The sequence below is a fragment of the Neopsephotus bourkii genome, unplaced genomic scaffold (genome assembly GCF_033783945.1).
Source record: "Neopsephotus bourkii isolate Nb327-2 ecotype Australia unplaced genomic scaffold, CSIRO-AGI_Nbou_v1 NB_1558, whole genome shotgun sequence".
Taxonomy (NCBI): Eukaryota; Metazoa; Chordata; class Aves; order Psittaciformes; family Psittacidae; genus Neopsephotus; species Neopsephotus bourkii.
Window position 1 is genome coordinate 617,915 of NW_026902034.1, and position 72,089 is coordinate 690,003.

Genomic DNA, 72,089 nt, shown 5'->3' on the forward strand with positions numbered 1-72,089 from the left:
GGCAGGCAAGTGTATGTAACATGTATAGTTATACAGTGTTGAGATTCTGACCTTGAACCAGGCGATTAAAAATTGCATGTGTCTTCAGAAGCCGCATTATTCCCTGGATGCAGTATGTGTCTAAAGCAGTTACAGAAATACTAACCACATTTGCAGAAATAGAAGACCATATTCAGCTGTTGACATGTAAGTCTAGCTAAAGAAAATGAAACTACTTGAAATCTAAATGCAAAAAAACTACAGTTCCTAAAGTGACTCTCCACCGATCTGCAAGATTTTAGCAAAGCAGAAGGCTCCCTGCACAGCACCTCCGAAAATCCCCAGGAAGACCATGCACCACTGACCCCCTGCCCTGCCCTCTTGCAGTCCTGCCATCCTGGCCTGTGTAAGTAGCACTACTGCTGCTCACTTCACAGGGCTTCTCTCTCAGTTGTGGTCTTTGCTATTTTGCAGAGGACTTTGCATTAAAAGCTACTAGCAAAAATAATGAAGCCAGATGTGCTGCCTGGCTGCCTGGCTACCATCTAGCTTGTCTGTCCATACAAACTTGGCACTAATAGCTCAGCTGGAAGTTGACCCCTTCAGCATGGCTGACCTCTACCAGTCCATGGCTGATCCTTACCGGTCCATACTCCCTCAGCAAGCATGGCATAGACAAACAACTACAGGCTCCTTGTCAAACTGGGAAGCAAGCCAGGCCCTTGATGGGCATAAAAGAACTACAAGTTTCTGTTTGGAAATGAAAACAGAGGAGTGAGCTAGTGACCTTTTGGTTTTGAATTCTCTCAAGCCGACATAAGTAAGGCCCTTAAGAATGTTATGTTTTCTTTATTTTCATTTTTGCCTTTATTTCCCTTTGTCTTGTAACTCTTCCCTTTCAAAATGCATGTACATGAGAGTTCGATGTGGCCTGGAACTGTAGCACAGCCAGCCAGAAAGTTTTCTTTCTGCCCATAAGGATAGTAAGGTAATAGCAGGAGTGAGATAAGTTATTGTTTGAATTGGTAGTAACACACAAGGCCAGCATCCCATTTAGAACTGGTGAGACAGCACCAGCCAATGGAGGAGAGAGCAGGCTTGCTCTGTGCCAGTTGCCCACTTAGCCCAGCTGTGCTGGCTGCTGTAGGTGACTGCTGTGCCCTGGCTGTCACTGCTGTGGCTGGTCCCACATGTTTCTCCTGGAAGCTTCCCTGGGTCCACACAGGATCATCACAGCTCTTGTCCTCAGCACTAGATTATATTATGAAATAATTATCCATCATTTGTCTAGAAACTTTGTTCCTCCTCTTAGATAGCCTTACTATTCTAACAAAAAGCCAGCCATGTGCGTCACAGCACCAGCCAAGATAACTTCCCCAGCAATAGATTGAACTCCAGTTTTCAACAATCAGTAGAAACCACCATAAAAACAAGCTTTGACTGCAGCTGTAATCTGCATCTTATGTAGATCCTCACAGGAGAGTCACAGTTGTCCAAACACAGAAGCAAAAGTCACCTACAGAAATCCCCAGTGGCATGAAAATATATTTCAGGGGGGCTTCTGATAAAAACTTTGGGGATTTTCCTTTAGATTGAGTAAAAATTAATAACAAAAATTTAGATCAGTACTACAGATACATGGAATCGTGTTAAGGATAGAAAGTAAAGTGTAAGCGCGCAATAGATAAAGAACTAATGCTTACAAATAAATTAAGAACACATGCATTTATGTGTTATATGACTAAAGTATTTATTGTTTTTATTATAGGCAATATATAGGCAACATATAGGCAATAAGGGTATGCTATTTAAATGGAAATTATTCAACATTTATGTAACATTCCCTTCCATGTGTCCTTTGCAGCATTTCCACTGTGTCAAACACTTGTGCTTACTCAACAAACTTCTTCCTCTCTGTAAATAATCTAGAAAATATCTACATAAACATACATGCATAACTTCCATAGTAGCTAGATATTAAAAGCAAAGGAAAACAAACCTGAAACCAGAAAAGCTGACATTCATTCTTAAAGTGTAGCAAAATCTGCAAATATGGTGTATTTAAAACTGGATTCCAGAAGCAGACAAAAATAAAGGGGAAAAAAAAAAAGAAGCAAATTAAGGAAATAAATCTGCTTCTGTGGTGCTCACCAAGCTTAATTTAGTACAAACTTGCAGTGACATAAAGTTACCAATTCTAAGACTAATTAGTACTTTGTAGGAATTAACTGCAAGAATCCTGTTGTAGTCAAACTATACACACACAAGTCTGTCTTTTATTTATACTTATTTTACTTCACCATTTACCAGGTCAAAACCTGCTACTTCTCTCAAGCCTGCTTTTGAAAATAAGCAGAACATCAAATATGCTTGTGTTTCTTGTGTTTCCTTCTTTCTTTTAAAGTGTTACTGGAAGCAAAAGGGCTCTTAATGGGGATTAATAAAATAACTTGATTTACATTTTTAAAGTAAACTCAATTCTTTGAATTTACTTAAAAGACTTCTAAAACTAAAGACAGAATTTAAGAAAGAATTAAAAGAAGTGTCAATGTCTGACAAAGGTTATCTTGTAGTTGGTCGATACTGTCGTGGTTTCAGAAATAATTCCTCCTTTGCTGACTGTTGCACTGGAAACTGCTGACTTTGCATCAGAGCAGAGGGAACACCTGCAAATGTCTCAGGCAGTGTGGTGCAAAGCATTGTGAGGTGCTATAAATGAAGTTGACTTGGACGTTAGATGTCAGATTTTACACTTTAAGGGGCTTTACAGGAACATTCTCTTTCCAGCACAGATGGTTACCCCCCTCAGCCACTGCTAGAAGAGCAGAAGTGATGGACACATCTCCTGACCAGCTTTTCCTAGGCTCCAAATATGAGAAATACATTTAAGAGAAGTATTAGACAGTTTTCCACAAGCAATGCAACACCATAACCAAAAGATGTAAATAGATTAAGGCTAAAAGAAATTCAGCAATAACCTATTAAACACAGGAATCTGAAGGCTGAACTAAAAATTAAACTGTTTTTGAAATAAATAGAAATGTAGCTAGATATGTTTTGGGCAACAAAGGACAAAAAACTCCCCACCAGTTTTATTAAAAAATCCCAACCACCTACCACAAAGTCCAATACCCTGTCCTTAGTCCATCTCTCCTGTCTGTGATCTCATCACAGTAGGTTGAATGAACATCAGAGGCATTCAATGTGTATTGCTTCTCTTTCTGCATTATCTGCTCATTGTGCTGTTTAATTTTTCAGCAAGAGTAATTCATAAAAATAGTTTACAACCAGCACTACTGTTTCAGGAATATAATTCAAAATCCTTAGACTGATAACAACCTCTTTATATTTCAGGTCAAAGATAGGAGCTAAATATCTCTGTAGTTCCAAACAGCATACTAATTCATTTGGAAAATACACAGAAAGTTCTGACTGTGAAGTTGAAGCAATCCTATTTTCTGCTTGATAGTTTTCACAATACTATGAATATGTGAGAAGTTGTCTTTTGTTCAAAAATGTCTAATCTTCATAGCTATAAAGAAACATGATGAGTCACACAGCAAAAGGTGAACAAAATTACATTCATTCATGTTGTTGTTCTTTTTAAGACCTATTTAAGCCTATCATGGTGTTTTGGGGCCTGAATTATGGTTTTTGAATTCCTGGAATTGGTGGCAGCACTGCTTTTGTGGAAAGGAGATAATTTTACTTGCAGAGATCTTGCAGAATTGAATTAATACTTGGAACTCCTATAATGAATTATAAATGTAAATGTATCATTAACCAGTAACTGGTGTAATTTATTCAATATCCCAAAAACTGCTGGGTCCACTTAGCACTTACAGAAGACCCATTAAAACCAAGAAGTTCAGACAAACTGGTCTCCAGCAGGCTGGGTTTTGTTTTATTGATGTGCTACTGAAGCGTGCTGGTCTCCCTTTGGACTGGGAGGAGAATCTGCCCATGGCAGTGAGCTTGCTCGGTGCCAGGAATATTGTTTGCTCAGCCTTACACTGCTGTACCTATGCTGGGGATATGGTCTAGGAATTGCTACAGACAGCAAATGCAGAAGTAAAAGCAGGCTAGAGGTGCTGCTCTGACCTGAGTGCAGCCTAGCACACCTTGTTGGAGGCTGGGGTAAAAGGAAATGGCTTTGTGCTTGATTTTCTAGTGACACCTTTAACTTCGTGTTTGGGTTCCCCCGGAAGAAGTTTGTTCTGTGTTCCTGTTGTCTTTGGCCATGAAATTAACCCCTGAATGCACAGCATTTAGTTTCAGCCTTGCTGGCCCTGAATCCGTGTGGTCTAGGTTGGGTGCTGGTACCAACAGCCCAGGCCAGCACTGGGGCAGCTCTGCTCCAAGGCTACCAGTTCATGCTCTGGCTGCACTGAGCTTGAGATGCAAAAAAGCACAGGTAGCTCTGTACTAATGAATTTATCCTACTGACTGCCCTTCTAACTTGGAAGGTGATGAGACACATGCAAGTCTGAGATGTTAAAGTGGGAGGTGAGGGAGGGGATCAAGTCATGCACCTTCCGTTAATGTCAAGCAAACAGACGTGTATGTTGAGGGAGGCATTTCTGTACAAGTCATAAGTGAGGCAGGGAAGGAGCTAAAATGGTTGCACTCTTTGGAAGTACAGAAGTGAACATGAAGTACGTACACTGATAGCCTAATACCACAGCTATTTAGTCACAGAAATAGTCCCTTGAGGTCCCAGCTTGCATATGGTGTGCCAGTGAAAGCTGGTTATCCACTGCTGCTAGAAGTTAAAATTGTGTGGTATTTCTGTCAGTTTCTATTCTAAGCACAGGAACTAGTACTTTAAATACTGTTCATTGTAGGTGGCTGTCACACACAATATGCACAGTCCTGTCTTGCAGACCACAGGCCTTATCCTCTAATGGCTCATCCATGTGACAATGTCTTGATCACCAAAGTAGGTAATTGAAATAAGCTAGATACTTTATGTTTGGCTTGGCCAAACAGGAATGGAAAGAAAGGAACGTAAAATTCCTTCCAATAGATAAAGGTCAGTCTCAGTATTGATTCAGGTTTGTGCTATGAGCCATGTAATCTGACTCTGAAATGAAACAGTCAGATCCCTAAAAAGTTTCAAGTCCACTTCTAGCACTTCTCTGGAAGTTCGTAACACTTTTGGCATAAGGCACAGCTTAACCAGATCTCATGGTACTGCTGAGATGAGTGGTAATAGGAGTGTTCTGTGACAATTTTCCAGCAGGTATTACATTTATGGCCTTCTGACAATTCCTCTAAAGAGAATGTGTGCTAAAACAAACCCTGAATTTTATATTTAGACATAAAGTGCATTCATTGCTAATCAAAATCGATGCAAATATTTAGTCCTTTGCTCTCTGTCCCTGGTCTTGTCAAAGGCTTTAAGGAAGACAACTCAATGTTGGAAATGCAGATATCATTTATGGAAACATACTATGGGAACTCAACTGTCAGTAAGAATTCCTATGAGTTGAAGTTTGCTGCTCTTCTTGCTATTACAGTTGCTGTACTAATATTTATGAGCAGTACTGTGCTCAAGAGAGCCATTTGGTATCTTATCAGGCTGTAGAAGTTCCACCCTGTGATGTAACACAGTGTCAGTATGAACACTGTCTACGTGGAGAAGAGATGAGCTCAAACCAAGGGGCGAATGAGCCAGGATTTTCTGATGCTTGTTTAGGGAAAGAGATTTCTTTGAGCCCATCCCATCAGAAGCATCTTGTTATAAACTATAATGTTGAAGCAGTTTTATCTTCACTGGTCAAGATCTCCATTCTTCGGTTTATATTAGCATGGCAACAATAAATCCCTCCATTTAGAAGACTCATTAAACTTGAGATGGGGGTGTTGGACTGATGCTCTGTCGCTGTTTTTGCACAGCCAGGGCAAAGGCAGAGTCAGAAAAGCCTGAGTGGCAGAAACTCAATTTGTATTCAAAGCTGGGCAGGTGGGAGGGAGTCAGACAAACGGCATCAGCTTCCAGTTTTTGAAAGATGTTTTCAGTGAAAGGTTGCTTTTCCAGGTTCCCAACTGAGCAGTGGGACATGGGACTGCCCATGCACTGCAGATTTCTGTGTGTGGTCCAGTGAATTTCAGTTTGGCTTTACTACTTTGTAAGTCTGTCACCATGTGCATATTGCATATTGTAACAGCAGTTTTTACTAAAGAGGTTGAGAACCAGATATAAGAAAAGTATGAATACTGCTGTGTTTTTTTCTCAAGATACTGGAGTAAAAGCTAACCCCAAAGCTCCAAGACATTGGTCCTGACACATCTAATAGGGACAGTGAAACACCTCAGAGGTCAAACCCAGGAGGTGAGGAGGTGAAGCAGTGAGCTGCACAGTGCTGGGAACAAGGGAAGGCTAAGCACAGGGTTGAACATGGGTGTCTGTCCTGGCTCCGGTGCTTGGGTGCCTGCAGGAAAGTGTTTGTGCTCCATCTGGGACCCAGAGTCCCAGATCCCTGCCAGGGTCTGTGGGGATTTCCTGATTGTGATTTCTGATGAGCAGAGAAGAGAAATGAAGGGTACCTGAGTCCTGCTTCAGTTTGAAGGCCCTAAGGCCATCTGCATTTACATGTGTGTGAATAAACAAAAAAGAGTGTCAGACTGCCAGTTTGAAGTTTGTTTCACAGAAATCATAGAAGAGTTAGGGTTCGAAAGGCCCTTAAGATCATCTAGTTCCAACCCCCTGCCACGGGCAGGGACACCTCACACTAAGCCATGTCACACAAGGCTCTGTCCAACCTGGCCTTGAACACCACCAGCGATTGAGCATTCACAACTTCCCTGGGCAACCCATTGCAGTGCCTCTCCACCCTTAGAGCAAAGAACTTCCTCCTTATATCCAATCTAAACTTCCCCTGTTTAAGTTTTAACCTGTTACCCCTTGTCCTATCACTACAGCCCCTAGTGAAGAGTCCCTCTCCAGCATCCTTGTAGGTATTATGTCATAATGCTATCATAATTTCTAAATAGACTATAGCTGAGGAAAGACTTGGGTTTCCTATTTTGTTTTGACACAGTATTACATTTTTTGATCTGTGCAAATTGTGGACATGTCTTTATATGTATTGAGTAATGACTGAAAGAGGCAAAAATATTGCTGCTTCTGCATTTATAAGGAAAAAATATGATTTTTAAATATGCAGTTCACAACTTCTAATGCATATGCTACCCTGAGATGTCATGAGAATTAGCTAGAAGACACCAGCACACTGAAAGAAAGTGAATTTCCCTGTGCTTCAGTATGGAGCTCAAGTTTTAATCTCCTTTGGAGGTCTTGCAGTAAGTAGTGTAAACACCAGTAATCTCTAGAATATGCATTGTTTATTCCAGAAGAGCCATTTGGTTCCATTATGTCATTGCTTGCAAGAAAAAAGAAGGAAACTAGAATCTGTCATCTTGACCTGGTCAAGTTTAACAGCCCAGGAGTTTAACAGCATTAGCTCAGCACCTGACAGGGGCCAGGACCTGAAGGCAGCAAATAAGGGATCTTCTCAACAGGCCTCTTCTGCCAGTGGTGAAGAACGCAAGCCAGTAGGATCTATCTGTGATGGGAGAGGTCAGACATCTGTGCCTGGGGCGGTGGGGACTGTGGCTAAGAATACTACATGTGTGGGCAATTTCTGCAGGGATGGGGCTGATCAAGGCCTTCAGGGAGATCCTCTGGGAACAAAAGTGGGGACATGCTGCTTCAACAGAGCCAGTCATGCTGCTGATTGAACTTCCTCCTGCTTTGAGGGTGGCCACACCTACCTATGAATGAAACCAGCCTGTGATATCTCTGCCCAAGTCCTGGTGGGGATTAGTGAACTGCAAGGTAGTATCAATGTCAGTGCGAGCCAAGAATGAAGTACCATGCGGGTCAAAGACTGCTGGAGGAGGTGGCTAGGCTAAGACACAACAGCGGCTAGGAGAATTGTATCAATATAATGGACATGGAGTCCTCCAAGGGTAGCCAAACAAAGATGTAGAAGACATAGAGCAGCAACAACAGCGGGGTGGAAATGGACTGTGAGCTTTGCTGAGGAAGGACAGAGGCCATGTCTTCTAGCAATGGGCAATTCACAATGACAGCTCCAAGGAAGAAAGCTAGCAGAGAGAGTCTCTGCTTGTGAGACAGTGTAAACCTTTTTAGTTACCTCACCCGAGCTACTGGTGGTCTGTTACCTGCTTCCCCAGACAGGATAACTGATCAGCTGAGAATTAATGTTGGCAGGTGAACACTGAATATCGAGTTCTGGGAACAGGGATGCCTCAAGAAAGATTTTTATCATTCAAGGCGAGTCAGAAAGCCTCATCTGGTGGGTAGGAGAACAGAGTTGCACAAGTTGTGTAGCTTCATCACCAAGAATTGGTACTGTGAACTGCTGAATACATCTGCATACCCTTTTTTGCAGGGACCTTGCTGAACAGTCAGTGCCATGCTTTGTTGCTGTCCCAACACATGCCTACCTAGTTCACCCCCATGCTTACACCCTTTACCATGGTGCCTCTTGCTCTGCATGATTGCTCACAAAAATGTTTCATCTGATCTTTTGATTCATGCTTTTTGTCCAAGTTCCCTCTCCTCAACACCACATCTTCCACTGTTGTATAAACATAAATCATCTCAACATGAGCAGGGGTATAAACAGTAGAAAGGGCAAAGTTATCAAAATATAGGCCCTGTAATACTTAATTTGCTCTCAAGATTATGAGAGCCACAGAGATTTGGCTGAATAATTTGAGACTGGACTGTTGTATGAAAGGGTAAAGTGCTTCCGAAAGAACTGACAAGAAAGAAAGTGAAATGTTGATGGGGATGAATATATTTATTTTGGAGTGTTGAGTACAGCTGGTGGGGCTGATATGAGTGTATGGTAATTATACCACAATGATACCACAGTCTTTGCAAATGGAAAGAAGGATAAGGAAAAAAAATATGCTGGACCTGAAAAAAACATATTTCTATAAAATAAGATTACCAGTAAGAGGAATTTCATAGGAAACAAACCAAAGAAAAGCATTAGCAGGATTGACCAGGTCTCTTTATAAATTGAACAAATGGCATAATATGTCCCAATGAAGAAGTAGTATTAGGAAGGGTTGTAAGAATAAACTACTTAGTTAAATCAGAGTTCTTTGCTGTTCTCAAATTCACAAGGAAGCACAAAGACAGTCATAAGTAAGCTACACCATTAAAGGTGATTGTATAGCACAGGGAAATGCAAACAAAATCAGAGCTAACAATGCAATGAAGATAACATGAAAATACTTTATAAGTGCACTGGTCAGAGCTGTATCATTTGGAAGATTCTGTTTGTAAGAACCTGTCCTCAGCAGCCTTGGAAAGTCTCACCCAGGAGAATCTGGGGCACAGCTCATCAGCAAAGGTTGAGAGTGACTAAGCAGTGTCAGGGCAACAATGTGAGTGAGCAGATGTCTGAAAGTACCACAATGCATTACCTGTGGAGACAAGGAGTGGTCATTGTTTGCACTTTTTACAATCAGGAAGGTTGCAAGTTTAGCTGACTCTGCTTCAGGGGAAGCAAACAAACTAGATGACTAGAAACTTGTGTCTTCTAAGCATTATTTTTCTATGGTTCTTTTTTTCCTCCACTGGTGCTAGCTCCTTTTGAAACATATTGATGACGTTGTGAAGTTATCATGCCCTAAGAGAGCCGTGAAAGAAGTATTTTCTAAACAAACAGAAAGGGAAAGAAACTGAGGTCAGGCAAGTCCTGTTAGTTTTGTGGGAGTGGAAGAGGGGTGTGGAGAGACATAGGGTGAATTGAAACAAGGAATAGAAGTAAAAAGACAGAAAGAAAAAAAATTAAAAAGGAGAGAAGGAGGAATGACAAAGCTGATAAATGGGAATAGTGAAAAGGATGTGACTAATGATATGAGAAGAGTTGTTTCTGGAAAAACTGACTCACTGAGCAATGATTCGCACAATAAACACCTGGAGGTTTGCCTTCTTTTCATCAGATTTACTGAGAGAAACAGCTGGCTCAAGGCACCAGTCTCACTGCTGAGTTTCTTCTTGTGATTTCATCTGTGGCACAATGTTATGACTGTTGTAAAGCCTTAAGTGCTTCTGGACTTTGTAATGAGTTTGACATGGGAGATTTTTTTTTTCCTGTGTGGTTACAACCTGTAAGCCGTTGCTGTGGCTGGGAAATTATTTCAGCCAGAGAAAGATACTGGGGGTGAGCAGGCTCACATCTTCCTCTGACTTAAAAAATATATAGGCATTCAATTAAGTATATTCTGTACCTTGAATTTATATACAATTTCCCTCTGTGCTTCCTAATAATTGGACTTCCAAGCAGAGATATGAGTGTTTGAAGAAAAATACCTGACTTGTTTTTGTGGTTCTGACTTCTGACATCACAACACGAGTTATTCTGGACTTGTCATGTGAAGGAGGACTAAAAAAAAACTGACATTAGCATTTTGTTTATGTGCGTTTGTACTTGCAGCATGGATTGTTGCTGTTTTGAATTGTATACTTCATGCTGAAAGTACCGCTCTTTCATATCCAACTAGTACACAATTGATCTCCATGTAAGTCATTTAAAGTCAACATGTTTCCAAGAAAGTTCAATTCCTACCCTCTTATTATATTTACTTTGAAATCATTAACAATGAGCTCTAATGCTTTTATGGAAACTGTTGGTTTTGAGCTGTGTTCTAAAGATAACTCACTGCTAGCAGACAGCTTTGAGAAAGTCTGAATCATTCTGAGTGCATAAGCAAATGGAGAACAGTTGTGTTTGAAAGCACGCTGAAAGCACAGGGTTTTTCCTGGAGAAACAAACACTGATTTTGAGGGAAAAGTGTGATCTGAAAGACAAACAGAAAGCTCACATTTCCCAGAACTGTACACCTTCCAGCTGTAATAGATTCTAGACACTTCTTTCTTTGGATACATAAGTCAGAAATTGATGTGCTACGCAGATAATTTAACAACTTTCAAGAGCAATCTAACATACTGGGGAAAGTGAGAACAGAAGTTAGAACCTGGATGAAAAGTGACATTTCATGAGAGAATAAAATAAGCCTGTTAAAAACTACTGAATAAGCATGATATTAAAAAGTGAGTTGGCAGAAAGCATAACATTTGAAGGATGATGATTTAAAACTTGGGGTTTTTTTCCAAATATATTCTATTTATTATATATTTTACTATAGTCCTTTGCAGTCCGGTTAATTTCCGTTTCCCTTACTACAAGTGCTATAATACAGACACTAGCAGGGCTGGTTCCCTTGAAGGGGTGAAAACCTTAAACAGAAATAAAAGGTGACCGATGGGGGAAAGGAGTGATTACCTCCATTATGCAATGAGCTTCTGGAAAAGGGAAAATAGAGTGATTTGCCCAAAATTACCTGAAGTAAACTTCTTGCAGTGCTCAGGCAGAATTGGAGCTTTCTGAGTCGATGACTGACGAAGTATTCTCATAACGACTGATGAAGTATTCTCATAACTCAGCTTGGTCCTCCCAGTGCACGGATCTGCTGTGAAAACAAGCCACCTTTATGTCCAGATTCTTGTCTTCTCAACATGAATTTTCCCTGTGACTAGGCAAGTAGCAAACGTAATCTCCACCCGAGGCCCACACCTTCTCCTTTCCACCTCCTCTCCTACAGAAAGGATAACTTTCTCTCTGTGGCTCCAACCCATTCCCTGTACATTCATTTCTCACAGCCCAACTGAAAAAAAAATGTATTCAGAAGGAAAATACCAAAGGACATAGAAATACTGAAGGCTGTAAACTATCTCAGGGCTACATTGCTTCCTTACACGACTGCCGTTTCATACCACACCTAGTCATTAAGAATCAATAATTCTCCATGCTGTTAATGTTTGAGCTGCTGAATCTCTAGGGCAAGTCTGAGGAACTATAAACCTCCGTGTGGAGAAGCACAGACAGACACGACCAACCTGCACAAAGGTGATTCCCATAGCTAAAGAAAGAAGCATTTTTAGAGCAAAATAAGCTCTTCGTGTTACAGGTAAGGGATAATCTAACTGTCATTTCACAGGAAGATTTTAAAACCTGAACAAATGCTTTGCTGAAGGCTTTTCAGGCAGCATTAGGAACTCAGCTGTCCTTGTAAAATGGATGACTGATGTGCTAAGGCTGGGTCTGATTTGGATCAATTTCCTCTGTGTTCTTTTTACTGAATTTGAACATCTGAAATAAATCATTTAAAGAAAATAACTTTTCATTTATTTATGTATTTATTTATTTATTGTGGAACCAGATACTTGTGATTGTTACTGATCTTTAGCCTCCAGGAATATTCTTTGTTCTTTGTATGTTTATTATTGAAATTTGCTGGAATATTTAAATGATGGTTATCCTAGAGATTTCTGTTCAGGCAGGGGAACCATAAGGGATTACTAGGGTTATAGCGCTGAGATGAAGCTAAGAAATGAAGGGAAAAATATGGCTCCGACACTCAGCCAGATCTCAGGCTGCTTTCAGTTAAGCTGTTCCTATTCTAACCCTGAAACTGTCTGTAACTGAAAACTTTTGTATGAATTTATATATGCTGAAACTCTATTTTGAGTGACAGAACAGTATGTATTTTGGTGCTTTGGTCCTTGGCAGTGCAAGGCTTTGTGAGACTTGGTAACAGCTTTCAGCCAAAAATTAACGTTCAAGGGCTGATCAAGCCACTCATCCTGGCCTGGCAACAGGCACCATAGTGGCGCAACATTAGGGAATGAAGTTTGAATAAGAGAAAGCAACAGCAAAGGCACTTACCATGCAAACCCGTAACCTACAAAATGGCTGTATTTCCACTTTTGCGTTTTGTAGTTGGATCTGGACAGAAACCTGGCTGAGACACGGCGCGGTTGGGCAACACATGAAGGAGTGCATTTTCCAGCATTTTCTGTCCTGTACACTAAAGCTGGACGTGTCCCTTCCTTAAATTTTCTCCTCGCCATAGTAAGTCTTGCTCCTTCTCTTTTTCCTGAACCCAGACCATGGTATCCCCAGACCACCCCATGCACAGATGAGGGCCTTTTCCCTCACTTCTTGCCAGAGTCTCACAGTACTTTTATCTCCCCAGTGTCCCTCCGCCACAGGCTGGCTGAGAGGCACATATCTCCCTAAGAGGGGCAGATGAAACCATGCAGGCAGCTACTGGGCACACACTGCAGCCTTACCCTCAGGGAGGACATGCCTTTGGGTCCTTTGTCCCACCTGCCACCCCAAATTAATAAGAGATCAGATTGTTAAAGTTCCCACCCTACTATTAAGTGTGACTAAAACTGGCCAATGTATCCAGAAAAGACCAGAGCAGGAGAGCAGAGAGACTGTTGGACTTATGGAGGAACTGAATGAATTTCCGCCAAGTCTAACTGAACAATCAGCAACGGTCTTGGTTCAAAGTGCCTTCCCAGAAGGTTCAAAGTGTCTTCCTGACCTGTGCCCTGGCTGTGCCAGGCTCCAACACCTCTGGCTGCAGGCCGGTCAGTGAGGTAACCATGCAGCAGGCATCACTGCCAGGCAGCTACCACAGGTTCACCTTCAGCCCTAGTTTCCTGACACATTTATTGATTTTCTGATCAAGTTTCAAAGCAGTGCCATTTTATCTTCATCCCATGTTCATGCAGCTAGCTTCAGCCCAAGAAGAGAGCCCAGTATTTTCAAAGGGTGTAATTGCACCCACTAGAAGACCAGTCTCAGAATGGGATTTGCAAAATAAAATCCTGTGTCATATCCTAAAATGAATGCTGGAGAAAACAACACTATGGGCAGCAGTTTCTATGCTTACAGGTCCCCTTTTTGGTCAGCTGTTGATTTCCTCAACAAGAAGGAAAAGGAGGGAGAGGGGGGAAATGTATGATGGGAAGCTCAAGCAGGAAGATACATGGAGAGAGCTGTGCCTCTACACTGCCTCCACAGTGCCATCTTCTTCTTGGGATCCTCCATGGGACAGAGCTGTGGTAGCTGAGGGTTACCTGTAGGTGTGAACCACGTAACATGGAGCACCACTGAAGATGGCAGCACTGTACACCAGCTTCACCTCTTTCCAGAGCAGGCTTCGTGCTTTTTGGTAAAATCTAGAAGTCGTGGGAAAGCAGGATTTCTGTTTTGAAGAACCCATCTAGTTTCCAGGAGGATGTAACACAAGTTATGGCAGTGTGTGCTCAGCAGTTGTTCGGCATTTGAGACAGGCAGCGCTCCTTGGACTTGGAAGTTTCATTTCCAGTAACAATGTGTTTTAAGTGGCAGGCACCTCCAGCTTCCTCTGCCTCTGCAAGCCACACTGAACAGTTGCTTTCTGTAATAGGAAGATAGAGGTTTCAGGGTGGTCCTTGCAAGACCTTCCTCTTCTTGTGGTTATAATGTTTCATGAGAACGTGCTGTTGTCTTCAACAAAGCAGAAATGAAAATGGGACTTGTGTGACGTAGCATCATTGCAGCAGGGAGGTTGCATAGCTTTCTACCTTTGATTGCTGTTGGAGGCTCTTACAGCATGTGGCACCTCCTACACCACTGGGGACACATCTGATGGGAATGACCTTCCCAACCAGCCCAGGGACACCAGCAGTCTTACCTCCTGTGGGCAGAGCTGCACTTGGTCCTTCAGAGCAAACTCCTCACCTGCTCCCTCCCTACAGCTTCCAGAAGGCTTAGCTGTAGCCTTTATTCACAAATAGATTGGGCCAGCTCTTTGGTGTTAAAGTGACTGTCACCTCTTCTTTGCAGGATGCAAACCAAAGCCTATTCCAGTATGTTTAAGCTGTGTGGACTTCAGTTTCTGCTTGTCATTCACCTGGTGAGTTACAGCTTTTCCTTTGTTTATCTGGGAGCAAATGGCAAAGGTTACCTGTGAGCCTCTGTGCTCCAGTCCGTGGGGTGTCCCAGTCTGCAGGTCAGGCTGGCGGCAGGCTCCAGCAGAGCACCTGTAACTATGGGTGTGGGAGTACGGCCCTGGCACATGTGTGACCCATGGCCAGAAGTTAAGAAGAGATGTCAATCATTAGGAAAAAAACTTAAAAAAGCCTAAAAGACACATGCTGAGCCATTTTGCCTCTTGTACTTCCTCCTTAGTTAGTTATTTTTTTTCCCCAATAAGTGGGTTTCATGCTAGGAAAGAATTAAAAATAATGCAACAAATCACCAAACAGTGAAGACGTCTGTATTGTGTTCTGTATTATAATCCATACATGTGCTGACATATTAAATATATTCCAAGACATATAATGGCACATAGTTTAAACCATTCATATTAATTATATATGCTCATTATGCTGTCTATATAAATCTCTTTTCAGAAGACTTTCTGGTGCTGAAATGTATTAATTGTGCTATTTATGGTTGTCATCTATTAAATTAAATAGATTGACGTTTGTGAAGGCTACAGTGGTGTCTTATGCTTTACAATTGAAATAGACAGAAAAGATAAAAAAATGAGTCAAATTCAAGTCTGTTAAAAAATGCCTCAGAATACAGAGACCCCGAGGGGTGGGATTGACAAACAGTAGTGAGTACCTCTTTCCTCCTTCCCATTTCAAAAGCTGTTGCCTGTAGTACTACTGGCCCACAACAAAGCCACTCTGCAGGCATTACAGCCATCTTCAAAAGGGATGCCAGCTGGATACAGACCAAGGAGAAAAGCCTGTTTCCCCTTCAGGCCCCTGAGTATTGATTCATGCTGTAGACATACGTTTGGAAATATTTATGGTCCACATAAAGTAATTTTAATCCACAGGAAGAGATATCTCTTATTTGCTCCACAGCCTGCACTTTGAACCCTTGGGGTTTTATAGCATCAGCCTTTGTTCTTCCATGGCAGAGAACACGACCAAGCAAAAGCCCTGCACAGAACAGCCCTGGGAAAAACCTCTAGAAGCCAGGTTGTGCCCACCAGTGCAAAACAGAAACAGCCACAGCAGGTCAGATCTAGGGTCCTGCTGTCTTGTTTCAGGCAGATGCCAGCAGTCAGCATTTAATAGTAATGGTAAAGGGTACCTGTAAAGTATTCTTTCCTGGTATGTGAACCAATTACATGGCTTTTTTTGGACATTTTTCTACTGTTGTTCACTAGCATCTTTCCTCCTCCTTCCCCAGCTCTCGCTATATTCTAGTATTACTGTTTGCAAGAGGAGGCACAAACCCTTGCAGGTGAGGAGGGCAGCTCCTCTGGCTATTATTAAGCAGAATCTGGTGTTATTCAAACATGACTTGTCACACACACACACACACACAGAGCAGAGCTTTAGGGTAAATCGTGCTGAACTCAGTTATGTTTTTGTCATAGACAGAACTACGTTTTCCCTTGGTAATATGTAGACTGTGCTTTTCTGTTAGAGGCTGAGTAGCTGACCCAGCAGCTATAGCACAAAATCCAGGGGAAAAGTCATGCAGCAGAGAACATGCACTCCCAGAGCCCAGCTCTGTGGAGCAATAGAGAGGGTGGCAATGGCACTCCAAATCCATAAAGCAAAATAAAGTCATTTTTACTCCAAAAGAAAGGGAGTTTTATGTGTGCAGCCAAATGATGGAGACCTAATTCTGGCAGGCAGCTCCTCAGCTTTAGCAAGACCTTGGTGACAGGGAGAGAAGGGTAGGCATTCAGGGGAGTTTATTCTTGCATTTGGAGAAAGAGGCAGATTATCTGAACCACAGGATGAATTGTCTTGTGTGCAAGGGCTATTCTGGGAGGCTGATTTTTGCTTTCCTTTTCTTGCTTGAAAACAGGAACAGCACTGAAATGTTAGGGCAGGAGTGTGTGAAGAGGTCATTGGGCACTAGGGAGGGGGTGGTTGTAAAACTCATATAAAACTCAAAAAATTTTTGCCAGAAAAAACACTATGTGAAGGCATTGGCAGCCATTGGGAAGAAAGCAGAGCCTGAGACAGACTTACAAGGCATTTTTGTGACAAGGTAGGAGCCAAAGATCAGCAGGACATGTTTGCTCTGGCTGTGGTCTGCACTCACATGCAGCTGATATGAAGTCACAGGGCTCAAGCAGTTTTCCCAGATGCTGGGGCAGTAGGGGACCTGAGGAGTTCCACCTTTTCCCCCTTACAAAAAAGTGTTGGATTTACTCAGGAAATTACAAGGGGTGCAGCCCCAGTTCCTTCCCATCCCCAGATGTGGCACTGGGTCTCCCAACACACTTATGGCCATGGGACTGTGGCTCCTGAATGGGATGTGACTGGACCTGTCAGGGACACAGAGGTGGTCCAGAAATGCTTTTATGAATTTCTTCTTGCTGTCAGTCTGCATTCAGCTCTTAGGTGCTTCTGTTTGCTCTTGAACGTAGATCAAATCTCATGTAATTGTGCAATGGCCAGAAAAAGGTAAGGCCCAAATGTTTGTTTCCAAATTGATTAATAAATAACACTGCTTTTAAAAATAAATGTGCACTAAATAACGCAGAGGTGTTCAGCGCAAACCAGAGTCTCCTCCACTATATTACAGCAAAATAACTCAAGAGGTTCAGTTGATGGAGACCTGATGTTTGTGTGTGGTGACAGTAAACATCCCTCGTCTGCTTTCCTCCATCCCTTTCTCTATCTCTCACAGGCAAATTGCCAGAATCTGGGGGACCTGCATGTGACTGGGCCTCTGAAGGACATGAATTTCTCTGTTCCAGAAGGAGGGGGAGTGCGCTTCATTTACCAGGTAATCAAATGTCTCTTGGTAGCCAGTCCTGTCAAAGCCCTCATAGTTTGCACACGCTGACCTTATGAGCAGTGTTGTTATCTGTGCTGGTGGGAAGAGCAGTCCTTCGAGAGGATCTGAATTTAACTTTGACTTTCTCTATCTGGGAATTCAAGAGTCTGCATGCAAAAAACATCAGACAGTCCCTTCTCAAACACATTTTGAGATGATATCCCAAGACAGAGATTAATAAAACCAGCATTCCTAGAGAATGGGTTTCCATGTAATTTGTGTCATCATTTTCCTTCAGCTCTGAGGTTTTCTTCCCAAAGCCATAGCCACAGAAGGACAGATCCAGCTCCCAGGCAAATGGAGAATGTGTGTCATTTTTTTCCATTCCCGTGCTCAGACAAAGCCTTGTCCTAAGCAGACGTTTGCTTTGGAAAGAAACCACAGTTGGGATTTCCTGCAGCATTCAGGAAATAATGTGAAAACTCCTCTGCTGAGGATCAGAAAAGAGCAGATTTGTTTGAGCAGACTCTTGGAATATCATTCCCTCAGCCAAGCACACTGTTGGCCACAGATTTTAAAGACATAAAAGCATGAAATTATCTTGATTATGGTGAAAATGCTGAAAAAAGGGGATGATTTTTTCTTGTTTTTTTCCCCATTCTAGTTCACATCTGAGCCACCTGCTGTGAGCTTCCGAGTGACTGGTGAAAAAGATGGAATAATTGACATTGTGCCAAGGACAGGCATCCTGTATCTCAATGGGTCTCTGGACTGGGAGACCAAAGCAGTGCACAAGCTCCAGGTAAAAACTTGGTGCAAAATAGAAAGGGAGGGTTATTCATACTCACCCTTTTTTGGCAAACCTGAAATTCATGGAAAACTGCTGAAATTACAAATTCTTTCCTTTGTCTATGTTTACAGGCAGCTTTTTCATTTTTAATATTGAGCTTTTCTGACTGGCATATGGTTTTCATAGTTCTGAAACTATTGCAGGAAAATGCTCCTTAACACACGGACGTTATCTTGAGAAAACAGAAATTACCCTGATGCCAACACCAATACTTTAGTTCTTCTAATATGAGGAGGACACTTGATTGGAAGTGAAATCTGGCCCCATGAATGAGATTAGCTTGTTACCTTTGAAGACTGATTGGGTGAATTCCATGGCTGGAATGGAAAGATTAGCTATTGTAATCTGTTTAGGAAGATTATATTCCATTTAGTGACAAATGGTGTGAGTAAAAACCACAGAGGCACAGATCTAACCTCTGTTAGATAACAGCAGAAAGCTTGTTTCATATATGTCAGAGGCTATTAGATTAAAAAGCATTCTGTGCTTGTCCTGCTGTTACGCTCTTTTCATAAGGGTGTCATTGTAAACACTATTGGGAGTGGGACAGTGGGTAGGCGATCTTTTGTTCCCAGTGTACTGTTGTGCTCTTAATTCTGTGTCAAAAATAGTGCCTTATTCTGAGGTACAGGCAACTGAAAAGGAGATGATTGTGAGAGAATCAGTATCTGAACAAAGAACATTATGATGTTTAAGCTAGCCTTAGCTATCTTTATAAAGTCTACCACTTCAGGTTTAATGGTTTCATGTTCTCAGCTTTAAAGCACTCTTGAAATGGAATTAGAGAGGACAATTTTCTAGCCCCAGAATTTATTAACCCTAAACATGGGAATCCTTTACAGACAACTAATGACAGAATTGAAAAATGATACTTGGTTAGGCATAGTAACTAAGGCATAATAACCACATTTCCAAACAATAGTCAAAATAATAGACATAAATAATCATAATTTGTTCTATTACAAGCAAACAAAATTAATTCTGACAGACATAATATATACTTGGTGCTTTCAGGTCAAAGAAGTACAAAAAATAAGAAGTCAAATTGTTTGGAATGAAAATACAATCAATCAGAACTAGGAATCAAGTTTTCTTTACAAATCCGTAGATCAGTCTATTTTCAGGTTGATATTTACAATAGCACACTCGAGTCTGCTATATCATGTTGGGTGTTCTCCCTGTTCTTTAGAAACTATCTATTTCTATTTAAAGAAAGCGTGTAGTCTAAGCTGTTCAAGAATGCAAGTAGTCTTCTGAGACTGGAAGCGGGAAAATTGTCATCAGAAGTAGGAGTAGGTTGTTTCACAGTATCACAGTATGTTAGAGATTGGAAGGGACCTCAAAAGATCATCTAGTCCAATCCCCCTGCCGGAGCAGGAACACCTAGATAAGGTTACACAGGAACGTGTCCAGGCGTTTATTCCAAACAAGGAGATCCACAACCTCCCTGGGCAGCCTGTTCCAGTGTTGCACCACTGAGAAGAAGTTTCTCTCGTTAGTGGAACCTTGTGTCCAATTTGTACCCATTCCCCTTGTCCTTCATTGTTTGCCACTGAGAAGAGCCTGGCTCCATCCTCGTGACACTCCCCTTATATTATATAACTAATAAGGTCACCCCTCAATCTCCTCTTCTCCAAACTATAGAGACCCAGCTCCCTCAGTCTTTCCTCATAAGGGAGATGCTCCACGCCCTTAATCATCTTAGTTGCCCTAAGATGTTTGTTCTACTGGCATTATATACTCTGGCAAATCATTATCAGCGAGCTACACCACGGTATATACCTTGCAAAAGGAGCCACCCAGTGATGACTCTCACCAGATTTGCATCACAATAAGGATGGCTTAGCATTAGACATCCTGATGTTCATTTATGTCATTTAACTTGTATAAATGAAAATATTTCTTAGCGTTTTTTTTTTTTTTTTTTCCCAAATCAAGGTAGAAAGCCTGGATGAAAATGGAAACATAGTGAAAGGTCCATGTGCTGTTACAATATATGTGGAGGATATCAATGACAACCCACCAGAATTTGAGCAGATGAAGTATACTGGAGTAGTGAGGCAGAACTCCCGTCCAGGTAATTGTCGTAATAGTTAAATATTATAGTTAATGGGAAGCTAGGTAGATTAGTTTAACTACATTTCCTGACATCTTCTTCATCAAATGTCTTCACAGCTATTGGGAAAATACTAAGCAGAGCTGGTGAGGGGGATACCAGGGTAGGGTGTGGGGTGATACACAGGCAGTGTAACCTCTATACACAAGCATCGTTTATCACGAGAGATGCATAACTTTCCATAAGCTGCCTTCCTAGCTTGAGAGCTCTGCTTAGATGGACTACATGTTGAGGTTTCAGTCTCCTCTTACTACTCTTTCTTCTCTAATCCAAACAGGCAAGCCCTTCATGTATGTCCACGCCACTGACCGTGATGATCCTACCACTCTCCATGCACAGCTGGTTTACAGCATTCTTCATCATTTTCCCAATCCTTATTCAGAAATGCTTTTCCAGATTGACAATGTAACTGGAGCAATCTCACCGAGTAGAATGGGTATGTAAAAAGATTCTTATTTGTCAAAAAGCAAGCATGAGTTCCTGGGTGTACATAGGAGCAAAACAACAGCACAGCCCTCATGTTAAATTCTGAATAAATGTAGTCAGTGGGACATACTCCACCGAGGCCCTGGTTTTGGGGGAACTTTGTGTCCTACCAAATTCAAGAGAAGTTATCAGAAATGGAGACTGGGATCTAAAAGGACGTTGAGAATAGAGGTAGAACCTCTGCCCTCAGGACTACACTGACCAATGTCCTGGGATTGATTCTCTTCCTTGAAATATAGAAACCCAAAAGCAGTAACATGAAAAACACAGAGAAAACTCAGCTGGCTACATAATCCCAACTGAATTGCAGTGGTTTAAAACTCCCTGTGTCTTCTGCTGGGCTGAACAGGAGTGCCTAACTGGAGTGAGGGATGTTCAGTGATGCATCTGCACAACATGAGACCACAGCACAGAAATCTCATACAGCTGTGTCCACACGATGCTGTGCTGCACTGTGCAGAAAAGCCAGAGGAAATGGCTTGCTAAGATTTGGCACAGAGGCTAATCTACGGTGTGAGTCTGGAGCAGATGAGGAAGCACAGTGCATGTAGAAACACAGTGCTTATAGTACAATGGACAGATGAACCATCTCCACAGCCTCTGCTTCATTTCACTTGGCTCTTTGCTCTCTCTCTAGGCTCTTATTACTTAGATCCTCAAAAGCAGGACACCTTCACACTCGTCGTCACTGTGAAGGACATGGCAGGAATGACAATGAATGCTTTCACCAGCAGCACCGATGTGATCATCACTGTGAAGGAGAGCTTGTGGAAAGCTCCCTCCATCATCCACATCCAAGAAAACTCAACCCAGGCCCACCCTGTCAATATCAGCCAGGTAGGGCCCTTGACCATGATCCCTCTACCTCTCCTCAGTGCCATGGAGCTGTTTTTTCACAGCTGCCTGTGAAGGTGTCCCCACTGCACTCAACACCAGGCTCTTCAGAAACACTTTGGTACCTCCCTATTATTTTTTGTTATATGGTATTCTTTGGAAATGATCACTAGTTGGTTTCGTTAAATTATTGTTAGTGTGAAAGTTAATAGTTTGAATACCGTCAGTATAAACATTAGGGTGACTGGACTTCGCCCTTCAGTTTGGAGAGGCTGTCAGCACTGCCTTTGTGTGAGAGCATCGCATAGATAGAGGAAACATTTGGACAATTTTGCCACAGTGTAATGACTAGAAGAAAAAGGGTACTTTACAAGGCTACCTGGCACGATATGGAAGATAAAGCTCTTGAGACATCCCAAGGGAGCTCCTAGACAGTTGGGACCCTCTGTGGAGGTGTCACTTTTTTCTCCTAATAGGATTCTTTGAGCATTTCCAGCCTCACTCTAACACCATGGACCCTCCAGGCTTTAGGCAGACCAAGAGCTAACCTGCTGAAGGTTATTCAGAGGTTAGCTTCTTCTATCCATAGAACAGTCTGGCTGGGGGTCATCTCCACTGCAACCCTGGATCAGGGAAGCTCTGCTGTGACCAGTTTGGTGTGACACAGCACACCTGCTGTATCAAAAGTACCTTGGCAGGACTGATGCCGTCCTTCGGCATCCTGCATTCTCATGGTATCCCTCTTTTCACCATGCAAGTGCAAAATACTTTGCTGATCACTGCAGACCGACAGCAGTGTACGTACATTGGCAATTATCAACTAATGGGCTAGCAGCCTTTCAGAAATGTTTGACTTTGAAAAATGCCTTGGCACTGACACCCAAATGCCATCACCCCTTGGACATGGCAGGATTCCTTGGATCCTGTTTGCAAAAGTAATTGACTCAATGTTATTCCTATTGGCCTCAACGTCTGTCTGAGGCAGTCCAGAGGGAAAACAGGGGAAAGAAAAACTAATATGCAGTGGTGCTCCTATTCAGAGGTAACTTGTATATGAATTTCCCATGACAGCCAATGACATATGGATTTTGCATAGGGGAAAATGAAATGCAGTCCCTGCAATATAGTGTATGTATAAAAACCCCAGTAATACTGACTTCATTAATTTGGAAGTCTGTTTACTGCATTTCATTTTAAATCTGAAACACCCCACTAAAGATACCTCATCACAGACTTCGATTCATATAAAGAGCATTCAGACACATTTGTGCAAATAGGTACCTGGTATTAGTTTTGTTGTTCCACACCTCTGAATTAGGTAAACCAAAACAACAGGCATGAAAAGACGGCGTAAGGAGATGGAATAAATCAGTTTCAAGACATTAAAATATATATAATGTTTTTTTTCTGGTGTATCACCACTTTGCTCCACATCCCAAAACCCATCCAGAAAACGGTAAGTGCTGTAGCCCACCTGGACAGCTGAAGAAACTGAGGTAAAATGGCTTCAACGTAACAATTCAGAGAACAGAGGTGGATTATCAGTTTGGTTTTCTTCAGCTCATCCCAAGAAACTGCCAAGCAGTTAATTTTCTGGTTTATGAAGCTAACAGGAATGCAGTCTTCTCTGTTTGTGGTCCAGAAATGATCTTTGTTAAATCTCAGTCTGCACTTCTGACTTCCTATCCTGACTCATTTCTGTGGGCTTAGGTGCACTCAAATGAGCAAGATGTAATTTATGACATTTTTGAAAAAGAAAAGCTGCCCCGGCTCCCATTTTCCATCGATCAGAATGGAGTTATTTACGTGACCGAACCGTTGGACAGGGAAGAAAAGGATACTGTAAGTAAACGCATAAAACTTCACCAATGGGAGAGACCACAGCAGGAAGCTGTTTATTGGTGTGGGACTAAATTCAAGAAAGCTCACTAGAAAAAAGTAAAATCTTTGTTTCTTGTCATTTCTCTTTGGGAATGACTTGATAGATATGACAGAACATTCACATACTACACTGCAAACAGCCTTCAGTTTAGTACCCTACAGCATTTCTTCATGCATCTGGCAATAGTAATCACTGCCCACAGTGTATGTATAATGTACAATACAGACAACCATGGCAGGGTTGTAGATGCATGAGCAAGAGGTAGCTGATGGCATTTGTGAAGGACAGGAGATTTGGATGTTTTATATCTCTTCCAAATCCCAGCGGCCCAGGGATCTTTCCAGAGCAGAAGCAGAGGTTAACTTTCAGTTGCAACTGGGAAGTTAACCCATCCAGAGGCCTTTTAGACCAGAAACACCTCTGTTGCCATTTGTTATTTGAGGAAGTTTGGACACAGAGATTAAATATGATGAAGGAATCCTACCTCTGTATGTGACAGATGAATTTGCAAAGTGACAATAATGAGGTATTCCTGCTTTTCTTGTATTTTTGTGAGAGCAAATTCAAAGTGAAGTACAGTACTCAGGACTTAAAAATTCTTTTGAGATCTCAGACTTCAAGCGCTAAGGGGTGATGGAAGAGTTCTGAGTTAAAGTGAAAATACTGAACAAACATAAGAGAAAACACTTCATTTGCATGGAGCACTCCATAGTTATACATTTAAATGCAAAATATTGTCACACTGGACATTCAAAACATCTAATCTCAATATTCTTATTGCAGTATAATTTCTTTGTGGTCACAAAAGATAACAACGGAGAACTGGTGGACAAGCCTCTGCAAATTCATGTGGTGGTGGAAGACATTAATGACAATCCTCCTGTGTGCCAGAAGGCCCTCACTGTAATTGAAGTTCAAGAAAATGAAGGTGGAGGTAAGAAAACAGCTTCCACTCATTTATGCGTCCTTCCAGTCCTGTTATGTTTCCAGCTAGGTGCATATAAAGCTAGAAATTTTGATCCCAAAGAGTAAAATGTTGCTCTCCTAGATGAATGTTTTCCTGTGCAGACAGCCTCGTTGTTCAAGAATTCATGCTGAAATGGTTTCAATAACCTGAGAAAAGCAGACCCAAGATCCCCACTTAAAAAATGCTATTCCATTTAAAACATAAAATTGCATTTTCCACAACCACAGTTTTGGACAACTGCATAGAACATAAAAAGAAAAATACACCTCTTATTACTAATATCATATAATCTGTCCCCAAGTCTTCACATCAGTTATCTGCTTTCAAGGCTGAAGTATCTATTGTTAGAATTACTTCTTCTATCAAAACACATGGCCTAGCCTTTTTGGACTGCTCCAAGCCCAAAACAGCTGGTTGGGAAGCTAAAGGAAAATCTCCCAGAAGTCAAACAATTGTATCCTTTTCAGTGTTTTCCATGCAGTTGTATTTTTATTGCCCCTCTACTCTCTGCATTGATGTCACTGTTGTCAGCATGCACATCTGTAGAGGTAAACGACCACTGACTCTCGTCTCTTCTCTGCCACAGGAAGTAATATTGGCACCCTCTTAGCTACGGACAGGGATCAGGAGGACACCCTTAATTCTCGCCTGCAGTACAAAATTGAAAGTCAGGTTCCTGATGTTCCTGCAAGTAACCTGTTCTTCATTCAGCAAGACACTGGGATTTTGCAGTTAACTGGCCGTTCATTAAGCAAGCGCATTGCATCCAACTATTCTTTGAAGGTTCTGGTGACAGATGCAGGTACGTAAACACCTTGTGTTATATATTGGAATAATTATGTTCAGTACCAGGAGACGAGAGGAGACCTGGAGGATTCACTGGAGAGGCATTAGCACTGAGAGCTGGCTTGCTCTGGTGTGGTACTGCCTTGGTTCTTGAGACACAGAGAGGTTAATCATGATTCATAATACAAGTATGGAAGGAAACCAGCTCCAGGGCAGAGCATGGCTAAATTGGGAAGCTTGTTAACAAGTACTCCAGTAAGAGATTTCCTTCCACAAGGAAAAAATGTTGAAGGGATCGTGATTGTGGTTTTCCCCCAAAATTTTTCAAAGTCACTTAAAGAAGAAAATCAAGAAATTAAACACAGATGTTCAGAGAGTCCAGATAATGTATTTTAAAAGATTAAAAGCCAAAATTAATCCTCAAAAAGAATCTTGTCTATTATATAAGTTCCCAGAAGTCTTTTGTGGTTCACTGAATGGAAAGGAAATCAAACCCCATACTAAATCTTAAAGCTTAAAGCTTTGTGCTGGAGTCCTCATAGTCAGGCAAAACTTGTGGATGGAGGAACTGGTATGTAAATAAAGTAGTGTGACATATCTGTATGTGAAATGGCATCATTTAGGCAGACGATATGAAAACCTTGCAGAGGGAGAAGCTGGTGATTTGTTTTAGTTACTAATTTGAATTCCATCCAAACACATTTGTTTAGAATATTCCTTAACTTCCAGCTCACAAAGTGCATCTGTAAAACACCAAAATCCAGCTACATATGAATAGCACATGACCAGACAGAGTATACTTTTAAAATCACTAACCCCCATTGCTATGGGTGCCCTTTCCCAGGTAGCACATAGATTTACATAGAACTAAAATTTAATGCAACTTTAATGAATAAAAATGGGTGTGCTGCCTGATGACCCACCAGGAGGGCAAAGTAGCATAACAAGCTGGGGCTTACTTTTCAACATGCAGAAGTAATATTGAGAATGCTAACATAATTCATAGAATCATAGAATAGTCTGTGTTGGAAAGGACCTTCAAAGGTCATATAGTCCAACCCTCCTGCAATGAGCAGGGACATCTTCAACTAGATCAGGTTGCCCAGAGCCACATCCAGCCTGGCCTTGAATGTCTCCATTATCACCCTGATAAAGGAATATGATGAAAAAAATGAGGGAAATTAAATGAAACAGGATGGGACAATGCTGAAGAAACTGGCAAAGTGAGTAGTAAGAGAGTGAGGTTGTCACTGACTAAAAGATATTAGAGACCAAGTGCTTCTTACAACAGCAGGACTTTGATTGGATCAGACAAATTGGCAGGGCTCACTTTTGCTCACAGTGAACCCTTTCGAAGGAAAGTTATTTTCGGCAGAAGGACTGCAGTGACGCTGTTTGTTCTCTTTCCATGCAGTATTCCAAACAATCTGTGACGTGCAAATACATGTCATCGACATCAATGATCAGATTCCCATCTTTGAAAAATCAGATGTGAGTATTTTGAATACCATTCTTGACATCCCAATAGCTTTTGACGAATGTCTGAGCATACGTTCAATGTCTATTGAATGTCAGTGGGAAAATAACCATATACAGAACAAGTAACAGCAATCTACTAGAGAAAATAAAGGCAAGGTATTGCTTCAAAGCCTGCATATAAATTCTATCTAGAGAGTGAACAGTGGGACATACTCATAGTTCTAAAATATAAGGTAATTTTTTCAGTGGAAAACTATGTGTGCAGAAAGAAATTATTCCATTAAGGCAGTTCATTCCAGAAATATAAGCTCTGGAGGGAAAGGTGGAAGAAAAGGCTTTGAAATTAAATAAAGTAGCTAAACGGAAAAAAAAGCTAACCTCCCAAGTTCTCTTCCAAAACCTATATTAATGTATCCAGAAAGCACATAGGTGAATGGAAATCAAAGGCTCTATTTTCTTTAACCAGAAATGGTGTTCCTGTGATCCATGCCCAAATGCATACCTGCTGGCCCTTGGTTACAGAATGGGTGTCAGGCTCTTGTCTCCTCTGGTGGAGGTGCTGGCATCTGGCAGAGAGACCTGCAAACCTTCCATGACTTCTGCCTGCTGGCCTGAGCCTCCCTGCAGGCACTACAGTGGCTGAAGTATCTACATTTAGTTGCCGAAACTACAACCACACCTACGGGCAGTATAGGGCTCAGGAGAGCTGTCTGGCCCATCAGGTGTAGATGTCCTCTTGGGGAAGCTGTGGTGGTTCTGGGGCTTTGCTGACTGCATTCATTGCCCAGCTCTCTGTTGATGATGACAGGAGCTTGAACTCATGCAGACTAGCAGGCTGTTGATTTTCTCAACTCAAGGTCCAGAGCTTGTTTTTAAGATGAGACTGATGGGTCAGGGCACGCATCAAACAGAGTAAATGGAGCCGGGCTGCTAATGTTGCAATGGCTGATGGTGCATGGAGCAATTAAATATTTAACAATCAGTGGCTATGGTGCTTACTGGGTACAGAGGAGCTGTACTATCGCTACTGCTGTGAGAACTGCATGAACATGGAGTGGTTTCAATGGAGGAGGTAAAAGTTTGGGACTGTTGGTCACTGTTCACCCATTGACAGATATCCCATCACCTTTGATAAATGTATGGCTAAAAAGAGGGATATAGCAACTTTGCAGAGGCCCAGCTTGCAGCTCTGGGTTCCCATGAGCAGTGAGGTAGCTCACATGTACTGCTGCAGGGCACTTCACTAATGCTTTAGTACATTTTTCTGACCTGGTTATGTCTCTTCTGTGGAGTGTACCCACCACTTCCCTCTCTCACACAGCTGTTCTGGGTCAAAATACACCTGTACTTGTGGGTCACAACCTTGGTGTAGCACTCTGCAGATGGTGCTCCGTGTGTCATGTTTCAATGATCTCTTTTCCCCAGTATCACAATGTGACTGTTGCAGAAGATCTCCCAGTAGGAACAGTGATACTAGAAATTAAAGCTACCGACGGAGATGAGCCTGGCACAGGGAGCTCCTACATCATTTACCAAGTGAAGGAAGGAGATCCGAATAACACATTCTTCATAGAGACAGATTCTGACACAAAACAAGGGTTTGTCAGGATTAACAAGGTAAATAGTTGGGTTTGTTCTTCTCCTTTATATATATATATGTATAAATATATAGCTGGCTCTTCTGCAGGCCCTTTCTCCAGCAAAGCAGACTCTGGTTGATGAAGTAGGTCTTTATGCACCACCGAGAAAAAAAATGGCATTATTTGATTTTTCAGCAGCATTTCTCAAAATGAGAAAGACAGCTAAATGCTTCTATGGGCTGTGGTTGTGGTGGTGGGTTGTCATGGGGCAGATCCTCCTCCCTGCTGGTGGCCTGGGCTTTTGCAGTGGGAGGTGCAAATGACACCAGCATGTCTCAATGTCAGGATGGAGAAGCAGTGTGTTCCTGCTGAGGCAAATGTTAACTGTGACAAAGCGAAGGTCAAAGCATGCTGCAGCAGGTGATATATCCCACATGTTGAAAGCTGGAGAACACTTTCTCTGCACCCATTAATTTCAATGGCAAAAGTGCTCTCCCTTTGAAATTAGCCTTCTCAAAGGTGCTTGAACGACGGGTCCAGAAAGCCTACCACTAATTTTTCAAGAGGTGATGTCTTATTTTCATCTGGTTCACCTGCTGCCAGCCAGGCCAAGGGCAGCATTTGGTGGACCATCTTCAAGGCTCAACCTCAGTGTCTTTTTTTCCCAAGGAGGCAATTGTGAGAAACTTCACAATGTAACAACCCTCACACAACTTTCATCACCCAGAGGTCACCCAAGGCCTTCTCGTACAAAGCTATAAATACTATTGCTGTAATCAGGATATAGTTATTGAGCTTAGTCAGGCAGGTGGCAACATTATTAGGAAAGGCAGTTGCTGAGGAGGCCTCCATATCGGCATATGGTTTCATTTAAGTTGACTGTTCCCAGTGTCATTGTGCTTCTGACAGCTCCCCCTTATTTAATCTATGTATGAGATGCAGTCTCCTCCTTGAAAAGAGGGGGACTTTGTGGTTTCCCATGGGAGCTCCCCATGACAGTAGGGCCATTGCTTAAAGAACCTCTTTTCTTTCCTGATTTATCTAGGCTCTTGATTTTGAAACAGCTCCAGTGTACAACCTGGTGATCAATGCCACAAATCCCGAACCTCTGGTGTCAGGCGTGCAGTACAATTCAAGCTCCCTGGCCCTGTTTAAAGTATTTGTAACAGATGTGGATGAACCACCCGTTTTCCATGAGGCATTTTACAAAGGAGAAGTGTCTGAAGATGTTCCTGTCAATACGCTGGTCATGACGGTGGAGGCCTATGATCCTGAGGGGGATACTGTACGGTAAAACAAAGTGACCATGATTTATTTATTAGATTTAAATTGTTCTGAAAGAGGTACAAGGAAATAACACCCAATATTTGACAGCAGGTTTTACAAAAGTCTTATCTCCTAGTAGAAGGTGGAGGAGTAGCAGGGTGGTGGCCAGTGACCCACTTGGAACAGACTGTTGGGCAGTGCTTTTCTAACCAGCTTCCTCTCTGTGCTGTGACAAGCATCAGCCAGTAAGACCCCCAAACCAGGAAACTCCAAGGAAAAGGCAGAACTGGTCTGAGATTAACAGGGTTTCCAGATCCATAATGCCTTTAGCAAATGAATGAAGCACATACTGCGTACTCACAGGAACCAGTAGGACAGTAACTGCTTTCATGTTCTACAGAAACTGGACTGTGGAAAACAGAGCTTTTTCTCCACCAAAACACAACCTGCAGTGAAGCTCAAGTCTGTCATCGACAGTTAATTAATTTTCTTTTTCAGTTGCCAAAGACAATATGCCTGCTTCCACTGTGGATGCAAAGCTCTGTGACAGACAACTCCTATGCTTGTGAGGGGGATGCAAAACTTCAAACTGGTCCATTCAGTGGTCCAATGCCATGTTGTATGGTGAAGTCCCCTTGAGTTTCTGCCAGCTCATGGATGCACAGTGCTGTGCTGCATGGTGTAAATGTACCTTACACAGTAAAGTCAGATAGAATTATTTGTGGCTCTTGCTGCAAGATTCCCTGCTGGGATGCTGAGCAAATCAACCCAAACCAAACAATCCTTGAAATCTTACTAAACTTCAGCAAAACACCAAGTAGTTAATGGACTTGCAGAATATGACTGTTAGGCCTCCCATGGATTTTTATTCCCAGAGGTTTCTCATCTGGCTTTCTACTTTCCCCTAGCTTTTGGGAACTTAGCATGTTTGGCCTCTTGTCAAACTGGCTTGAAAGTGAGCCATATAGTCCAGAAGGTCTGGGGGATGATGACAGATGACAGGAATTCATACATACATAAACCACATTTCTGCTAAGAAATAGGTTAAAGGGCATAAAATAAAAAGTATAAAAAGTAAAAGATGTACAAGCATATCAACATGCTGTTTCTAATGCAAGGGGTACTGAAAGAACAAAAGCATTGAATGAGAAGGTCAGGTCACATCTACTCAAGCAAATGCCTTTGCTTTACTGGGTCATATGCTCATGGTTAAATTTGTACAAGTAAATACCAAGAGACCTTGGGGTTTTTTAAACAATAATATAAAGGCAATTATGTGGCAATGCTTAAAGCACTCTCTGTTCCAGGCTAACCTGATGCAACTATAGGCTACTCCAGACTGGCAACAGATAACCACTGGAGTCCACCTTGGGGTCCAGGACCCTTGTTGATCCAAAAAAAGGGTGCCTGCCTCTACTGCTCCCTCTTTCCCCCAGGCTTTGGCTTGTGCCCCAATGAAAACCAAGATGTGGGCAATGTAATAAGGAAAGAGAGACATGGGGTTGGAGCAGAGAACACTTTTGGACCAAAAGCTCAGAAGGCCCTAGACTTTGCAGTAAGGAGGAAGGCTGCATTGCAGTACACAGGCTGGAGGAGTGATGGTGTTGCCATGCTCTCACTCTTATTCTCAATAATTTTGGCTTCCTTTCCTCTGTCTGTATTTCCTCTTTGGTTGTAGTCAAATCAGGACTCTTCAAGAACCCTCTCTTCAAGCACAATTGTGGTCAAGCCTAAAATCAATGAAGAAGCGTTTGCTTTGTCAGCAACTTTTTGTTTTGGAATAGTATATGTGATTTTTTTTCCTATCTCTTCCCAAAGATACTCCTTAGAAGGTGATGTGAGGAAATGGCTGAGAATTGATTCAACCACTGGGCAGGTATACACTGCTTCCACTTTGGATCGAGAACAACAAGAAATATACACAGTCAATGTTGTTGCATCAGAGCTAAGTAAGTGATGAAACAACTACATATGCACACAGAAGAATCTCCTGCTCTTAACTGCTTTATGTGGAATTATCATACTTCCCGTGACTAAACTCATGAAATTACAGGCACATGTAATGTATCCTTAGATGTTCATATTTCTTAACAATGTAACTTTCTTAAAAGGAATCTTGATGTTGTAGATAATGAGGGTTAAAAGAGGTTTCACTGAAGTTAGCTATCATATTTGCTTGAGTCACACAGCACATAAAAAAGGCTAGAATTACTTCAGTGTTTTCAGCATTAACATTTTCTGCCACTTTTTTCCTCTATCGCTATAAAGATTTTAGTCTTTATTGAAGGTATGTTTAGGCATCCTGAAAGCACAGCTGGAGGGTAACTTGCAACCTTGTACAGAATTTTACTTTATTATGAATAAAACTGGTACACTAGTTAGTCTGAAATATATTATGGCTACTAGTTCCAGCTGTTAGAATCTTTCAAAAAGTCCATCTGGGGAGATGTCATTATGTGATTTACAATTAATAGGGGTTAAAAACTCTGGACTATATCTGATTGAATTCAGTACAAATCTAGAGTTCCTTTATTAAAAACAGATAAACAACAATACTGGCCACTGTTTTTGGAAATATGGGCAAAGATGCAGTTCCTGTATGTCAGGAAAAAAGAATGCTTCCTTCAGCACCAAGATGGAGTGGGGCTGTTCCTGCAGGAACAGGCTGGAAAAATGACAGGGCTCTCTAAGTTCTTCTTGGGCCCTGTGTCTAGGCCTTAGGCAGAATATTGACTTGCATTTCCTATCTATAGAAGAGATACGGGAAAGCTAAGCAGTTTGTGTTTAAGAGTCTCCAAAGAGCACTGGTCACCTTGGATGTGACCACTTACCAGATGTAATGCTGATGTGGACGCTTACTGGATATGATGGTCTATCTTCCTCCTTTCACTTGCTAGTTCTATAGTTAGCAAAAGCAGATGAGTCCCTTAGGGTGTCCTGAGACCTTGCCTCTGCAATCTGCAGACAGAGTCCCACCTCCCGCTGCCTGCCTGATGGTGTACCTATAGAATAGCTGCAGATGCAACAGCCCAGGCTGTGTCCAAGATGCGCATGCAACTTTGCATTATCTAACTATAATATCTAACTCTACAGATAATGCAGCTCAGAAATCCAAAACAACCTTGACGCTACAATTACTTGATGTGAATGATAACCCTCCTCAGTTAGCCATGGATTATACTAATTTCTTCTGCCACCCACTAAGTGGAGGAGAGAAAGCTCTGATTCAAGCTGCTGATGCTGATGAACAACACTATTATTCAACATTTACATTTTCTCTCGTGGATGATATGAATACAAGAAATAGTTGGGAAATCTCAAAAATCAATGGTAAGTTAATAAAGCTATTATTATAATAATATGGGACCCTTTAAGTACTCTGGGAAATATAAAGTAATACTGATTTCCTTTTCATTACTATTATTGTATATCCAGTATTCCATGTAGAAAAAAAACAGGTTGCTGAGAAATTACATGCATTTTGACATGTATTTATTTGAGCACCCATGTCATTATTTTTTTCAAGACATTATATCCATTATGTTGCAAGCTAAAATTTCACTAGTACTTCCAGCAGAAGAAACATATAAGAATAAAATGTACCCTGTGATTATGAACACAAATCACTTCTGCTATTGAAATAGAGCAGTTTGCAAGCTGCCTATTTCTGACATTTCATGTGCAAAGGGAAGTCATGCATCACCAAGTGCAGTTATTTAAAGGGGGGTCAGTAAGTGCATGGATAAAAGCTTGGCCAATAGAGCCTGCCCGACTTCCTACCAGATACTTGATGAAATGTCCCATTATAGAAAGCTGGGTTGTTGTGATGTAAAAGGAACAAGTTTTGACAGGATAAATCATAAGTTAAAATTGAGGAGCTGGAGTAAATGGTCATCTCTTGCAGCAAAGGGAGTTCATGTACGGTTTTCCAAAGTTTTTTGGGTGATTGATTTAACTTGGTTAGGACTTCTATGATTATGGGGGGGGGGGGGTTATTCTTGGTTTAAATGTGATGCTTTCATTGTAATACTCCCCAAAATCAGATCTGGCCTGTTGTGGAAATTAGGAAGTTAATTCTATGACGGCATGACGCTGAAGGCCAGACTAGTTCCTTTTGACTTACTGTCTGCAAACCGATGGCAACTGGGATGGGGAAAATGGGAACTACCAGTATGTACACAGCAGCCTTAAAAAACAGCGTTTGCAGCTGGTGTGAATGTTGAGCTACGTTTATTTCTTGTGCTGACATGAATATTCCATCTCCTACTTACAGCTACTCATGCTTACCTCTCTCCGAAACATGCTAACTTTGAAGAGAAGGTGTATAACGTTCCAGTAATAATTAATGACAATGGAAAACCACCTTTGGAAGGAAAAGTGAATGTTGAAGGTACACTATGCACAGAACTGCTCACTTCAAGACAACAGTTGCTTTTATGAATAACCAAACTGGTTAACTTCTCATTAACCTCATGGCATTTCTTTTTGCAGTAAACATCTGCAAGTGTTCAAGTGAAAAGTCATGCTTTATTGAAGTAGAGCGTCAGCACTCCTGGCCAACTGCTGGCCAGGCAATTGGGCTTCTTATCGGGGTCCTGCTCATCATTGGTATGTCAATTTTCTTGATTGATATGAAACCAGGTCTCTGGGATATGATGGTGCTGCTGCATTTCTAGCACTCATTTGCTTGTTGGGTGAAACGATGTCACAAATGTTGTAGAATAAGCAAAAGAGAGAGAATCTCATGATCGTGTATCATGACTTCTCCAAACTTGTAAGGTTTTGGTCATAGGAATAGCTTTATTTTACCTGTCCTAGATCAATGTACAATGATACAGAAAACAGCTATGACAGAAGAAACTGCTGCACTGGTAACATCACTTCATTGCTACCTACTGTCAGGAAAAGGACTGGAGTCCTTATAGTGAAAATAGTGAAGCATCCAGGGAGGTCATGCTTACAATGTCTGTACCTGTAGCTTACAATTATGATTTTATCACCCATTTCACCTTCGTAGCTTTCCATTTTTCATATGGATAATAGCTTTGAGTTGTGGGAATCTGGCATTTGAATGACCAAATACAGTTACATAGTTAAGCAGTAGTAAACAGTATTATGTTCTTAAAGGCATGAGCTGATGAAACTTTAAAAATAGCTTAAAATGTTTTCAAAAACAAGACAAAACCTTTGGGGGGGTATAGGATAGGACAGGACAAGATAGGATAGGATAGGATAGGATAGGATAGGATAGGATAGGATAGGATAGGATAGGATATTTCTGTTGGAAGGGACCTGCAATGATCATCTAGTCCAACTCCCTGAACAATTCAGGGCTGCACAAAATTTAAAGCATGTTGTCAAAGGCATTGTCCAAACGCTTCTTAAACTCTGACATGCTTGGGGCATCAACCAGTTCTCTAGGAAGCATGTTCTGGTGTTTGACCACCCTCTTGGTAAAGAAATACTTCCTAATATCCAGTCGTAGTACATTTATTCTTTAACTGTCTTGCAGTAGTATGATCTTCTCTATAATTTTTCCAGGAACTGAGGTTAGACTAACAGCATGTGATTCCATCAGTCTTTCCTCATGCCCTTCTTGCAGACAGGAACAACATTGACTACTTTCTAGTCAGCAGGGACCTCCCCAAGATTCCCAAGACCCTTGATAGATGATCAAGAGTGGTTCTGCCATAGCTAGGCTCCTTCAGTATTCTCATTATCAGTGTAAATGCAAAAGTTAATAAGGATGGGATCCAGCTCCCTAGGAAGTGAAGAGCAAGAACAATTCTGTACTCAGTCCTATGTCATTTTTGAATGTGATGGTCACAAGAGCCAGGCTGGGAAACTATGACTCAGCTGTAGAGAGGGGAGGAAGCGTGAAAAACCCGTGGAAAAAAATCAAAGAAAAGGAATTAAATACATTACAGACCTCGTATTTGAAAGAGTCGGATTAAATTAGAGGATAAAAGAGAAAAAAACCCATGACTTATATAAGTTAACATTAGCTCAATTCTAAAAGAATGAGCCTCCAAGAACAAGTTCAGTACCTAAAATGACAAAACCAAAGCTCTGTGTTGATTTTCTTTTGTAATACACAAACCCCTAAAGCAAGAGAAAGTGCCAATACATATGTGATGCATATGTTGTGTCTTTTGAAGAGAAAAAGAGAAAAAAAAATCAGTGAACTTAAAATGGAAGAAGCCATACTCAGACCATGTGATTGACAGAGAAACCCCTCAAACTGCATCTTTATCATCTCTGTTCAAGCTTCTCACATCATGTAATTCTGCACAATGCCTTATTCTTCTCCCTCACTTAGTTTAGTGTCACATTTAAGTGAGAATTATGTTGGATAACTGACTGAAGATGTTTTCATTACAAGAGAGCTGGTCAGCTTCAGAGAGCACCGCAAAAATTGTTACTGCTTTATGACTTTTTAAAAATACAGTGTATGCATATAGCTCATAAAGGAATTTAGAAATGAGAAGCATCTAAAGATCTTATGAATCCTGGGGAAATTACAAACATTGAGTTTGGCCTTGAAACTCGGAAGATATAACCATAAAAACAGTCATCTCCTGGGGGCCTGTCTGACACCAGAATGAATTCCTGCATGAACTAAGGGCTTTCTCAGACCTCAGCATCTTTTGTACCAAAACCAGGGATTCTTTGCAGTCTTACTTTCTGTAAAAGAGACACAGAGCATAGACACTGGAAAACAAAATACAGCACAACAAAAAAATACACCCCAAACCCAAAGCCAGCCCTTTCTGATGGGAGAAACTCTTTCATTGAGACAAACTCTGTCTCTCCTGGAAGATGTTTCTCCCACTGAGAAGAGGGTAGAAGAATAAATTTCACATGGCAGATACTAGGCATGTTCCTTGATTAAGTACTCAGATACCACAAATATAAAATATGAACCACTACAGAACAGATATTCAGAGAATGAATGGGGCAAGGGGAGTAGCTGAGCATTCCTACAGACTTTAGTAAAGGAGCAACGAGATGTTGAAAGTGATAGGTAATCTAACACTGAGAGGAAATAAATTTACATACAATGTAGCAAGGTCATAATGAATTTAAAAGACCAAACGGAAATATATACATTAAATATGCATATTTGGTGTGCATATACACACATATATATGTATATATGCATTTGCAGACATCTAAATGCCTTAGATTGGATATGGCAAGTGATGATAAAGGGTATAAATATTTCTATTCCAAGCCAGAAGAAAATTTCAATCGTTCTTGGCCATAGGTGCATAAATCTCTGGGGTCCATCAATTATTCCTAACAGATACCAAGGACTTCCAAAAGAACTATTTTGCTGTCAGTTATCTCAGCTTTGCTGTGACAGAATTGCTGTTCCAGTGGGGAAAAAAAACTGTTATTACAATTCAAGACAAACATGACAAATCACTGCTCAAGGGGAGAGGGGCTAAAAAAGACACTTTGCCATCTGTTCAGATCCTAGAGGAGAAGCTCTTCTTTGGGGAATGTCTCCTGAGACCTGAGGTATCTCATCATGGCCAAGAAGTGCCTCAGGTCACTGTTGGTCCAGCACTGCATGATCATTCCCCACAGCTGTTGCTCCTGTTCAAGGGATAAAAGAGTATGGATATTACAGTGTGGGTGTCAGATCCATTGCTAAAATGTCTTTTCCCTCCACTGACAAGTGCCTTCTGTTTTTCAGGTTTTATTGTAGGGGGTGTGTTTTTTCACATGAAATACAAACAAAAGAATGAAGAGAAGAGCCATCAGAAAGATGTAAAGGATAAGTCTGAACTTGATAGGCTGGCTTAATGACTGTTCCATCAAGAGACAAAAATGCCCTTTGGGTTGGGAAGGAGTGAGCTTTGAAGCTCCCAAAGCCCAGAAGGATGCAATCACAAACTGAGGATACAAACATGCAAAAGCAGGCTCCCAGTGCTTTGTCCTCACTTTTGTAGTTAATATTATTCAGTCATGAAACAAAAAATGTGCATACACTTCAGCAGCGGCCATTAATAAGAATATCAGCTTTGACTGAAGTGTTAACTCATGACAACTCCAAATGCTGAGCTCCTGCAAGGATCAATACATGGCACCAACCTTCTTTGTTTGGCAAACTGACGTACGCATGCACTTTCCAGAGGACTATGTTTTATATAACTGCACATCTTTGTCTTTTTCTATCTCAGTGAGTTACTGAATAGCAGAATGGGGAATAAAGTCCTGTGCTACATTTGAAGATGTCCCATGAAGCTGCAGGAATCTCTCTGACTCTCAGCAAAGGAGATCCCAAACTTATTGCAGTCTGTGATCTTCCTCGGGTATTGCCTGCTTATGTTATGCTGGTGAATTTGTACTAGCAATATTCACTGGCAATGTGATATTTCTGTTTTTCAGTCTTGAAATCCACAGAGTACAACCAGTTTGTGAAGCACAAACTTTCTTACAGTTTGAGTTAAAAAATGCACTCTGAGTCATGTGTAACTGGGTAACGTGCTGTTTTATCATACTGGTGCAAATATTGTTCTTGCCCCCTACACACTGGATAAGAATAAAAATGTTCTTTAAAGGTTTTAATGTCTGCTTATTTCATAAAAATTAAAAAAAAAAAAGAAAAAAGAGTGCATGAGAGCAAACCATGGCTACTTGGTCATCTACTGAATTTGACCCTCACGTTTGTATAGCACAGATTAAAAATGGCTCTCAGGACAAAGTGATACATGCTCAGCTGATTCAAGATGCAATGATTGCTGGAGGCACTTACAGTAAAATGTATTTGAGCCCAGGATGACACTCGGAGAAGGAAAGCCTTTCTCCTGACAGCATGCCTATAGAAGGGCATTTCTGGTGACAGTTTCAGGGAGACTTTTCTTTTAAGCTATAAATAAAAGCTGACAAATATTGTGTTAAACTGAAAAGACAATATACTTCTGCAAATACTGAAGCAAAGGTCATATGGAAAAGAGTATGTTTGTTTACACAGAATTTTTTTTAATAGCTTTTGCATGCAGCATGGAATTAGAAAGAAAAGGGCACTTTTTTGGTAGCATTGCATTATAATAGGTTTTCCTAGAGTGCTGCCAGAAAAAATTTGCTTTTGGGCTTTAGCGACACAACCCAATTGTTGTACCTCTTACCCCAGCTTCCCCAGCTGCTGGAGCTCTGTTATTTGCTGTGGGGCTCACTGCTGGAATGTATTTATTTTATGATGGGAATGCAATCCATTATATTTGGAAAGTATGACATTAAGTTACGTCAGTGTGTCCAGGCATCGGGATTAGTATATTGTTTTATAAATAAAGGAGCCAAAGTTCAGGAGTTGTTGTACTTCTGTATACCAATACAGCTTTATCTGAAGACAGGGAAAATGTGCAGAAGTTTCACTTTGCTTTATTTCCCTGACCTTTCTGCTTGCTATTTTTACTCAAAAGCATCTCCTATTTTCAACAGTTTCTTTTCTGGAGAAGGATATAAAAAAATATCTTATTTACCTATATTCATGGCTGATAGCTGGCCTTATCCCTTACCTCAGCCTACGGAGGCATTGCCACAATTTCTTGTGTCTCATGGGGTAACGCACTGTGCCATCTGCATAGCTGCCCCTAGACAGTGAATAGCAGAGCTTCTACGACAAAAGCCTTACCACCTCAGTGTCTTGACCACATCTTCAGTCTCAAAGACTCCCAGTCTCAGTGTATCAGGGGTTAACCCTCCTGCAGGTATTATTCTACCAAATGTGGTTCACGTGTGGTAGGAGAGGTCTGAAAGGAGTTGCCTTTGGCTGCTCCTTCTCCAGCAGCTGCCTTGGGAAAACATCTCTAGGGGCTGAGCACATTTCCCTTTGCTGCTGCAATGACCTCTGAACAGCCCACACTCCTGCCTGCAGCAGAGCATAGCTGGGGCCTGCAGCACCCTGAGTGCTTCATCCCCACCTGCACCCCCTTCCCACACCACTTGCCCAGATTTCCCTGCACTCAAGGGATGTGTCATGTTCATGCTTGCATGGGCATTACCTAAGCAATGCAGCTGCTAATGGGCCTGCAGCCGTAGTATGATGGGCTTCTTAGTGCTTCTTAGTGCTTCTTGTGCTGTACAATAGTCCTACCCTAAAAAAAAAAAAACAAAACAAAACAAAAACCCCCAATCAAACAAGCAACAAAAAGAAAAGAAAGAAAAAATCAAACCAAAACATTTCCAACCCTGCCACAAATATTTCCATTTTCTTCACCCTCCTCCTGCCTGCTCGCCAGCCAGGACTTCACCCTTGGCCCTCTGGGGCTTTATTTAACCCAGTACTCCATCGATTCAGTCTTTGGGGAGCCAGACAAAAGCTTTCACCCAGCCTTAACCCTCCCCCAGCAGCAGACTGATGTCCCTGGCCTTCTTTCCAGAGGACAAATTCAGTTTTCTTTGGATCTCTGGAGAGGAAGAGAAGCAATATTTGTTATTGTTCCTTCCCACCATGCTTCCCACCGGCCCCAGCTGGTTCCCAGGTCCCTGCAGGACCAGCAGATACTAGAATGTTTTGCCTTTGTACATTACATTTTGCTCTGAATCCAAGTTTTAAAGGATGAGAACTGCTTTTTGAGCTCCTTCAATTCCTGGCAATGTTTGTTAGTCACTGCATCCTCCAAAGTAGTTTCACTGACACTTCTTGGTAAAAACTAACAGCATATGAACTGCACTTAGCACATGAAAGTGTAAAGATATAGACAGCACTGAAAGCAGAAAATAGTCCAAACATCCAAAAAATAGTTCTCTGAAGTTGGCCACATTATTTTTTTTTAAACAACTTAGAACTATTTCTTATATTCGGTTTGTATGTTTGAATAATAGGTATGGCATACCAGCATGATTTGCACACAAACGCGATTCACTACAGACAAACTAGTAAGGTCTGCAAGCATTATAAGTGAATTAGTGCTTTAAATGCAGGATACTTAAAAGAAAATTGTAGAGAAGATAAAACTTTCCTGCTTTATATCCAGAGATTATCAGAACAACTTTAGACATTGGTAGCAGAAGGACAAATTTCTAAAACAGTGTTGATGGCTTTGGACTCCAGTTACAACCTTTCTGCCAAGAACAATATCACACAAGAAGTCCAGTGATGAAATCTGCTGAGAATATGTCCTCTGGCGCTGTTCCTTTCCATGGCTCCTCCTCCAAGCATGCAACATCTCATTACAAGGTTCACAGAGAGCAAAAAATGTTTCAGTGCTTTCTAATTCTTTTTTACAAGATTAGAGACTTATCAGGGGCTTGATTACCTCCAGGATTAATGGCGTACATTAATTAAACTGTCATTATGCCTATTTTCCAACATTTTTGTAAATATAAACTTAAAAAGTACAAATAAGATTTTTATCTGGCAAATATGCCACGGAACGACAGCTGTTGGAGGTGGGAAAAAGAATTGTCCTTAATCCATGTTTTGAAGTATAGTTCATCAGCTCTGCTCACATGGCCAAACGCACTAGGCTGCATCCATCACACAGAGCTACTGCTGTGCTGTGACTGTTAGTAGGGATGAAGATAAAGCAGCCAGCAGTGGCATGGGGAGGGCTGCTGGCCAGCCGTGAAGATGGGACTGCAGTGCCAACCAGGCTCCTGGAGCCAGCAGCAATCGTGGAGGGACTGACCCCTGGACATGGGGAATGCAGGGACACATGAGTCTTCACAGTTGCAAAATGGCTCTATAGTGAGCTGTGCTCTTGCAGTAGGCAGGCACCCACCATGGGTGGGAAACTGACTGGTAAAGGATAATTGGTTTGGGCTGAAAGAGAATGGATGCTCTCCTAGTCCCTCTGTGTAGCAGTGAATCCTAGATGCACCTCACCAGGAGTTCGAGAAGACTTTACTTTTAAAACCAAAACAACACCACCAAAAAAGAAAAAACAAAACCAAAACAGACACACACATTTATTCCTGGTGTTATTTCCTGCAGATTTGCCAGAACTATGTGCTGAAATTAGCTAATTACTTGTGCAAACTAGATCAAGGAACCACAGAATCCATAGTTACTTCTCCTTCTATACCAGACCTCTCATGCCTAGTCTCTAAATGTCATTGTAATTGCATTCACCCTCTCAGAGACATACTCCTTCCCTGTGGGCTAACTTTGGGCCTTGAACAGAGGACGCAGAAATCTGCATCTTAAATTACAAGACAAAGTCCTAGAGCTACAAAGACAGAAATCAGAAAAGGCAGGCACCACAGCCTGTGACCAAAGGGTTAAAATGGTGCGCGCACACACTCCGCAGTGCAGTGAAATACCATGGAAAAGTTCAGAAAGATGGACAACATCATCATGTCAAGGATCCTAAGCCAGGAAAAACACTTCCAGGTTTTAATTGCATATTCCAAAAGCAAATCAGAAGATTAAAGGCAAACAAGCAGCAGATCTTTGAACTTGTTGCTGAGCAGCATGCTCCCCCAACTGATAGCGAAAGACTGTATGTACAGTGTAAGGATATGAACTACTCGAGCCTGTTCTGTTTACAGCTTGGGGGCCAGACAGGCAATATGTAAGGTTGCAAAAGGATAATGCCATAGATGAGTTCAAGGGGAAGAAGTGTCGTGCATTTGCAGTTAAGAAGATGACAACTATTATTGCCATGAGCCTCGTGCGTATTTACATCCAGTTCATCTGGTTATGATACCAGTATCATAAGTAGATTCCTTTTGCCATTCCTAAACCATTCTGTAAGATGCACGTTAATGCTGAATATGGTCAAGAAATGTTTTTCCACAACCTCCTCTCCCAGTACACTGCTCCTCAGGACTAACACCTAACTTGCATGTCCAGTAGGGGAGTGCAGGCCTAGCATGCCATTACTGGTTCTCAGAAATGAGGAAGAAGAATAGAAGCTGGAAGCAAGAAAGAGGGGTACTCTGTCTCTTGTGCAATAATCCCATTGCCAGATGAAGAGTTGAGGTCAGCAGCCAGTTGCTAACAGTCAGCATGGGCATATCTTCTGCTGTTTCTCCACCTGCCAGAAACAGCTTCCTTGAAGACTTCACACCCTGAGGTCCTCATTGCTGAACTACATTCCAACGTTTGAATGATTTCTTTTGCTTGGCAAAGAGAAAGTGACACAACAGCTGAGCACACAAGATGTATCCTCAGGTGAGATTCACAGAGGGTTTATTGCATCCCTCTGTGTGATGCAGCAAGTTCACCTGTGCTGCTCGTCCCTTCCTAGCCAAGTGACTTGGCTGTTCTTACACAGCTCTGACAGACCATTGTGGGAAGGCAGTAGAGGACTAGCGCTAAATAGACTGGAGCCAGTAAAGGTTTGCTGACTTGATTTAACTGAGTTACAACCCAAGAAGACTTTCAAAACCAATTTGTCCCAGCCAGCTGAGCCAACTAACAAGGCTAACAAGACTGGCATAGCTAATGCAATGTTGCTTTCAAACCCAAAGAGATGATGGTGGGAGAGCATCAGAGGGCAGAAGGAACAAGAAGGCAGCACTAAACAAGACATGCCAAAATATGAGAGCAGGAGAGTACTCTGAGCCCCAGTTGAAAACCTCCGTGAGTGGCCATGCCTGAAGGCTGTGCAGCTTCTCTAAACCACCACTGTCTTTCCTACCTGGAAGGAGGTTGGTGAACTGCAGGATGCATATACACCCTGGGTCTGATGGCTAAAGAAGGGTTAGAGACAGGAAGTGGCAGTGGCTTCAGAAGCCGGGGGGTTTTCAGCTGCCACCTCTCTTGAGCTGCTTTTGCTGGTGGCTGCTGGTGCCAGACCTGACTGAGAAGGCACCTGTGGTTTTATATTTTTAATTTTGGCCAGCCTCTGAAAAGCTGCAGGTCATTTTCGTGCCCTTTGGATAACTCTGGTGATGGTAAAATCTGCTCTTATGAAACTTTTTCCATTTCCCCAGGAAATATTTTCTGTTAATACATTCTTATCCTTTCCTTACAGATTTTATCTGCAGTGCCTTTTGCCAAGTCTAATTTTTAGAGCCTTACATCTATTGCTTTAGGTCCCACTCAGTAAGTGTTTCGCTGGGCTCCTTTTTTTTCCATGATGCACAGTGCACTCCTTTCAAGAGAGGCACAGCTCAGAGGGGTTTGTTATTTCTGTGTAAGCCAGGCTGTCAGTGTGAGCTACCAGACAGGATGAACGAATAAGAGATATGGTACCTTCCTACGTGGTTACAGCAGGAGAGCTGAAGCCAAAAGAAAATTGAATGATGCCTAATTAGTTAAGATAAGAAGGAAATGACAAGGGGACACATGGGAAGCCCTAGGCAGTGACTGCGTTTGCTCATGCTGCTGGCTATGTGGGTTCAAGCATTAGAAACCATTTTGTACTAACAAGTCATTTGGTTATAAGTATCTTGTATTTTAGGAGCATCCTGGATGTTGGGCTTGCAGGTTTCTTACGTGTTATATCTCTTACCTTTCCAGAGCTCTGTGATGGTGCAAGAGAGGGTGACCCTAGGGACAGTGGGACCCTGAATGCTCCTGAGATATGCATGTTACAAAGTCCCTTCCCTGTGTCCCTTCTGCATTGGTCACTTGTTTGCTTTGCAGTCATCAGACCACATGCTTGTCTCATACTTTTAAGGCCTAGTTTCTGAAAGCTGTGAGCTGTACTTACAAAGAAATGCCTTCTCTGCCAGGTCCACACCTCATCTGCAAAAGTCAGATCTGCTGAGAAATGGCTTTTAAGGCAACCTGTACATTCATCACCTGCCTGGGGCTGTGGGCATTCCCTGGAGAGCCCTTGCTGGGCTGACTGCTTGTTCACACTGGCTGAAGCCACCAAACAGCTCCTTTCATGCTGTTTGCATGGATGATGTACCCAGCTCTGACAACAAAGATCACTCTGTATGAACTATTCTTATGACAAAGTGAATGCTTGTCATCAGCAGCAGTGAGCAAAAGTTGTAGTGTGGTGGCCCAAAGTGGGGTGTCAGCCCCAGCAGAGCACCCTGGTGCAGTGAGGAGCCCTGCCTGGGAAAGAACTGGTGGTGGGGAGGGAGGGAGCTTGGCCAGAGCCATGGCAGCACTGAGTTGGGTGTCATGTAAAGGGTGTTCAGTTTGCAGGGATGTGGAAAGAGCTGTTTTCCCATGGGCTGGGGAAGGCATTATCACAGCAGAGCTGTGATAATAGCCACTTTCCAAAGGTGTTTAGAGTGGAAGATACCCTGGATATTTAAATATTATTGATACTAGCAATCTCCAGAGCCTGTTTGATTTGCAAGGGCCTATCAACCCAGCCCCAATCTGCCTTTGATGTGCATTCCTGCATACGCACAAAGCACATTCATTTCCTTTTGCAGTGTTTTCATTTGCTGCTAGGAAGCCTCTTGGCCCCTCAGACAGGCCTGTGCCTATTCAAACATTGTCAGTAGTTTTCATATCACTGAGAGTCTTAAACAAACTCTGCTAGTTTCCTGCTGCACTGCATACCAGCGTTTTACCATGGTCCAGAGAGTTTCAAATTCCCACAGTAAGACCTATGGCTTCTCTTCAGAAATGACCCACCATCACCACTGCAACTGCCAAAAATATTTGCCTGAAAACTGAGATCTTGTCAACAGCCACTGTGGAATCCTACTTTCTTCCACTGTAGTCTAAAACAGGGCTTCCCTCTCCCAAAGAGGTATTGAAGATGCCACCAGAACATGCAATAGGAAGAATAAGATGATGTACGACTCAAACATAGTCTGAGAAGTCTCTCAAGCTGCAGTTTGTTCATGTGGCAATGTTAGCTGGAGGTAGTCTCAACAAAGAAGTGTGTCCATAAAACACTTTCACATGAAACATCCCTGTAAAAATTGGCATGTATGTGAGACAAAACAGTTCTCTGTCACAGAGGCCACTGCTCCCTATGGCACTTCTACTTGTGTCATTTTTTATTGTTGTGATGGTTGAAGCAGAATAACTATAATTACCCTGCCAGTGGCATTACTGTTTCTCAGGGTGCACCACGATGCCTTCAGAATGTGGTGCCATGAACAGACAGGCAATCATGTTGCAACTGATGTGCGTCTTACCAAAGATGTAGAATGGACCAGCTGAAACTGGAGGAAAGCAGAAGTAATGGAAGTACACAGTAGGATTTGCAATAAAACAGGCTGGGACCAAAGCCAGGGTGGAAGTGTTGACAAGACAGACTAGGGTGAAGCGTCCCTGCCCATGGCACAGGGGTTGGAACTAGATGATCTTAAGGTCCTTTCCAACCCAAACCTTTCTATGATTCTATGAGTATTGTTGAGGTCATGATTCAGAACATCAATGAGCCTTCAACATTATGCACTGAACAGGAATACTGGTGTGCAGCCTTCACAAAAATGTCAGGAAATCAAAAAAGCAAGGACAGTAGGGAAGAGAGTGACTAGAGCACAGTAAATAGGCTGATCAGGAGCAGTCACCAACACTTGTGAACCCCAAGGCTAGGCCAAGTCTGCCTCTGAGGAGTACTTTGCTATGCTGGCTGTCCTACAGGTGCTGGTCTCCCACAGATCCTGGATCATATCTGCAAGGCCAGGCAGATAGCAATGACGTAACCCTTCCTAGATTGTGAATACGGGAATTTGTAGTGTCACCCTCTGGGATTCAAGTCATGACTGTGGATAATGACTAATGCGGGAGGAGAATGAGGAAGATGTGAGCAACCAGAAAACCGTTAAGCAGTGAAACATGACAGTCGCTCCTGGACTTCTGTACTTTTGGGCAAGAAAACGTATTATGCATCAGTGCTTAGCTGAAAACAGATTCAGATAACAGTGGCAAGTAGGTTTGCTTCTTGAGGACTTCCAACACTTATCTGTCAGCTGAAAAATTAAGTTCTTTCAAGGAGAAACAATGCAGATGTTCCTGCCAAACTTTCTTGGCATGGTGTTTGATGAGCTTTGCTGCACTTAGGGTTCAAGCAGAGCCAGTAAGTGCAGAGTGGAAGCAAGGAGGAAATCCCCAGCTAATAAAGAAGCACCCCAGAAAGCTAAGGCATGGAGGGCATTGTCCTGAGTGAGTATGGTCAAGGTTTGGTGTACATCATATCACTCTGATAAAGACTGAGAAGTCGGTGGTGTTACTTAGCACTGATTTCTATTGCAGGGGACTAATTGGCAGAATGATGTAGAGGGATTTGAAAATGTTGTTTAGAAGACTAAGGATTTACCATCAGGTAAAAGAAATGAGTGTGGGCCTCAGCCTGAAATTACACTGCAAGGAACCATGTGCTCTAAAGGGCAGTGAGCAGTGGGGGATCCTTGCATGAAGACATCCATCTCTGAGGATGGCAGTCACCAGATTCAGTCTTGTGAGTAAGGCAGCACAGAGGTGACTTCTGAGGGCAGGGTCAGTGCTGTCTGGAAGGAATGAAGTGCTGTGGACATCTTTGGATTGGTGTGACTGTATGTACTACATGAATAGATAGATATTCAGATCTTGAGTTCATGTGTCTGGCCACCAGAAATTGCCCGTGTTTCAAACCCATTTTGTGCCTTCAGGATGAAATATCTTTTTTTTCTTTTTTTTTTTTTTTAATTTTAATGGTAGATAAGCCATCAAGTCTTAATATAAATTCAAGGTAGCTGGTTTTGTCTGTCCGGGTGGGGTAGATCTGCACAAAGAATTTTACTGGAACTATCTTACTAGGATAATTCCATCAGAACAACCTCTATAAATTGCACATTTTTTTAGTGTTGTAACTGGGAGGTCTCAGAACAGTACAACTTGTATTTGCCCTTTACTGGGTGTCTGCCTTGCTGTTTTGATTACTTGGCTGATAAGTAAGTTATAGAAGTCTAAACACTGAGGAGAACAAGGACCATGCCGCTTGCTGCTTTGATAGCACTGCCTTAACTGCAGAGTTAGAGGTATCTGCCCCCACAGAACGAAGCTCTGCACGGTTTCAGTGTGTACATGTAGGGATGAGGTGATCACTGGCTGCTCCAAAGCAAAATGTAATTCACTGGAACATTTAATCTCCATTTTGGAGAGTACAGATAGAGAGGGCAAGCCTTCAGTGAACCTGTAACACACACCAACAAGGAAGCATGCGTTTTTTAATTGTTGGATCAGCCCCAAAGCACCCAGTATCAAAACAATGATGCAGAAGAGGAACATTTATGGTCTATTGGAAGATGGTCTGCAGAAATGTCATGACTGACACCTCTAGACAGATTGTCTTGACAGAGATGTCCCAAGGCAAAGGAAATGGAAAGATTACTCTAGCTTTCTAAGAAAAGGGGTGGTTGCTGTATCATGTCCCTATACATCAATCTAAGGCTAAAATATAATGGATAAAATTCTGGAACACCATTGGAGCATTTAAAGACATTTGATTATTTAAGATACCAAAGTATCTATATCAGATGTAGAGTGTTGTCTTCCATACACTGCCCTGATAAATGCAGGCATGTTTCCGGAAAGCCAACTTAAATTTAAAATCAGCGCTTTCTGTTATCTCTGAAATACTTCATTTCTGAAGACTGGGAAATAAAAATCTCCAGGTTTGACTTAGAATCATAGAATAGTTAGGGTTGGAAAGAATCTTAAAATCATCAAGTTCCAACCCCCCTGCCATGGGCAGGGACACCTCACTCTAAACCATATCACTCAAGGCCTCGTCCAACCTGGTCTTAAACACTGCCAGGGATGGAGAATTCACCACCTTCTTGGGCAATCTATTCCATAATAATAAGATAATTTTGGTTTTTTAATGCCCTTACCAGCAATTACAACTGCATCTTTAGATGGGACACTTTGTGAGATGAAATCTAGATTGTTTGTCTGTGGAAAAGTAGATGCTGGCTCCGCAAGACCTTTTGAATGCTTGATTCAGAATAAATGACAAAGCTTGGACTCACCCTTAGTATGAACTTCACTATGACAATGGCATGGCAGTAAACAGTAACAGCAGCAGCTGTATCAGGAGAGGCTGAAAGGATAAAAATCCTCACATTGCAGGATCCATTGCTACCTTCAGGACATGTGAGGGCACTGAGGGCAGCTCTAGGATCACACTGCTGAATTGCAGTACATGGGGAGGAAATTATTTTCCTTGGCTGACTAGACCAGACACAGCAGAAACAAGAGGAAACCAATGAATAAAAGGCTACAAAAAGGGGGCTTAAAGTTCCCTGTACCAGCTGCGAAGAAAAATGTCAAGGATGAGGAGACTCAATGATGGCAATTTAAATTTGTTCTTGAGGCATAAGTGGAGACATCTCTAGGAATGGAAGTGATGACAAAGATGACAGAAGTTGCAAGAGGGATTACCTGACAGCAGCTATTTATTCATGAAACCCCTCCTGATGTGGCCAATGAAACAGAGTGCCTGTGAGCAAATGGTAACACTGAAGATGGACAGGACATGGAAAAAGGAAGATGCTGGTGTGAGAAGGGGAGCAGAAGTGAGCTATCAAGAGAAGAAAATAGTAAGGAAGAAAGACTAAAAGAAAAAGTTATACAGGAGGACAAAGAAGAAATAAAGCAGTAAAGAGGATGTGGTTGCACTGAAGTATAGATGAGCAACTGTCTCCACCAACAGAAGAGTAGGATAGAAAGGATACAATCTCAAGAAACTGAGCTGGAAACTGGTAGCAGACCATAAGTGTGTGTCTTAGTTGTCAAACTGAAGCAGAACCGAGATGTTTAGGATGCATTGACTCAAAAGGCTGCAATCATGAACATACTCTAACCTTCCAAGTTCAGTTTGAAGAAAAAACTCTACTGGAGCTCAGATATTCCTGGATGCACTAAGCCAGAAGATACTTTCCAAAAGTTACCAAATGAACAAAACCAATAGTATTTTAGATTGAACATCAGTAAGTGGGAGGAAATTATAGAATGCTTGATTATAAAACATAACTTTAGTAATAATATTAAAAGCTTACATTTTCTGGAAAGACTGCCAAAGATATGTCTGTAAACAAAAATTGCAAGCAATGAGCTTAAGTAAAATAAAGAAAAATGGTGAAGCTGGCTGAACTGAGTAACTCAGAAAACTGAATGAGGAGGAATCTTGGTACTTCTTTAAGTTGAAAATGCTTGTAGAGAAAGAGAAACACTCCAGACTTAATTGGCTGGGAATCCTTTCAAAGAAAAGTTAGGAATGGTCTTTAAGGAATACAAACAAATTCTGATGAGTACATAGAGCTATGGTCCTTAAAAGCTATAAACAAATTCTGATGAGCAAAGAAAACAATGTGTTTTACATCCGGACATGCAGAGATAAAGTAAGAATAAGCAACAATAAAAAATCAGAATAGATTTAGAAGCTGCAGTGGAAATGAAAAACAAAACATTTTTTCTACAGTATATTAAAAAAATAACATCCAAGCAAACAACCAAAAAAACCCACAAACAATGGGGAGAGAAGTGAAGCCACAACAGAGTAAGGACTAAAGAGCTGAAAGAGTCAACTCATACTTTGTTTAACTTTACAATAACAAAAATGAAATAAAGTATGGAAGAAAGCAAGGCAGCTGAAGGAAATTATTGCATTTGAAGCATAAACCTGCAGGTACTTTAAAAATGGGCTTCTGTCTCCTGAATTCTTGAGAATTAATTACATGCATCCACAGTTTTGGTAGCCACAGTTTTAGTAGCAAGTTAAAAATGGTGCAATTATGAGTAGAGAATAGCAAATACGATGCTTCTGTTTCAGGAAGGGGAAAAAAATAGTGTTTTGGGCCAGGACCAGTACTCTGGCTTTAAAGAACAAGCATAACTGAAAAGCAAGATAATTAAAGACATGAAAATAGTAGCTGCATGGGATAAAAGGCACATGGGTTTATGAAGTTTAATTATCCCAGACTGACAGAAGTATGAATTTCCCCTGATAAAAAAATATAACAGATCTAATTCTACTGAGTATCAGCTGGTATTTTGATACATTGTCAAATGGGAAATGGTTAATATAAGTGAAGAAGGTAAAGGATAGAAGAGGGATTAAAAATCATACCAGGGTTTCACACAGAGAAGGCAAAACCAGATCATGTTGAAAAGGAACTACTGGGCTGAAGTACATTGTTAGAGTTTGTTGAAGATCAATCTTAGTTTTATCTAATCAAATATTTTCCTTTGGGACTTCAGCAAAGAAATGCAATTTTTCCAATGACATTTGCTAGAGACACAAGTAGTCTGTAATGGTCAACACAACACAGAACCAGAGTATCACAAAGGAATAAAACGTGACCTGGAAAAATAAGTAATAGAAATGGGTTGAAAGTTAACAATCTGAAGGGCACCATCACTTGGGGATCAAAAACAATTTCTGCTGTATCTGAAACAACAGATGGGAACGGCTGGGAAAGAAGCCTACTATACTGGTGTGGTGCTAGACGAGCATGAACCGCTGCTGCAACACAGCTGTGAGAAAAGCAAATATGTGTCTAGTGTGTATCAGAGGAAGTAACTTTCACTGCAGACAGCAAATTATGAATATTGGTCTCCAAGACACTGGGAGATCTCATCTGAAACACTGCTAACATTCTTGGTCATCCCCTGTCAAGAATTAATTGAAATGGGAGCAGATGCAGACAAGGATCAGACTGATGAGCACTATCCTACAGGAGGGACCAGAGCCTGCTTAGCAGGGAAAAGAAATACAAAGGATTTCTAAAAAGACATCTGGAAAGAGTAAACACTAGGGGAAGAAAAAAAGCTATATAAGGGAAACAAGTTGGAAATGTAAATTAGTTACAAACAACATTAGTTTAGATAATAGGGTTTGGGGTTTATGACTCAGAAAAGCAGGACTGTGACATATCCTCCTAGCAGAAGCAGTGGAACAAGAAATTTGCCTGGCATCAACATGGAGCAGGATCTCAGTGTAGAAGTATTGTGCCCAACAGGGCTGCCTGTGAAGCAGGAAACTGTGCTTGGTAGTCCCATGGAGGAGGAGACAGGCCCTTGTTTCTGGTGGCATGTTCCTGCATCTGAGCTGTCAGCCTGGTTTAGCTAGAGCTCTGCTTCCTCTTCCTTTAATTAAATGTTGTATGCATGGAAATCTAAAAGTGCTCATCTTCAGCCAGCAGTGTTTCTCACTCTTGCTCTTATTTAGCAGTACAATACATTCCTCCCATTTAAATAAGAAGCTCTTCATGTCAATCTGTTAAGCTTTATACTTTTTATATCATTGTTGGACATGCATTACTGATACAATTCAACAAGTGTAGGAACACATACTGTGCTCCCCTTTGGGGACTGACAGTTCTCTTGACTGCCAGGAACCTGTACTCCTTTATACACTATATGACATCAACTTCTTGTGATGGAACATTATCTCTATTTAAGTTACAGAAAAAACATATTTTCAAGGGCCATGCGTTATATAATAAAGCTATAAGCTGTGCGTAATTTTGCAATGTATTTTCCTTGCAAGAGTAATTCAGTAGTACAGTGAGTAAAGTATAACAAAAACAGCCTACAGCCAGTGTCTAAATAAAACGAAGCTCAAAGTGGACTAACTGCTACCATCATTTTATCGTAGACATGTGATTAGGAGAACTGCTTTGTTTAAAAGTCACAAAATCTTTTTGAAGTCTAAGCTTAGATGGAGCTAACCTGCACAGGAAGTAATCTTTTTTCTTTCTTTGTATGTCACTGTTGCTCTTCCATTTCAGCTCCCTTACAGTTTGTGCCTTTTAAGCAAATACACTGCTGGGCTGCGGGGAACTGGGCAGATGTACATCTCTCATTTTGTACAGTGATGGATGTGTCCAAAAACCTTGGTTAGCTCTTGTACTCAGTCCAGAGCACAGGAGCCCAAGAGTCAGGTGTTCATGTTTCATGTTCACTGCAATCATGTGAGTAACTTGGGATTCACAGGCCTCAGGGTTTAGGAAAAAAAGCCCAACCCAAACAAACAAACAAACAAACCAAACCAGAACTGAAAATCAACGCTTGTCCCAGAGAATGCAGGACATGAAAGGAAGCTACTAGCAGAGAAAGTCTGGATAGCAACTGAAGGAAAAGTAGCTGAAGAAGCAGAGGAAAAGGGAAAAGAAACAGAGGAAGCAGAGCAAGAAAGACACATGAATACAGGAGGAGCTGGTGAAGTTATTCAGGGAGAAAAGCACTCACCCTCCGGAGCTGGATGGGAAGGGAAACAAGAAGGCACAAAATGACGGAAATTTTCAGAAGTGGTTTGTTGACCTTGCAAAGCAGGTGCTAAACTTAAAGCACACTTAGGTGCATTCAGGATTATAGAATCATATAATCATTTAGATTGAAAAGACCTCTAAGATCATCAAGTCCAACTGTTAACCTAACGCTGCCAAGTCCACCACGAGATGAAGTCCCTAAGTACCATCTCTACATGTATTTTAAATACTCCAGGGATGGTGTCTCAACCACTCTGTGGGCAGCCTGTTCCAGTGCTTGACAACCCTTTCGGGGAAGAAATTATGCAACTTAAACATCCACTGGCATAACTCGAGGCCATTTCCTCTTGTCCTATAGCTTGTTACTTGGGAGAAGAGACTAACACCTCACTTCACTGTCCTTCTCTGAACACACTCCAACACCAAAATATCTTTCTTGTAGCAAGGGTCCCAGGCCTGACCACATTATTCAGGGTGCAGATTCAACAGTGCTGAGTACGGGGAGATAATCACTTCCCGTAATCACTTCCTGCTGGCCACACTATTCCAGATACAAGCCAGGATGCTGTTTGCCTTCTTGGCTGCCTGCACACACTGCTGGATAATAGGCTAAAATTAAGCATGAATGTAATTTCTTTTATGATTCCCATCCTGGAAGAGAAGGCAGATTAAGAACAGGGAAAGAGCATTATGCCTTGAACACCCAGATGACCACCTGGTTTGCAATGGAATATGTAGTAACAAATGCCTTCAGAGTGGGAGCTCATTTACTCACTCCTCCATCTTTTCCCTTTCCATGAGCTCAGAAGAAAAAGGCAGGGTCAGGAGAAGCTGCCCAGAGCTGCCTGGTGTCTAGGGGTGAAGCAGGCACTTCAGACAGGCTGAAGATATGATTCATATGATGATGCCTTTACTGCATTTCGTCTGCATTTCAGTCTCTGCACTTTGGTTCTGGTCCTACAGCACTGTGGGAACCAGAATATCTGTTTGGGGAAATTTCTTTCTTTTTCTAATTGGAACAAAGCACCATGATGTTTTCAGAAGGCAAATTATGCTGGTGGAAACCCATCATTTCCTGCCCATAAGAATATTTCATGTTGACTTTTGCATTTCCAATAAGAAAAAAACCCAAATATTTTGAAAAAAAATATTATCCTGAAGTAAAAGAAAAACATTGCATTTTTTACACTGACTGTTGAATTTTAAAATAATAGTAACAAAAACCAGACTGAAATATTCCATTCTCCTTAAAGACTTCTGGAAGCTTTTCTTTTCCAAAATAAAATGCTCCTGACATACCCATGTTTCCACGGAAAGTTTCAGTTTGACATGAATGGCATTGTTCAACCGAAAAAAAGTCTTCCACTGGAAAAAATTTTACTAGTTCTTGTGTGGCCGCCCACACCCTCTCTTTCTCCTCAATATCTTTTTCCAGTCTTGATCAGTCGGTCCCCTGCTGAAAAAGCTCTGCCTGCTAGAAAAGGAAGCAGAGACAACACGTTTTCTGCTGTCTTGCTCATTGCTGTGCGTACCCTCTGCTGCTTCCATCAACTCTTTCCGCCCCCAGGACCCTGTGTAATTCAGGTTTTCAGGGCAGTCATTACCTCTGTCTCTGCAGGAGTGACAATGGGCAGGATCAAACCGTAGATTCCATCCTAACCCCACCAGAGAGGATACCTCACTGCGGGCAATGGGACTACCCTAGCTGGGGCGGGCAGGCTCTGCTCCTAAGTAAACACAGCATGTTTTGCTGCACCTCACATTTGCTCTCCTGTTCCCTCAGTTGCCTCAATATTGCTCAATTCAGTAATATTGAATAAGTGCTGATTGCTGACACTGAAAGGAGTTCTGTGTGCAAGCAGCACTGATAATGCAGGCCTGAGGTAGTGCTGGCATTTTTTTAACTGCTTTTGCACCATGTGAGGAGGATTTCTAGGAACAGCCAAAGTGGTTGAGTGTAAGCTCTGCACACAGGAATGTCAAGGAAAAGAGGTATTTATTGCACATAGCAAGCCTTGGTTTCCAGTGCTCTAAGCACATAACTAATTCCACATCACCCCAAGACAGGTGAGTTCGCAGCTCCGGCAGTGCTGGTGCAGGGCCCAAGAAAGATTTATTGCTGTCACTTGAGTTTGTTAATGTGCAGGGCCCAAGAAAGATTTATTGCTGTCACTTGAGTTTGTTAACAGAGCACTTGGGCAGCGGTGGAGGATGGGGCCATTCCAGTAAACGCAGTGGAAAAATCATCCATAGTGCAGAGCTGTGTGTGTACTGAGGAGCTGAGTGAGGAAGGGGGGAGCATGCCAGCCGAGTGCCCCCGTGTGACCCCAAACCATCTTCAACTCTGCATTGAAAACAGGAGCTTGTTTTAAAACATCTATTACAAGAAAGTTAAACACAGCTAAATATCACTCAGAGCCCTGCTACTATTTGGCTTAATGATGACATTAAGAGCGGGGTGCGATGTCTCATCACTCAGCCTGCTGAGACATCCCATGAACTGCCCCAGCTGGAGCATGGGATGGATGATGGGTGACCATCCTGACAAGGGAACTGCTCAGCAGTGTCAGAAAGGAGCAGCAAGCTGTCTGTCTGGAAAAATCAAACCCTGTGATGTAGCTGCTCACTGGAGCTTGGCTGGAAGGTGTAAACACTGCCCTTACAAACCTTCATGAGACTGCTGCTGGTACAGCTGAACAGGGACTAGAAGTGCTGTGGAGATGGCAAGCCTTGTCAGAAGCATTTATGGGTCTTTAGCTGATTACAACCAAACAAACCGTTCACAAATCAACTTAAGGGTCTATCTAAAGATGCAAGCAGAAGGGTCTCTTATCCCTCAAATATTTTACAATTAGCAGGAGCTATCTTTGGCAAAAGAAATTGTTAAAGCTTTTGTAATATTTATTCCTCATAACTTGAGTCTGATGTGGCATCTGTCATCAAGTCTATTTTTTTAAGGGAAATCTAAGAAACATCTGAACAGAGCAAAGCTTTATATAACAGTGTGATGCCAAGCAGCATCACCACTCAAGGACCAGTGTCATATCACAGAACTCCTTTGGGGCAGCACTGTCCCTCCTCCAAGCATGAGAGGCAACATTCCTACTGCAGCTTGTAGTTCCTGCAGAGTTCCACGGTCACATGTCCTGAAAGTGTCCCTGCTCTGTACAGTGGGGATGCTACAAACCAACTAGAGTGAGTGGGATCTTTCTTTGTGACCAGTGGCCACCTCCAGGAAGTGCTGGGCACCTGCACTGTGCAAGGGGCTCAGTGTTTTTCCATCCTCAAGGTGGGGAAGGAGGTGAAGCTGTCAATAGGACTTAAAAATGGATACTTCAGAGGTTGTATTCCTCTAGCTCCTGATAGGCAATAAACATCAGGCCAGGCTGAATGGGGCTTTGAGCAACCTGGTCTAGTAGACGATGTCCCTGCCCATGGCAGAAGAGATTGGAATGAGATAATCTTTAATGTCCCTTCCACCCCAAATCATTTTGTTATTCTGTGATTCTATGATCACCTCTGAAAGGGACAACATCAACAGTGGAGAGGCAGAGCTTGAGGTGCTATAGACAGATAGGGAGCCCTCAGCAAATATTGGGCTTCAGTATCTCAACCTGATTTCAAGTCTGAACCACCTATGTCTGTTCCTGTTGCTTGCAATGACACAGCAGCAGCACAGAACAGAGGTAGACCCTATATAAGCTGCTGGCAGGAGCATTCAGCAGAGAAGCAAGAAGTCTGCTCTGCAAATACTTCTCTTTACACAGGTATTTATTTCCTTGTGTCAATGCAAATGTTCATCACCATTTATCCCGGCACAGGCCAGGATAAAGCCAACAGCAGCAAAGCCAGAGGTCTCTGTTGTTTGTAATCTCTACTGAGCAGATGAATCATTGCTGTGCACCGTCAGACCATTTCTGTTTTATAACACCCTGCTCATTTCGTCACAAAAATCCATCCTTGAGTGGAGTAAATTAATTTGGGGGTTTTTTTTGTTTGGTTTGGTTTGTTTTTTTTATCCTCACATTCCTTTTGATATTTAGAATGTGATTTCTATGGAAAAATCAGAAATAATGATCTGTGCCTGGGGACAGCTAACATCAGGCCACAGGCTGTGCGTCCAGCACAGCACTTCCTGGGTACCACCATGTTGTAGACGGGATCCTTTGAAACAGACCCCCCTTAGTTATCCAGTTCGTATCCTGTCATCACTTACTTGCTTTTTCATCACTTGCAAAAGCAAGATAGTTCTCAAAGTTTATTAAGCCCAATCCCATCTGTCTAACGTCAAGTTTAAAGCTTCCCCAGCTTTTTTTTGTGAGTTCAGCTGGGTACACCCTACCCAAACTACACTGCAATGTGCATCAGGTTAGGCAGCCTAGCAGCTGCCTTCAAATCAGGAGGCGACTGTGTCTCAGTGGTGCTGTGCTTTAAAGCGTTCACCATACAAAAATCTCCAGAGGATGCACTGAAATGAAAAGCATGTGTAGTTATCCATTGTATTGTCTAACCATACCAACCCCAAAAAGAGCAAAGAACCTCAGGCCCACCAAGACCAACAGGGATCCTCCCCAGACTTTGCAACGAAGATGAAATTGTACCCGTCCACCATGTGTGCAGTGTGTACAGTGGAAAGTATTCTCTGTAGGAGCTCTAAACAAAGGGAAGCTGTTGCTGGGATAAACCCAAAGAACATAAAATAGCTCATCCTCTGGTGCGAGCCTTCTAAGATATTGCACTGCGATTTCTGTTGTCTTTCTAGGTTGCTTTTTTATTCATGTAACTTCTTGTATCAGCTGCGAACTTCTTTGGCTCAGTGTCATAGCAAGGAGTAATCTGCAACATGCAGCTGGTGGAAAAAGAACAGGGGTAACGATGGCTTGGCCAGAACTGTAATGTTGTAAAGCTAAATAGAAAGCAGCCAGTGGGATAGAAAACTTCAGTGATACCCAAATATACATACTGATATTGCGACAAAGACTATATTTTCTGTGACTGCTCTGAGCTCCCAGGGGTTAGCACCAATGGCTGCATGTGCTCCTGCTATGCTGGTGCGTGAAGGTTATTGCAGCACATCTGCCTCCCATCCGTGCCTTGCTCTGACCCATGTTCTGAACTATCACAACAGCATAAAGGGGTAGCAAGGACCATGGTGATCTGCACTGTACCAGCTATCCTAAGCATTAGGGAGAACTCCCAACTGTTGGGGTGGTATTGAAGCTGTACACTTTGAGTACTGATTTCTGTGAGTGTGACACACACATGAGAACAAGTATGCCCCAGGTGCTTCCCCATCGACTGCTATGTCCTGTGTCATCTACCAGGTCTGGTTTCCTTGGGACTGGTGCAGAGGCCTTTCTGCTAGCACAAACCCCTGCAAAGCAGCTCAATTCACTGGCCAGCATCATGGCCCCTATTCACCTGGCATGGCAGCTTAGAGTAGCTTGCTTGCTGATCTTCAGTCAGAGTTGGAGCTCCACAATTTTCCATTATAAAGGAACAATATTTTTAGTGTGGCTGATTTTTAGCAGAGAAAACAAATCCCCGAGCTTTTGTAAATATAATGTGTTTTTGGAGTTTAGTTGAGGCTTTGCATGCACATACTAATGTCAAGCTTTATTTATTCTGCTTTGATGCTTGAAAAAGTATGGGAGAAGCATCTTCCTGCATGTTAGTTATTATTTTAAAAAGAAGAGTCTTTTAGTAGGACATCGAACCTTAGGTCCCTGCAGGCCAGGGAAAATAAATCCCTTCACCTGTGTATCTCTGTTTTCCTTTCTACCTCTGCAGGTTTACTCAAAGCAATGTCTAACTGCATGTTTGTACAGTGTTCATGATGATGCTGTCTCAGCTGTGCCTGGGGATGCTGTTGTACATTGTTTCATAATGACATGCTTGATAATTGTATACATTTCAGAAGGATCAGGCAACGTTGTTGAGATAATCTTTACGATTCAGCCACTGCTTTATCGTTATTAGCAAAAGTCACTCCTACCCCTGCACGGGACTCTGGTGGAATAGGAACAAGGAGTTTTTGTCTGGCTCTGCAGGGCCATGGTGGGGCCGTAGGAAGCAGTGAGCTCCTCCTTTCCTGTGTCTCAGCCAGTGGAAGATATGCAGCTTGGGAAGCAATGTATCCCTCCAGATCCCATAACCAGGTGCCTTTCATGCTGTTTGAGAGGAAGTCTTGACCACATGTTACCAGAAATCACAAGGCAAGCTAGAAACTTCAGAGTACAAGTCACCTTTGCTGCTCCCCAGAACTTTGTACCACAGTCTGCCACCGAGGAATGACCATAAGGACAGTCAGGCTAATGAAGAGCTTCCGTCTTAGAGACAAACACTCAAGCCTCTGAAATATGAACTGGTTTATACAGTGCTGCAAAGCCCAAAACTATAGGAAAGAAGTCTTTAAATGCATAGAGCCCTGTGGCCAGATTGCTGCTCTGGAGGACTGTTTCTTTGACTTGCTCCATTGCTTCTTGTCCTACAGCACATCATACAGAGCCCTTGTGCCTTCTGTCTGGGACTCATCCCACCACTCCTGTTTACCCTTCCCAGCATGGTGAAGGAGAATGGTGGTAATGAAGCTGCTGCCTTTGGCTAAAGTAGCCTTAACCCTCATAGTGACTCTTTGCTTGCTTCTCTCCATCTTGGTCTCTTTTTATCTATCGTCTCCTTTCTTGGAGGCTGGTAGGGAATCCCCAGCCAGCACCCTTCTCTAGGCAGCTGCCTCCCCCCACCTGCCTATTGCTGTCCGTGCCACTCCAGCCCCTCTGGCACACCACTGCATTGCTTCCCTTTCTCCCAGGGCAGGTGCTGTGGCTGAGAAAAGTGCAGGCTAACTCTTTGTTAACGTTTTGGGAGTACATTACCGTATGTGTTTGTCCATAAACTCTTGGAGGTTCAACAAGTTAACTCTGTGTCCTGAGGAATGCCACCACTTCTGGGACTATCTCTTCATTTCACAGATAAGATCGCTACTTGCTAGTGAGCCGCCTTCTGATTTGTTTCTTATGACGTATACTTGTTCCAGATCAGTTTGTAATGTTGCTTTATTTCTCCTTGCCAAGAGGTAAACAACTACAGACACCAATTCTGTGTATTCTTGACTTCAGCTCAGGGACATTGTCATAAATGATATTCTACAGCTGCAGCAGGTCAGAATCCATAGCTCTGTATTTTGAGATTGCTCAGCCACATGGATTTAGCAATGTGTTTTGGGAAGAGACCCCTTAAGTCACTAAATACCATCAAACATGATTTGAGCACTGGAAAAAAACCAAAGATGTGTGCCCGTGACCTCTGTGAATAGCAGCAAACCAGATCCCTATCTCCCACTATCTCACAGAACAGCAGCCATCTCCATACCTGCCTCAATGTGCAGAAAGCACAGCAGCCTTTTTCAATTTTTAATTGAAAAAGCAGACACTGATAAGTACATTCTGCCTGATTTTGCGCTTTCACCAGTCAAACTAGTGAGTTCTTCAGTCATTCCTCGTCTCTTCACACAGGATAATCAGGAAACAATGGCTTCTCAGTCTAATCAGAAAATGTCATCTAATAAAGCATCTAGCATGCTCTGTCTTCAAAGGAGAGGTTTTCTGTCATTCAGATCTCCTTGGCCACATAAAGGAAACATTTGCCAGTGTACACTGTAATACTGGTTGAATATTATCAGATAGCTATTGTGGTGTCTGACATAAACCCATAGCGCTTGCCATTATCAATTAACCAATCCCATTTAAAATGTTTGGCTACACTGGGGAGAACTGAAAGTCAGCAGAAGGTATATCTTCTTAAACATCATGCTTTCTGGCTGTAATAGCTAAGGATTCTGACGTGCTCTGGGAAGGAGGCAGAAGCAGCGATGATATGCTGAGCTCTCCCTACTATATTAGGTAACATGGAAGTGGAGAAAGATGTGCAGGATTACAAGCAGGATGAAGAACAGTATTTCACCCTCATCCTCTTTGCTATATTTTCCTGTTGTACATATCCCAAGCAATTTATGGCTAAGTTCAAAATTCTGTTTGGAAAATGATGCTCAGCCCAAGGCTGATGACAGGATATAACACATCTGACCTCCACGTTATTGCTTCTCTTCCAGCTCAGGCTGGTGTTGACCTCTGATCACTGTGCAGAAGAATTAGTGAACTGAGATGTGACACCCTGAATCTACTTTTTACAATATAGATGTCTACAGCTCAAATTCACTGCCCCAACCAAAGCCAGCATAACTGTAGGAAGCTTTACCAAAAAATAAACGAGGATGGGAAATTAACAAAATAATTGAATCATAGAATGGTTTGGGTTGGAAGGGACCTTCAGGTCATCCTGTTCCAACCCTCTGCCATGGGCAGGGACACCTTCTATTCAACCAGGTTGCTCCAAGCCCCATCCAACTTGGCCTTGAACACTGCCAGGGATGGGGCAGCCACAGCTTCTCTGGGCACCCTGTGCCAGTGCCTCAGCACCCTCACAGGGAAGAGTTTTCTCCTAATATCTAATCTAAATCTCCCCTCTGCCAGCTTGAAGCCATTCCCCCTTGTGGGTGGATACCTTAGACATAGGTCATAACTTGCCATGCAGAGTTCTAGGCATAACATAGCATAACCTATATAATTTCTATTCTAGTCTAGTGTAGTCCATTCCATTCTGTTCTGTGCCATTCTGTTTCATTCGGTTCCGTTCCATTCCGTTCTGTCCCATTCCGTCCTCTTCCATCCCTCTCTACTGCATTGCATTGCATTGCATTGCATTGCATTGCATTGCATTCCACTCCACTCCATTCCACCCATTCCATGCCACTTCATGCCATTCCATGCCTCTCCATTCCACTCCATTCCATTCCATGCCATGCCATGTCATTCCACTCCATTCCGTGCCACTCCGTTCCATTCGATTCCCTACACTCACCCTGAGCTCAGTAACAATGAGACTGTTATTTCCCTGCAATGCCAGGGGTTTTCAGCTCCAAAACCAATTTCAAGGATAAATGTCACAAAGCTTGTAAGTGAAAACAGGATTTTATTCTATGATTCCATTTGATTTTGGTTTGGTTACTTTTAATTTTATGTTATTTTATGGGGGTTTGTTCGTTTTTTGTTTTAGGTTATTTGCCTTTTTTACTGTGTTCCAGAGCTGATGCTCACAAGCATCAACACACTGCACATGTGCAACCAGGAGCAGACTGATGCATTCTTCAGCTTAGCTTGCAAAGACATCTCTTGCAGTCTGGGAAAGGAAAACAGAAAGAAGCAGTAGGAAGACAAGCCAACCAGTCCCTGTCTCCTGAAGACTGAGAATGTGAAGAATGAGCATTGGGATCACCACACAAAATGAGCAAAAAGAAAAAGGTGTGTGGTACCATGGGTTATGTCCCAAAGCACTACTCCTACCAATGACATGCACACTATTGACTTCCAACACTTGCTCAGCCACTGCACTTCCTGGCCAGGGCTGCATGAAAAGTGCTCTCATGCCTGCCTGGCACTGGTGTTGCATGCAAGGAGACCTGGAAAGTGGCTGCTGCCAATGGGCAGCAAGGCTGGAGCCCTTCCAAGCACAGGCTGCTGAGCTCAAGCAAGAACTCCCAGGGAAATGGAGCCAAGGAAAGAGCAGAGCTCGCTCCTACTCCAAGCTTGCACTGGACAACGGAGCCAATGGAAGCCAAATCTCTCTGACAGATCAGATCATGCAGTCTCTTTCAAAGTTTTTAGAGGGTTCCATCCCACCAAGGGTTGAGATTTGCTTCTTTTGCCTGACTGGTTCGACATAATCACTCAAAGCACCTGTGCACCTCTGTGGAAGAAGAGTCCATTCAACCCACTGTTTATGCTCTGTCACACGCACAGTCAGTTGTGTGCTGACATCCCAAAGTGCTCATGAACAACTGAGGCAGGGAATGGACAGAGGCATTGCTCTAGCAATCATAGATTGGCTTCAGCTCCCTAAATCCAAGCTTAACTGAAGTGAGTTCCTCTTTTCCTCCCAGCTGAGTTATACAGCTACTGGGATACCAGCTGAATTACAATGCCTCTTAAAATGTTGTTTTCACCATGGACTAACAAACTGCCATGAAAAATCTCTCCGAGTCCCTCCTTCCTTTTGACATTGCCAGAACAGGAAGTGCACTACCTGTGTCTCTAGATGATGGCAATGTTGCAATGTAAAAACACTGGGAAGAAACAGGGATCATCTGTCTTCTTATACAGCAGGTCACTTTTCAGGTGAGTTATATTTTCCTGAGGTCTTTCTGTGTAGAACAATAATTACTTTTGCCTACACAAAACATTAAAATGAGCAGGAACATTCTCAAGTCGTCATCTGCATCAAAGCTTGCAATCTGCAACTTTAGAATTATCATTTATCTTATTTGTCCTATTAATTTTATTGCATGGATCTCTTCTGCAAGACATTTAATTTCTAAACTTGTTCATACACTAGATATTGTAATAAATAAATTTATTTAAAATATATCAAGCTGTGATATAACACAATTTGTTTAATGACATAGTTTGTTATTTCAATAGCAAACTAATAGCAAAACTACTAAAACTATATATGGAAACCTCGTTACAAAATATCAGAGCTAACAGTAAATAGCTAAGCAGTTGGGTAAAGAAAATACTGTGAAAGGTCAGGATAATTCCAAATAACTTGTTCATAGATAAAAAAAGCGGTGTCAAATTTGAGGGCATCATTATTTCTTGTCTTGTTCAGTGCTTTTCTGTATTAATGGACTTTTTCCAATGTGTTTGCAAATTGTCAAGTCTTCGAGGATATTAAATTCTCATTGTCACAGGCTATTGTGCACAGTGGGTTCAGAGATGGAAGTATCTGGTGACAATGATAACTTTGGTAAAGATCTTTTAGATCAATAACATTAACTTTTCAAAATACATAATGCAAACAAACCAGGCAAGAACTACAGATGTAGCTTGGCTTTTACAGAGTCTTAATAGGTAAAATCCCTGTAACTTCGTGAAACTTCCACTACAGAAATGAAAACAATATGGATTTTGAGTCAGATGAGACAATGGGAAATGGACCATAGTAATTAGAGGAATACCTCTTGGTCTTTGATCATGTCTTTCATCTATCTGTGTTTTCTAAAACGATGAAAAACACCTAGCAGCATTCAACGTTTCATAGGTAGGATGTCTGAGATGTAAATATCTTTTCCTATTAATCAGGATTGAATTCTAAATTCTACCTTCTTAGTTACAGTTTGATCTGCAAAGTACTACTAAATATTCACAGTTACAGATGTAGCATTGAATTCTGTCAGCAACAATATGCTTAATGGCTTTATCAATTTTTCCTACATTCATGAATGACATTTTGTTAGCTAAAATTGTGTATTCAAGGAAAACACTGAACAGCCAACATATATCTAGCTGTGCATGAGAACTTGGGCATATTGTCACCAAAGTTAGGCAAGTAAATGCCTTTGACATCCTCTCTTGTTTTGATGTCTTTCAGTTTCCAGCATCAGATGTTGCACTAGCAATCTTTCCTGGATGTGCCTAAAGCTAACTGTTGTTTGAGACTTGCAGTTTCTGTGATCCAGTAACAAAGGAGTCTACATTAACTTGCAAAAATATTGAGTGGTCTAAAACTAGCAATACTTGCAAAATAATGAATTTTGTGTGAGAAAGAACATGCATGGATACAGCCCTCATAAGTTATTTTTAGCACAAGCATTTTCTAACTGCTAGGCTTTAAAGGAAATTTCTGTTAGGAGAAAAAAAAAAAGCAGTTTCCAAGGAGCAGACATTTGACCCATCCTTGTGCTTGTAAATACAGAGATTACCACAAAATGTTCTTGTTTATCAAACAATCACATCTTCCTGGGAGCTGTTTGACTTTCTTTTAATTCTGCCATGGCTCAGCCTTCACTAACTGGGAAGCATTAACTCCCATCTCTTTTGCTTTACAGAGCCCGAGGAGCCAAGTCATGTCAGGTGGTGACAGAAGCCTTCTCCAGATCTCCTCAAGCAAATGACACCGCACCAGCACCCTCATGTCCATGTATTGATTTTCCATGTTGTGCAGAGCTGTACTGGGGAATATGAAAGTAAGAAACGATGCCAAATCCCCAACACCAACCTTGCTGTCTGAATAAGAATTTTTCCAAACCACACCTAGTGCAGATCAGCCTGGCTTTGGTTGACCTGCATCCCTGTGCCATCCACAGAGCCACTCAGTCAATATTGTTGGTAAAAGCCCTAGGCGGTTACAGTGCCCCTGACCTGTGCTCCTATGAGGCTGTGACCCGCATGGGGAGTTCCCCAGTGCCTTGGGAAAAGCCCCTTCACCTTTCTTCCATCACATCATGCTCAAGCGAGTCCGAATGTGTCAAACCTATGTATCCTTTTTGCCTATTTCTAGTCACCTGGAGGCCAGAATGTGCTGCCTATATTCAGTGAAAAAATGAAACTGCCCTCATTATGCTCATTTAAAGTCCATGGAGAGCTTTGCTGCTGATTTTAACATGGAAAGGACAGTACCACTTCTTTCTCCCAGTGCTGGAGCTGCAACTGCTGCACTGCTGCCCTTCAAGCCCCAGCACTAAGTCAAAGCCTTTAACAGAGGACTCTGTTCACTAGTAAACAAATACCAATGATCACTAAGGAAGCACTTCTGAGAAGTCACAAGACAAAGGAAAGTAAAGACAATACTGCAGAGGAAAGGGAGGGTATCATTATGCTGCTGGGTGTGCTTTTTGGTGATGATTTATATTTAACCTACTTTAATAAAGTGCAATGACTGTTCTGTGAATGCAAAATGGATTGAAAGTTTCCATTTGATTAAATAAGGAGAAGAAATTACCCTGTGGCTAGTCTGTACATTCACTGATCAACAATGAAATCTCAATGGAAACTAGTGACCTGCTACTGTCAGCACACAACCAATTTGAACTGAGTTCCAAGGGGGCAGTCATGCAAGCACCACTTTAGAAATTCATTTAACACCACTTTAAAGCAGAGCTTTCTGCCCAGCTCACACTGTTTTCCCTGTATTGTTGGGTAAGACATGTTGGTTCTGGCTATACATGCAGATTGAACAGAACCAGGTTGTGCCAAACTGTTGTACAGCTGGGTGGATGCCCTGCACCCTGGGGTTTGGATGAATAATCCCCAGGGGACACCAGGCAAAATGGGAGATGGTGTGCTCAGGGGCTATTCCCAGGGTCAGGCAACCAGAATGACGGAGAGAAGAGGGGTTGGTAGAACAGACACCAACCACCCTGGGCCAGCAGGCACCAGCATGGGAAAACAGCCTGAGGAACATGTCCTGTGGGTGCAAATATCTACAACCACCCAGCAAGGCAGAGCCCAGCTCCCCAGCTCAGTATCAGCCATGCAAGAACAGGGTCAGCTCCTCCCACAGCCACCCCTGTGTACAGTTGCTATCCTCCCTCAAAACTACTCATCTCTTTCATTTCTGTTCAAGCATCCTGGGAAACGTGAAGCTGACTGCACCTTACCCACCTTAGGAAGATCCAGGGAACTTCCTTGTTTACCTGTGGGGGACTCTCTCAGCATAAAAAGACAAACTTCCACCTAAACCCTTCCAAGATGGAAGAATTCCTGACATGTGTTGTCTTACATATTGGGTTAAAAAGAGAGTTGGAAAAAAAAAAAAAGTAAATGCAGATTTAACATCTTGTAAATTTTGCCATCCTTTTACAAATTCTTTCCTAAAAGAAAACATTGCCAATGCTGAAAATAAAGCCCCAGAAGAAGCTCCCAGCTTTCCTCCAGGCAGAAACTGGACTGAGGGAGATGTATTTAACCCATACAAAGAATTTTAACATAAACAACATAAACAGCCAACTACCCTCCCACTGGTTGCTCAGAAACCTAACCTGTGAATTATCCTTTATTTCAAGAGTCATTATTTAGCATGTGAAAAATGCTCAACATGGCTCACTTCATTTAGGAAAAAGTTGCTGTGGAGTTCTTATTCTATGCTTTCTGGAAATGTAAGAATACTTTGCTTTCTCTTTCCAATATTTACTGGCTCTTTGAATGCCATTACTACATTCAAAGGAGGGCATAAAAGCAAGGCTGTTCTGAGCTAGCATATCCATGCCTTTTTGCAGAACCTGCATATTCAGTACTTAGAAGGGGCCTGTAAGAAAGATGGGGAAAGCCTTTTTAGCAGGGCCTGTTGCTATAGGACAACTGATTGTTTTAAACTGAGAGAGGGGAGATTCAGGTTGGATGTGAAGAGGTTCTTTAGAATGAAGGTGATAAAATACTGGCACAGGTTTCCCAGAGAGATGGTGGACGTACCATACCTGGAGACATTCAAGGTCAGGCTGGATGTGGTTCTAAGCAACCTGATTTAGTTGAAGATGTCCCAGCTCACTGCCGGGGGGTTGGACTGGATGACCTTTGAAGGTCCCTTCCAACACAAACTATTCTGTGATTCCATATTTTCTGTGCTCTTAAATCTCTGCATTTGCCTGGTAGAAACACAAAATCTTCATCCTTCGGGGGTGTTTGTCTGAAGAGGTCTCTAAGGTTTCTCTCAGGAAGTTTCCTGCCTGATTAGGGAGTGTGATTACAAAACCTAACAGTCTCTTTGATTTCAGATTTCCCCACAGATCTTGCTTTTAAAGTCTGATTCTTTTGGTCACCTGTTTTGGCCATTGCGTTAATCAGATTCATAAACTGTCTGAACCACTCAAATATCCTTACTTCCAAAATCACTTCCATCTCAGCTCAGTCTCTTCATTTTTACTCTGCATTTTTTCTGCACTTACGGTTTTCAAGTGCTCTTATTTCTGACCCTACTTTCTACCATCAGCTGCTGGCAATGTCAACACTTCCTCTGCTTTATCTTCCAAAATAGAGCCCTGTGTAGGGGGAACGCTGGATGCCACAAAATGAGAACTGTAGCAGCCATGTGTGCAACCAACACCCAAAGACCAAAGGAGGAAGAAAGGTCTTCATTTTTCTTTCCATGTAATATTGTGTGACAGTAGGAGTTCATTTCCAAAGTCTCTGATTGTTATGCCTCTGCCTTTCCCTATCTGGAGAAGGAATGAGGGACAAGCAGTGAGGGAGGCTTCTCTCCTTCACTACAACATCTGACTACTTCAGTTCACAAACACAATTCTAAGGGAAAGCATGTTGCAGGCTGGGGAGCCTCAAATGTGTCTTGCTTTGTCAATGCCACTAAAAATGGCATTTTGGGTACATCACCTCCAGGAATCTCAGTGTGTGTCAGATTCCTCTTTTAATGCTGGATTAATTTCAGAAGGAATTAGCACATCTTATTCTACATCAGTGAGCTAAGCATGACATTTTAGCTATTGCAATTGCAAAAACTGTTGCAAAGAAAAGCACCAAGTTAAGAAAATGTATTTACAGATCCTGTTTAGTGGCAAGGCTTCTCCTTTGTTGTGCTGGTACTTTATTGAAGCTTGCAGAAGCTAGGCTCAAATCTCTCCTTTCCCCTACAATTTTCAGTGCTACTTAGAGCCCACAGGGGGTTTTGTGTCCTTTGCCTTTCTCTTTTAAAGGTGGAACTGCTCTGACTCATTCTTTGTTTCATTTTTCAAACCCCTTCTTTTTTTTCCAGAGTGCCTTCCCATCACTGACAGCTGGGGAGAAGGGAACTGCTCCCCTCGCCTCAAGGCTTCTCTGAACCTGCAATTCCTTTGGATTTCTTATTCAGCACATTACTGCTAGCCTGAAAAAGTCACAAAACTGTCAAAACCATCCTGATATTTAGACATTGTCAATATTTACATATTTGAAACTCATGCGTCCCCTTTTGCTGTTACCTTTACAATGTCCATGCATGAGAAGCTAGTAATAAGGATTGTAGGCAACAACTCAGTCACTGATGTGACTCAACATCAGTCGAGGTGGCTTTGAGAGCACTTTTTTTCTGAAGTACCTTCTTCACCATAGGAAAAACATTAAGCTACTTTGGGGGACTGGGTAATAACTCACAAACTGCCCTGTACATTGTCTGAAGAAGCTTTCAAGACAAAGTCAAGGTATACGAGGTAGGAACAGTTTGTCTGCTTTGAAAACAAGCAGAGCTCTGTTTGCTAGCAGGTGAGTGGGAATAGTTTCATGCCATGGAAAATGAGGCCCTGACACTGTTGTGTTACTGGAGTAAAATTGTGCTGTCGATACACTAATAAAAGAAGGGAACACTGGTTGTGAGTACAAGGAGCACTCTGACCTCATGCAGTGCAACCCAGCCTGTTTGGGAGAGCATGAAGGAATTATTAACTAAAACAAGAACATTCTATTAGACCTTTTCCAACATCATCTGAAGAGACAGGGTGTGGATTTACAGTTCTGGGGGCACACATCCTTAGCAAGGATCGGCTCAGTCTCAGTCCTCAGTAGGTTTCCTGCTTTTTTCTCTCATGCCCCACATTTCCTGGGAAGTTTTAGTTTCTGACATCATTTATTCTGTTTAGCACAGCTCTGTCCTCTGAGGAAAGGGTGAAAAAGGAACTGAAGCAAGCCTTCAGTGTTCAGGGCTGTACACCACTAACATCTGACTATTGGTGTTCAAAACACAGGGCAAAGCTAAAGAGGCAACAAATGGAAAAGCTCAAAAGAAAAAAGCTGAAGATGATGCTGGTACTGAAGGAAAAGTAGTAACTTGTGAATTAAAGCAACTTGCCTGAGTTATTTCCATGGGGCTCACCCCCTAAAGCATTACTATTCTATTCAGATCTATAAATCCACTTGTAAAATGGCCTTAGGTATTTTCTCTGAGAAAACTATTGCCAGTGGGCTGGAATGCTGGGAGGCAGCTGGACACAGAGACCCTCCCAGATGCAGGGGTTTGAATTGCCCCATCTTTTGCTTCCTGGTTTTGAGTCATCAACATGTGGTGACACAATTATCGTATTAAGGACAGCCTCAGGCAGCTGAACTTTGCTTTCTGGTGGCAGAGATGCAATCCCTGTCCCACTGGTAACATATTAGGCTGTTAGGCTGGCTTGTGTCGCACCAATTACAGATGAAACAAGTTACAATAGTGTTACAGCCATGGATGTAATAACCAGGATCACCAGAGGGTGAGCCTTATAAAACTCACACATACAAACATCACTGAAGGCTGATGCTCCAAGTTTCAATTTAAAAAGCAAGGGCTGAGGTCTGTGAGCATTAACATTTCCGTGGAGTTACTCATGTGCCTAACGTCAAGCCTGCATAGATTAGGGGCTGGCAAGACTCAGATCTCAGAAACAAAACATTGAAAAGAATACAGAAGAAAAGGAGATATGAATATGATACTAATTTATGCCAAAATTAGAGATTTCTAGATGAGCACAGGCACGTTTCAAGGACATGGTGTTTTCCCATAAGTACCAGAGTGAAATATAAGAGGCAGCAAAATCAGTGCCAGCAGCAGTGAAGTGTCCATTGTAAAGCACTCCCACTGAGCACTGTTTAAGCTGAGAGCAGGAGACAGAACGTAGCCATAAACTGTAACAAGTAGAAGTTTAACAACAGTTGAGAAAAAAATCCAGTGTTACATCTTTTGTTTCAGTTGTCTTCGGTTAGAACAAGGGAGGGTTTTGCAGTGAACCTGTGCCTGTGCCATGTCCTCATCCACCTTGCTTCTTTCCTTCTTCACTTGTATCTTTGCAAGAAAATAGTTGGATGGAGAAGTAGGAAGAAGTGGAAATTTAGAGTGAGACACGTATCTCAACAAGACAGCTCTATAAAAGGGAATTACTCAGCAGCATTGGGAACAAATTAGGAAAAAAAAATAATCCAGGATTTACTGCCTCTGTCAGCTGTTTTGGATGAGTCAGATCCAAACCCAAATCTGAGCCCTTATGTCTGGAAGAAAGAACAGTATTGAGACATGTACCTAGGGACAGTAACACTTCAGGCTGGGTTGGTAGTGTGCCTCAAGTACCTCCTTGTTTTGATACCAGTCCCTGTGCCAGATGTTTCTCTAGTACCTACATAAGTATGCTCTAGAGAAACCCATTATCCTCAATTATTTGTTTTTTCAGGGCCCATTCTGCAGGATTGCTGACCCTGCCCAGTCACCTGGGTTCCTGCAATAGTGTGGCAAGGCAGTGGGGAGGCAGCTGCTGAGCCACATGGCTCAGCAAGCACTGCCTTTTCCTAACACAAGGCCTTTATGATTCATGGACCATTTATTGTGGCTGTGACAATCGCCATTGAGTCACATCACTGAGAATTACTGCTAGGGGGTGACTGTGGCTTAATACTCACCAACACATCATCTACAGGGGTGATTTGAATATAAGCAGTCGGTAAGCACATTGTCATGTTCAGCCTTCATGCCATGATGCAGAACAGCGATATTTCCACTTAAATGCCAGGCAGGAAGGCAGTGTACAGGATAAAAGTCAATCTAGTTCAGTTCAATATTCTTATTTGAGAGTTATTGTGGGCTAGGCAGAAAGCAGAACAGCCTGCTGCTTTCAGTAGTCTTTTCCTAAATGATCCTGAAAGGTTCTATTGATGTAAGCTATCCCTCCATTCAGGCTGAGCTCTGAATTGCTTATGAACCCCAATGAGGTGTCATGACATGCATTTGACAATTATCATGACATTCTGCAACTGCGCTTGATTAGTGAAGATGGACTGCTTGAACTAAACAAGGTGTGCCATTGCGGCTGCAAGCTTAGGTCTAGCTAGTGCACACACACCAAAGCCCCATTTCTCATTTAATGTCTAGATTAAATTAAACAGTAAACCCTCACACCCATTCTAGGGAGCAAGAACATTTGCAAGATGAGCCAGCAAGGTAAGACTGGGAGCTACTGCTAGCCAGGTCAAGGGAGATTTGCAACCTGGTGAACCCCAACTGTCTAGCAGGGATCTTGCACAACAGGTCTCCTATACAGGCAATATGCATAGAGAAGGTCACCTCCAGAGGGGAACTGAGCACCAGAGCCTGCCTCAGGCATCCCTGATTACCCTCTGCAAGTGTCATCTTTCTCTATTGACTTAACACAAAGGGGTGTAATTCCCTGTAAGAAAAAACAGCTTTTCTCTCCAGAACTTTAGTTGGAAACTGGAATGCAGGACTTTGATTGCCCTGGAAGAGTACAGCAGGATCAGCAACACAGCAGGAACATACATGGACCTGCTGTGCCTG

At 42.1% G+C, this 72,089-nt stretch overlaps 1 protein-coding gene across 2 annotated transcripts; it reads left to right on the forward strand.

The window, feature by feature from the left end:
• The first annotated feature begins 210 nt into the window (after positions 1–210).
• On the forward strand, positions 211–38,446 carry CDH17 (cadherin 17). Of its 2 annotated transcripts, none has more exons than XM_061371062.1 (18): positions 211–385; positions 14,712–14,781; positions 17,538–17,636; positions 18,292–18,429; positions 20,416–20,554; positions 20,871–21,029; positions 21,717–21,916; positions 23,624–23,755; positions 24,579–24,729; positions 25,349–25,564; positions 26,963–27,039; positions 28,453–28,644; positions 29,653–29,897; positions 31,692–31,822; positions 32,967–33,203; positions 34,147–34,263; positions 34,365–34,481; positions 37,576–38,446. In XM_061371062.1, exons 2-18 carry the CDS (start codon positions 14,713–14,715, stop codon positions 37,683–37,685), a joined length of 2,529 nt encoding a protein of 842 aa, XP_061227046.1. In that variant the 5' UTR covers positions 211–385; position 14,712; the 3' UTR covers positions 37,686–38,446. The 2 variants fall into 2 exon arrangements, with proteins under 2 accessions (XP_061227046.1, XP_061227047.1); XM_061371063.1 differs by lacking the exon at positions 211–385 and adding an exon at positions 11,876–11,997.
• The last annotated feature ends 33,643 nt before the right edge of the window (positions 38,447–72,089 follow it).

Excerpts from the sequence above, each read along its gene's own strand:
- CDH17 (XM_061371062.1), top strand. The coding sequence starts at position 14,713 with ATGCAAACCAAAGCCTATTCCAGTATGTTTAAGCTGTGTGGACTTCAG. Across the intron at positions 27,040-28,452 it reads CCATCTTTGAAAAATCAGAT|TATCACAATGTGACTGTTGC; the intron begins GTGAGTATTTTG and ends TCTTTTCCCCAG. Across the intron at positions 29,898-31,691 it reads CCTGAGGGGGATACTGTACG|ATACTCCTTAGAAGGTGATG; the intron begins GTAAAACAAAGT and ends CTCTTCCCAAAG.